This window comes from Macrobrachium nipponense, chromosome 26 (genome assembly GCF_015104395.2).
Source record: "Macrobrachium nipponense isolate FS-2020 chromosome 26, ASM1510439v2, whole genome shotgun sequence".
Lineage (NCBI taxonomy): Eukaryota > Metazoa > Arthropoda > Malacostraca > Decapoda > Palaemonidae > Macrobrachium > Macrobrachium nipponense.
Window position 1 is genome coordinate 22,975,497 of NC_087215.1, and position 72,089 is coordinate 23,047,585.

General features: G+C 36.9%; 3 protein-coding genes across 8 annotated transcripts in view; 1 reads left to right on the plus strand and 2 right to left on the minus strand.

Moving 5' to 3' along the window:
• The window catches only part of LOC135200067 (BRCA2-interacting transcriptional repressor EMSY-like), a 40,197-nt gene extending 33,264 nt beyond the window's left edge, over positions 1 to 6,933 (plus strand). For all 6 annotated transcript variants that reach the window (XM_064228336.1, XM_064228339.1, XM_064228338.1 and 3 more), the window contains 2 exons: positions 3,365 to 3,397; positions 6,190 to 6,933. In XM_064228336.1, the coding sequence (XP_064084406.1) occupies positions 3,365 to 3,397; positions 6,190 to 6,233 (77 nt within the window). In that variant the 3' untranslated portion in view covers positions 6,234 to 6,933. The remainder of the gene's footprint in view (positions 1 to 3,364; positions 3,398 to 6,189) is intronic.
• Positions 6,934 to 11,211: 4,278 nt separating this feature from the next.
• Positions 11,212 to 19,113, minus strand: LOC135200068 (uncharacterized). Its single transcript, XM_064228341.1, has 3 exons — positions 18,432 to 19,113; positions 18,069 to 18,091; positions 11,212 to 12,411 (listed from the first exon to the last, which is right to left on the minus strand). The coding sequence occupies exons 1-3, from the start codon at positions 19,111 to 19,113 to the stop codon at positions 12,232 to 12,234; spliced, it is 885 nt and encodes a 294-aa protein (XP_064084411.1). The 3' UTR covers positions 11,212 to 12,231.
• A 39-nt stretch (positions 19,114 to 19,152) lies between these two features.
• LOC135200069 (transcription factor A, mitochondrial-like) lies at positions 19,153 to 35,925 on the minus strand. Its single transcript, XM_064228342.1, has 6 exons — positions 35,769 to 35,925; positions 30,683 to 30,828; positions 28,854 to 28,956; positions 27,129 to 27,333; positions 26,016 to 26,140; positions 19,153 to 19,291 (listed from the first exon to the last, which is right to left on the minus strand). Exons 1-6 carry the CDS (start codon positions 35,846 to 35,848, stop codon positions 19,192 to 19,194), a joined length of 759 nt encoding a protein of 252 aa, XP_064084412.1. The 5' UTR covers positions 35,849 to 35,925; the 3' UTR covers positions 19,153 to 19,191.
• Between the last annotated feature and the right edge of the window lie 36,164 nt (positions 35,926 to 72,089).

Genomic DNA, 72,089 nt, shown 5'->3' on the forward strand with positions numbered 1-72,089 from the left:
AATAAGGATAAAAAGTGTGAAGCACCCAAGTTAATGCTGGCAACCTTGATGCCATTGGATGTGAGCTACTTGCCCAACTCGTGCACCAGGTCCTTAGAAAAAAGGTCAAGAGCTATCAGATCAGGCATGCAGGAAACTAAGTTCTGTTGGAGACAGTTGGCCGGAGAAGATTTTGAAGGTTGGATCCTCAACATCATCATTATCATCACATTCATCATTACCACATTCCCCAATGCAAAAACACTTGCACATATCTCATCTTTGCAGCTGCCTACCTGGTCTAACAAATCATAAAGGAGGTAGGGTTATCTTTTTATCATCCATAACAGAAGAAGAGAGCCTAACCTACTTAGAGCAGCCCTGAGGCAGATAAAACTTTTGAAGTAGCTGGTCAAACAGAGAAAGGTGGTGATGAGCTCGTGGGGTAGTCCCAGCTCTACTGGAACTGAAATCTTCATCTTCATATGTAGCAGAATATATTTGTAGAGGGAATTCAGAGACAACCAAGAGAAGCTCAAACATCTTTGAACTAGTTCATGCACCTTGTCATCCCAAAGAACAAATAGTGTAAGGAATCAGGCAGAGGTCAGACAGGGCATTAAAAGCTGAAAATATCTGACCCAGTTGAAGAACTAAGTGAAGTAAGTGTTATGGCATGCACACAGATCCTCTACGGTTGTCATCCGAGTCTTCCATTGTTAATGCACTATCCTTGCTTCGAAAACAAAGCTTCTCGATTAGGGTTTGCAAGCTACTCTGTCAAGATTGGATGTTGTTGCATACCATTTTTAATGTATGTTTTATTGTAAAGTGACAAATTTTTAACCATTTGTATTTTTCATAACTAACAAACCTGAGGTCTTAACATTATGCTTGTTTTATAGTATAACTTTTTTTTTTAATAATACAGGCTCTATTCTGATTTCAGTCATAGTCATGGCCTTCTTAAGGTTTATATCAGACAAACAATTAATTGTGTTGATGACAAAATGAGTGTATTTTCTTCTAAGGTACATAATATTGTCCATTGTTTGCTATATTGTGCAATACAATTGTTGATCAATGCATATATTATTTCCTTGTATGTATTGTATGGAATACTATACATTGAATTGAAGACTAAAAATGGTCATTTTATTTAAACCTAGGCTACAGTAGACCTGGTTTGCATTGAGTACCAAGTTGAGAAAGTTGTTTCATGTAAGGTATGAGCAAATTAAGTCTTAAAACAACTGATTACAGTGTGCATTGTTAGGATGAATCTCATGTACTATGCTGTTCTCAGTTACTCTAATTCTTCTGTTTTCTAACCCCCCAGAGTGAGAACTTTATTATTATGTCTTCACCGTACTTTTGAAGATCATTAATTTTGGTGTGAAATATGGTGAAAGTATCACAAATTTAGAACAAATTTGACTAATTGGTTGGATAGGAACAAGGATAGTTATAACATAAGGTCTCTTATTTATTAGAGATTCAAGTATGTACTACATCCATGTCTTTTATGTCTTCCCTTGAAGGTTTCTCTTTCTCTGCCTTCTCCTTACTCCCTAATTCTTTCCAGATTTTCTGCAAGCAGACAACAAGTTTGAAGTATTAGAGCTTGTAGGTGTTATTTATTTTTAACATTGCCTGTATCTGCTCTTCTTTGACTTCATAAATATGTTCCTTCTGTGCATGTATGGTTTTGTTCTTATGCTCACTGCTGTCATTGCCTCATCATTGTCATAAAATCACTTTACCAGCTCATTCTTATCATTAAATAACCTTTCACCAGCTTATTCTCTCATGTTTTGTCCTTACCCTTATATTTTTCCTTTGTTGCTTTTCAGGTTCTAATAGACCATAAAAGTGCTTTTATGTACCTATATTTCAAAGAGAACTCATACTTACTAATTCCATTTTGACTGAGTTATCAGTGGAATTATTGTATGGGTTTTTATGTGGTGTGAGTTCTCTCCACTCATTTGTCATATGCACTTCAAAGTTGTCTTTCTTTTTCACCTAAGTATTCTACGGAGAAGCAAAGATGATAAAACAATAATTTATTCTCAAACTGATCAGTAGACTGGTGACAGACTTCAGCACAGTTCCCAGTTTCCCATTATAGCTTTAAATCACTCTCTTCCCAAGTGGAGTTCCCAGTATCCCATGGATAATTTGTTAATAAAAAGACAGTGGTGTTTAGCATAAAGGCAGTTAAGATTATTAGTTAAATTTTATATGTATGTCAAAAAAGTATACTCGTATGAGATACCTAATGTTTACATAATTACATCCTATTGAACAGGTACTACATAGGTTGCATGATTCATGTTGAGGCTTACAAACATTCACTGCTAGTTTAAGTGAATTTGTTATAGATCTTTGGCAAATCAGTTTTAATGATATTAATCTCAAATTCCTCAAGAACTATTTACATTGGTCAAAATGTTTTTTACTAATTTTACCTGTTTTCAGTTGTTTTTAGCAATTTTGGGTTCAGTTTCCAAAGATGACCTCAGAATGTTACTAAGATGTAGCTTTGAAGTGTCATTAACTTTGTTTGCATTGTAAAATTTATAAGGCTGGTGGGTGGTTTTGTATTATACTATAAGGATTTCTTAGTTCTGCTCAAATTTTTGAAGTACAAAAAAGTATAGAATGTGCCTCATTACAATTGAATAATTTATATGTTCTACTTAACTTTGTAATATAACTGATATTTCTAATGTATACTTGGTTCTCAAATACAAAACTTAGAGAAAAGTTGTAAATCCTGTACAAAATCTACGGGTTCATGTTGTTCAAGAATCATTCCGGTATATTTTAAAGCCATAACACGAGTCTGTTGATAAATTTATCATATTAAGCATTGAAGCAAACAGTAGCTGAAGAGTGTCCTAGAAATAAATTTGGAAGTTTGGAACTTTCATAAGTAAATAAAAATGAAAGCACTGCCTTATTAAATTGGCATACTTTTCACTGTGAATGGTTGTTTCACCACTGGAATTTTATTCCTAAGCTTTTGTTAGTGTAGTCATTCATTCTGAAAGGTATGGGTATTTCTTGGATGATAGTACTATAATTAATTTTGTTCGACATTGTTTGTTTCATATTCAGCATTCATACTGCAAAGATTGTTGTTGGAAATTTGTACTTTGATGAACATGTCGTTTGGAAGATTGTGTAATATTTTCTTTTTTGCAAAACTCATATTGGTGTTTTAAGAGAAATGGATAGGTTTTTGTTTTGCCTTTAGAATAAAATGCTCCCAATAAAATACTCGTAAGCATAATACACTGTGCCAATGTTCATTGTGTTTAGTGGAATATGGAATGAAATAGAAAAACGCAAAAATTGAGTTTCAATTTTTCTTCCTCAGCGGAGAGCTCATCTGACAGCAACAGCAACTCAGGTAGGAATATTTTGCTGTATAATGTGCCTAAAAATTTACTATTTGATAATTAACAAAATGTACTTTTATGAGGTGTGGGGATATATTTTGTTAAAATGCTCTGGTTCTGGTGTGTAGTGGGATTTGTAACATCTGGTAATCTTATTTTTCATACTCGGCTAAGATAGGTTAAATTGACTGGAGTTGATAGGTAAGATCAATTTTTGATGCTATCTGTATGACACTTGTTCTGTGGGTTTTACTTTTGGACCTGAGTGAGAGAAGGTTTTAACATTTTTCTATTTGCTTTTAAGCTAAGTCCCACTTATTGCGACAGATTTTTGTACTATATTCACATTAAAAAATGAGGCAGTTTGCCTTTAGTAAATTAGATAATAGATTGTAAACGTAGTACCAAACTTCTCTTAGTTATTAAATGCATGGTCATTAAAACTTTTCAATTTTTTTTTTTTTTATTAAATTATTTGTGATAAGCACTTGATGCCTCAAGTCTTTAGGATTTCATATCATTAATCTTTTGAGATTGGTCTGTGGGGGTAGTCCAGAACTTTGGTTAAAAACAATTTCAGTTCTTTTGGAAATTAAAAGAAGATATGTTATTGGTTTTTATGCCTGTTATTACATATAAACAGTATGGAAAAAAGGAAAAATATGCCAACAGTTTTTTGGAAAAATATGCAGACAATTTTTTTATTCTTTATATTGAGGTAGTTTAGTGATATATCTTTGAACTGTCCTTATTTTTGTTGAAAATGGGTTTAAACCATCCCCAAACCACCAAAAGACATCATCCCAGTGCTGCTACCAGACTTCGAAATGACAAATTTTGTTGGAAATTTTGTAGTTTTGATGTTGATGGATAAAATTTTCTTGACTTCACGTACAGAGTACGTACTCTGTAAGGGGCTTCTTGTAGTGTGCTTTGCTGAGAATGTTGTATTGCTTTTTGATTTTTACTTTTTACTTTTTATCTATCCCCTTTAGTGTCTTCCCACCTAGCTCTCCAACTTCAGTTTTATCGTGGTACTGGTCTGACACAGAGATGATTAAAGTATAGTTGTTGAACTAAGTAAATAATCAATAGGTTCAGTTTATAGGACCAGAATTGATCTTTAAAGTACTTATGCTCAATCTCCGCATATAATGATTGGCATATTGCTCTAGTAGGTATTGTCATGTTGCCGTAATTGCAATTGTGTAATGGGAAATGTGATTCCGTGTAAGTCTCCCAGTTCAGAATGATTGCATGTATAATATCCAGAATTACTGTACTTTTAAGGGAATGTTTTCTTTCATTAATTAATGCTTTTTCATGATGTACCTTGTCAGTCCTTTTGAGATCTTTTGAGAATCTGATGTGAAATGCAGTTATCCATGGAAACTTAATGGAATTATCCATGAATATTTTGATGTTTGGTAGCATTTTGAGTCCTGGGAATGGTGTTATCTCCTGTACAAGGGCTGTTCAAAGAGGATTATCATCTGACCAGAATAAAAAAAATCATATATTTTTCCTGTTTTTCTATATTTTTTAAATGCAGTAAGTGGCAGACAATATATCTCCAATTAATCATTGGAAAAGGACTTTATTAAACATTTTCGTTGTGCAGAAATAATTTACAGGTTAATGTAAGCTGTGTAATTATATTCTAGAGGAACTTTAGGATACTTCATCTTCATGAGACTAGGCCATTCTTTCCTTGTGAAAATAGTCTTTGTTGTCTGTAGATGCATGCAGCTGTTGTTCCATGTAATTTTACTAATTCCAAGTTCATAGAGAGATGTGATAATATGAAAAGTACCATCAGATTTTTTTAGTTTGTAGTGTATGAAGTAAATATATAAAGTTGAAAATGCATTGAAATATTATTGATCAAGCTAAATTCACAAATAAGTGTCTTTTGACACACAGTTTTGTCTTTCATCCCAGAAAAAGACTGCAGATTGTGTTAACTCTCTCTCTCTCTCTCTCTCTCTCTCTCTCTCCCTCTAACTCTCTCTCTCTCTATCTCTCTCTCTCTCTCTCTCTCTCTCTCTCTCTCTCTCTCTCTCTCTCTCTCTCTCTCTCTCTCTCTCTCTCTGCAGAATATTTTGGAAATTCTGGTGTTTCCTTTTCTTTTGATTTAATTATGCCCATTACAGTTTTTATTAAATTTTTATAACTAAAACTACAGTCTTTTTAGATTACCCCAATAAAGTATGTAGTAAAGCCCAGATTTCAGAGTTAATTAGCTCTAGTGTTTTATGCATTCTTGTATTGCATAAAGTTAGCAAAAACTTTCTTTAAACTGTTAATGTGCAAATTTGCAGTTATTGATTAGCTGAATGAAGAGATTATTTTTATGGCAATACAGCTTTGTTTTCTATTTTAAGTCTTAAAAAGTTGATCTTTGTTTTGAGGAGTCTTACAATTTAAAATATTCAATAAGTTCTAAAGTAATGTGAAAGAGGTTTTATGGTTACTTAAGCTGAAGAAGCTTCATTGATTCCTGCTTGATACCCAGTTATTTGTTTAGGTTCTTTGCATTGATTTTTTATATATTTCGTGCCTTAAATCAGATGACCCTGTTTTATCTTGTCTCCTGTTTCTTAATCATCAGAGTTTTAGTTCTTGTCATAGTTGTATATGATTATTAAAGTCACTGAAATTATTTTGTTAATTATCACTGGGAAAGCATGGCCCCCTTCAGTTATAAGTTAAATTAAGTATATGTTAGTTTTAACTAATCTACTGAACTTAGTAAATAACCTTAGAACATGGGGTAGTAACTTGCTTGTAATTTACCTTTCAGCATCTGAGGATATTGAAGGCGAAGAAAGAGAATCTCCGGAATAGTGCATGCTTTTCGGTATATAATTTTTTAGAGTAATGAATTCAGGACTCCAGATTGATGAAGTATAATTTGTTGTTTTTGTTATATTTTTATATCGTCCAAAACTTTATACTCATAGAGGAATTTACTTTTTGAAACGTCCACCAAGCTTGTTGTCTCTTTCCTTACTTAGCAAAGTGTAATTTGATATGCTGACAAAATATAAATTAACAGATGTTAGACAAATTATGCCTCATGTACATAATTGTAATTTGAACTTGGTAGTAACTGTGTTATTTTACATAATTTTCACATGTCTATGTTTGAAGCAGTTTGTAAAAATGAGAGTACTGTATCTCTGTCCTGAAATGAGAGAAACTCTTGTATTATTGTCTTGTAGTATTACGTTTAATGCACCTGTACTGTTAACATATTTGTACAAACCTTAAATCTAGATTGGTCAATATAGAGATATTTTATTCAACTAAAGATATTTGATAGTGTTTTGTCGATTTTTTTTTATTTATTTTGGTAGGTTCTGTAAGTGTTTGGCCATTTTATATATGCAAATGTAAAGTGCAATGGGAAGATGTCATGCCAAATTTTATCTATTCCATATTGTATTTAATCTTTGATTTGTAAACTTGTTAGAAATGTAAATAAAATTTGAATGGTAATTTTCGACTGACATATAAGTTAATAAATTATAAGATCCTTCTATTACACCTGTTGAATTTATTTACGAATTTGCCCCATCCATACTTTGTAATAAAACAGAATTAAAGTCCCATTGATACATTGTAATAGAATTGGGAATATCTGTAGTAGCAAATGTTATGTAGCATTTAGCATGACGGTGCTTTAGAAAGTTATAGAAAAGGGAGGTTTTATTGCATGGGAAAAGTTGAAATCGTCTCTTGGAAATTTGCGATACAATTTTGTTGCTCAAGGAATTTGAGATACTGACATGATTAGGTAAAATTCCTGATGAAGGAATGGTATCCATACCAAAACCTTTTCTAGAAAGGAACTGGGAAAGTCTTAGCCACCAACCATTGTCATATTGTAATGTAATTGACTAAGGCTGTACAATTTATACCCATTTACTTGGGTGTTTGATAACCAGTTTTGTTGATAAACTTCTCAGAGGCAGTCAGTTACTTATGCAACAGGGTTACTTAACTGAAGACTTGTCACATATTGAAGATGACGCACATACAATTATCTAAAATATACTGAATAGTCTATTCTATACATCTAACTTGTACATTTGCCTAGTGAAAATGTATTAGATATTCTAACATACCCAATGCTAGCCCAACATCCTTGTCTGCCCTGCCCTTGGCTAGCCTTTATATACATCAAGTAGTGGAGGAGGAGGAATATAGAGTTTGGGTCAAAGGCAAAGTGCTGAGACCTACGAGGTTAAATTCATGGAAGCTACAGAAGAAAACAAAGTAGCATTGCTTATAGTATAGAACAAACACACGTTCATACACAGAACAAACCTTTGGTCTCAATGTAAGGGAATTTCTCTAGCACCAGCTGGGGAGTCCAATTAAAGCACAAACCTTTTTGCTGCAAACAAGACAAAAATTGTGTCAAGTTACGGTACAGTCTTAGTACTGCATGTTGACGATGCTTAATCTATATGACAATGAAGATGATGACTAGTTGCACTGTATCCTTGTGATATACAGTAAATGGTAAAACTTCCACCACAAAACTAGACATTCTGATGCCTTGGCTTTTGAGATAAATCTCTGCTAGATTTTGTCAAGCTTTACTGATTGAGAAGAATGTGATCAACCCATGTTCTTTGTCATGATCTTCATCCCTATTGTATGGAGGTTTGTGTTTTTCCAGGAATAGCTGCAAATCCTTGTGTTTGTGAGTGTCATGTCTTTCAGGTTGCTTTCAGGAAGTTCCTCTTGCAACTGTTGCTCTGTATACATACTTTTCAAATTGCATAGAATTCTTCCATTATACTATAAACGTTCTCCTTGACATTTCGTCATAGTCTTACCTCTTAAAATGCAGTTGATGATGTTATGATTGTGTTTGCATGTACAAATAAACTTTTGTACATAAAAGTATATTTCTTCAACAAATCAATTATAAATCATGAAGCTGTGGTGCCATTCTTCATTCTCATACAGTTCTTTTCTCCTGTAGAGGGTTAGCGCCATCAGTGTACTGCAGGTGTTATGGTTCTTTGCAGCGTGCCCTTCAGTCCATAGCTACAACTCCTTTCATTCCTTTTACACTACTTCCCTTCATATTCTCTTTCTTCTTTCTTACTTTCCACCTCTCCTAACATTGATTCATAGTGCAGCTATGAGGTTTTCCTCTTGTTACACCTTTCAAACCATCTTACTGTCTATTTCCATATCAGCGCTGAATGACTTTTCAAGTCCAAGTTCTTGGCCTTTGGCCTAAATTCTATATTCAATTCAATTCATACAGTTCCTGACTTAGGTTGGTGCAAAACTAAGAATGGACACCTTAAGCTAGGGTGCTGGAGTATGGTTTTGGCACATGCAGTAAGGCCCCCAAGCTTTCACAATCATTCAAGTTATGTTTGGGAAATATTTACAGTGAATGTGGCTATTTCTGCCTAATGGGTTTTAGAAAAAAGTAATGTTTTGTACTATTTATCCAGATTACTACCACGTACTAGTATGTTTTCTGTCTTGGCTGCAGCTAATACCAAGTTTACCACAATTTAACAATTTCTTTGTAACCTGCTTTTACTTGTTTTTTTGTTATGAACCTGTTATTCATAAATAGCCTTGCTTCAACGCAGTTCTACTGTACCATTCTTTTTCATGATTTCCTTCATTAACTTAGTATTTATTCATGATTAATGATCATGTTTTGTGAATTTCTAGAGTTGATGTATAGTGCTTACCTTCCAAGCCAGTGGTAGCCACCTCTGTATTTTACTGTGAGTATTGTTCTTCGCTTTGTTTTTTTTCATTAGGTAAATAATTTCTACAAATTTTTTTTTATTTGAGAGATTGTTTGGTTTTGATTATTGGGGCTGTGTATGGGTGATCATTCAGGTAGTTTTCAGTAGTATGTACCACAAAACAATTTTTTGGTAAATTGTTATTTTGGTATACCTAAGTGTTTTTTTAGTGAATATTGGCAACGAGTTACAGTACTGTTAGCATATTTTCTTCAGCGAATCATTCAGCAATTTTATTTTCATACAATAGCTCATGGGTATTTTTTTTATTGTGTTAATACTGAGTAATTGTTTGTGATCTTTAATTCATCTGGTGGATTACAGTTAATTCATTGCTTTCTTTTGCTTGTTAGCTGTGGGAATTTTTGGTATCTCTGTATTAACTATGTGCAGCATGCTTGATGGACAGTAGCAGTACTTGCAGCTACTTTGTCTTTTCGTGACAGTGTAGGTTTGTGTTTGTCACAGCAGATTTTGTGTGTGTGTGTGTGTGTAGGAGATAACTGGTCCTAGCACTATTAGAGACCCCCGTAGTGGGGTTAGTACCATCAGTAAACCTCATGTGGTGCACTGTGGGCATTACTTAAGGTTCTTTGTAGGTTGTTTTCCGCCCCCTAGCTGCAACCACTTTCATTCTTTTTACTCTTCCTCCTTTTCATATTCTCTTACTTCCACCCTCTCCTAACAATTGATTCATAGTGCAACTGCTTTAAGGTTTTCCTCCTGTTACACCTTTCAGACCTTTTACTTTCAATTTCCGTTTCAGTGCTGAATGACTTCATAGGTCCCAGTGCTTGGCTTTTGGCCTAAATTCTATATTCAATTCAATTCAACTATTAGAGATGCCTTCAAGCCCCTAAAACCTTGGATTTCACATTGCCAAGCCATACTTTGCTTATGCAGTCAATACTCCAGTATCCTCTGTTGCTGTTTTGTCTTATCAACTTTCAGTTTTGTCTGCACTTATGCCTTTCACCACTTTTCTGTTACCTTTTTAGCAAATTATTGGGAATTTGTTAGTGGACCACTTAATGAAGGCAAATGTGGTGTTTCAGCATCAGTTTACAACTGTTATTGGATTGTATGTGGATGACTTAATTGCAGCTTTGCCTACCCCAATGGTTCTTTCAATGTTGCCTACTTGCTGCCACCTTAATTTTCAGCTATGCCCATGGCTCCAGATTTTCTCTTATCAGTGGTTTCATTTTCAGCTCTGATTGCTGTTGCAGTATTTATGTAAAATGACATGTTATCTTCCTTGCTGCCATGACATCGCCTGCACCCATGCTTTTAAACTACCTTTGTGTCTACAGTTTTAAACGTGCCTCCATCTTCAGTTGTGCTCTTAACATCTGATACTTCAGTCAGTGTGTCTGTCGTCGTGACGTTGTCTTCGCCTTTTGTGCCTGAGCCTTCATTGGAAGATTTGCTGTACCAGACTCATGAATGAGTGTATTTCAAATTTTTTTTGCTTTCTTTGGTTTTATATGTTTACAGTGGACCTCCCGTATTTGCAGGGGATGCATACCAGACGCCCTCTGTGAATAGCTGGAATCCACGAATACAGGCAGTCCCCGGGTTACAAAGGGTTCGGCTTATGGCGTTCCGAGGTTGAGGCGCTTTTCAATTATATTCATCAGAAATTATTTCCAGGGTTACGGCGGCTACAAATGCTGATCTGGCAGAAGAAATATGACACCTAAAATGCAAAATATTTGAAGGTTTTTTAATGAAAAATCCAATAAGAATCCAGTTTACATAGTTTTCAATGCACCCAAAGCATTAAAAGTAAGGTTATATTAGGATTTTTGACGATGTTCCGGCTTACGACGATTTTCAGGTTACAACGCATCTCAAGAACGGAACCCCCATCATAACCCGGGGACTGCCTGTACTTAGAATCCCTATAATAACACTTAAAAACTGCCTATTTTGTTAGTTCAAACTTGAGGAATACCCACTAAAAATGCTTATACATCATGTTTTAATATTTTTATCACAAAAGGTGCATTTAATCATGAAACTGATATGAAAATTCAGTATTAATTTGTGGATATTTCTCATAGAAAAATACAGGGACTACAAGAATTTCCCATGAATATTGGTATGTACGGTCCATAGAGAAATCTGTGAATCCAGAGTCCGCGAATAGCGGAGGGTCGACTGTACACGTAGCATTTTCTTACTGCTCTTAGTAGACAAGTGCTGTAGTTAACACTATAACACTTATTTTATCATGCCTCTTTACCACATTAGTTGCTGTATACTGTACATATTTTGATCTTATGTTGTATTGGCGAGAAGTGTGTTAGATGGCATAACTTGTATTCACACATGGTCATTCCTGCTGGATGGAGTCATAGTAATAAATAGTACACTAATACATTTCTAGTGTTTTGATAGGTCATTACCACTCTCCATTACCTACCTAGTCTGCCTGGTAGGTATTTAACTCATTTTTCTAATTGTCAAACTTTTGTATGTACCATATAACTATTTTATGTGGTAAAGAGTTTTTCATTTTGCATATTACAGGTAATTTTTTCTTATGTTACTTTATTGCTTTAATTATTTAGAAGGCCTGCCCAGTAAGAAAAGTATGGAAATATAAGTTAATGAACAAAATTCATTATCTGGTTAATACACTAGGTAATGGAGAGAATCAGATAATTATATTTAAAAAATATATAGATGTTCATCAAGTCATTTGAAGTTCTTCCTTTTCATGAAGGAAGACCAGCACAGCTAACAAATTAGAACATTTACTGTAATTCACAATACATATATATATTGAAGTTTTCATCTAACCACACACAACCCTATGCATAAATTCATGTGTCTTTATTTTTTTAAAATCTTTCACATCTGCATTCAACATTTATTATCAAATCAAACACTTCATTCTTGTCAAGTAATTTACAGTTAAATCCAGTGAAACAAGTTCACAAACTACAAGATACAGGCTGTATAATGTTGATTGTACATAAATTCTTTCTTTTAATCTTCGGTTTTAGGAGATTTAGCAGGCAGTTTTTCCGCAGAATGCAGATTTAAGCAATAATCTGCTGTTTTGGGTGATTGGGATTCATTGTTACAAGTGGGATTTTGATTGGCAGCTTTTTCAGATACACTGGTTCTTTGAAGTAACTCTGGTGGAAATATTTCATCGAGCAGATTGCTAGTCCATTGCCACAAGTCCACCCAGCCTGTTCCAATCCACCAGAACCAACCTGATAAAAGAGAAGAATATTAATAGTACATCGGTGGGAATTTTTTTTATTTGTTTTATAGTGCCAGGATGAGAAGAATCTGATCATTTCCTTGACTTTAAACATATAAATGGTCTAATACCCACAAGAGATGACTAGCTCTATGATAAATAAGAATGTTAACTCAGTGGACTTGTTAAACAATGATAATGAGATGATGTATTTACCGATTAAATTTTTTTATTTCATATTGAACATGAGTAGTACTAGTTTTCTATGTTAAGAAGTATAGATTTTTATCGGTGTAGTACTAGTTTTCTATGTTAAGTAGTATATAGATTTTTATTAATGAATTAAATGATGAGACAGTATGCTAAAAACATACTATACTAAGCTTCACTACAGCTCAGTATGTAATTGATTTTCCAAACAACTAAATAATAGAAAAAGAATGTTGGCTTGTGGGTCCTTATGTTTTGATAAAGCAAACATTTTCCTTTAAATGATAGGTTATACATATTGAGAAAATTAACCTTTCTTGCATTAACAAGCTTTTTACAGACTGTCAAATTTTCTTAATATAAAAAAATGTATATAGATGTTTCCATGGGTTTCTTGCTGTATACGCAGTAATCTCACATCTGGTATTGTCTGAGAATCTCTGACTGTTACAAATGCAATGGTCTAGTCTTCCTCTTTTGTAGGTTTGACATTCTGCATATACAGGCATAATACTGTTGGGTTATATACCTAATTGTCTGAAGTGAAAAAGTGTAATTGGGTATTTTGTGGAGACGGGACATTTGTATAATTAATATAGCTCATTTTGTCCTATTTAAATTTGGATTGAGAAGCATGAATCTTCACCAGATCAGGTGAAAGGAAAGAATAATCAATTATTCTTATAGAAAGTATAACTGAATGAGTTGTGCTTTGGTAGCATTTGCAGTACTGGAATATGTCATTTCTAATATTCTTGGTATCTACTAAAGTACATTATTGCTTGTGTAGAAGTGCAGTTAATTTTTTTTTTCCACAGTGACAGAGGGAATAGGAAATTTAGTACTATAACCACCAAGCTAATATCGTTTGCTTTCCCTGTGCGGTTACCAGAACCAAGGAAAGAATTGCTACAAAGCCAAACAATCCAGGATGGCAGATCTCTAGAGAACAAATGTGAAGAGTCCTCTCAGGAATTAGGTGATTTTATGAAAAGAGGAGCAATTTTTTAATACAGCTTTGAGAAGCTGCACAATTGACCCGTCAAAAAATGAGAATGTTTAAAAGCTGAGGGAAAGATTTAGGGGAGGGGTCGTTAATCAGACAATTTTGCATTTTATTCAATTCTTATATGTTAGTTTTAATTTGGGACAATGTCACCTTGTAACCATGGGAACATGACTGCTGCTTTTGAGGAACTGAGTCTTTCATTCAAGTTGCCATCATGTCTAGCAAAATGGCATTACAAAATTGAAGGCACTGTTCATGCAATGTTGTGATTGTTAACAAACATGATTCTCAAAAATGGATATTGATTGCTACTGTCTGCATTCACTTATTTAATACCAGGCAATTTTTTAATCTGTGGCTGTTCCAGTGTTAACAAAATTTTTGGGAATATGGTAAATTAACATTTGGAACTCGGATCACATTCAAAATCTTTATCCTAAATTTAGGATGTTACTTTATACCATTATTTGTCTTTCATTTTTGCACTGGTATAGTATCAGTTTTATAACAAAAGAACTAAACAGGATAGAGGAGATCCATGGAACCTTAATTCACACCACCAAGGTCATCCTGTCATTAGGAATGACCATCAGTTAGTTTATCACTCTGGATCAGGCAGAGTTGGGGATAGGCATATAAATCAAGCTTAGCTCACAGGTGTAGGATGTCATCCTTCATCCTCCATCACTACCCAAAGCAGCACAGGCAAACAGAATACTGGCAGTTTTCTCTTGAACCATGTGACAAAGAGGTCTATTACTGGATTCCCCATACCTCAAACAACCTTTTTGCTATTTCCAGGTGAGAAGACCACCCTGCCTTCACTAGCTGACCTTCTGACAGCTTTGGAAGAGATAACTTTCTTCCCTGCTTGTTCATGTTATATATTTTTATTGTGCTGTCAGTTGTAAGCACCACCAAGTGTTGCGTCAACTCATCTTGGAAGGCTTGTGTTGCAGGTGAGTTTAGCCCCATCTCGGGATGTTGACATGCCGGCAGGCTAATGACATCCTGGTTCCACACACCTGAGATGAAGCCATTCAGGAATGTTCTGCACCCCATCTTCAATGCACTGAGAACAGCAACATCTCTAGGGAAGAGGTGTTCTATGGGATTTCTATTCAAAAGGTTCCTGTCATCCAGCCACCACAGTAGGGACCCTTTCACTTCCCATGTCCATGGAATGTGGAGTCAGGAACTTGATAAACTGTAGCTGGGTTTGATGGCTTCACTGTCATCAAAGATAAAGGTTAAGTTTAAATTATGATATCTAACCAAGCCACATGGGACCAAAGGCAGGGAAGAATTAGGAACCAATTTTGCAATCGGGGGAATCCCCCACCTCTGTTTGCCTTAATATTTCCCCCTATTGCATGGAGGTAGGTCTTATGGAAACTACAGTCAGTGAAAGGACTGAGGCAGGAGGCCGCATTGGAGTGGAAAAATTAGTTACTGGAGATGTGTTGTCCTAAGACACTGACAATATCCTCTGGTGTCTTCCTTATCTCGCCATATCTCTCCCACTGGAAGGAGACAAGAAATATGCTCCAAGCAAGCATGACACAGGTCATCATTGCAAGTGCAGAGTTCTCAGGTACCATCATGCTAAAAATGCACAGCCAAACACTAAAGGTTAGGAAAGCCCCACACACTAGCCCTTCAAGCACACGACAAGAAAGCACTGCCTTAAAGACACTTCTCTCAAAGATAAACTGACACTATGACTGCTGTGTGGTTGGGCAGTTAATTACAATCCCTACATAATGGAGACTGCCAGATTTTGAAACCTTGATTCCAAAATTGAACTAGCACCAGCTGCACTATAAATGTCCATATAAAATGACAATTTTCAGTTTTATAGTAACAAAGTCAAAATGTATGTGGATGGCAATCAGGGATCTGTACAGTTGTTTATATTCATGAAAGTGATGTATATAAGTGGTTTGTTAGTGGTAGGGTTATGTTACTTGCTTTATGAAGTTGGTAGAAACATCAAGGCCTAAGAAGAACTCTTAATGTATGGCAAGAGAATTTGGGATAGCAGTGTTCAACAAGAGTGTAAATGATTGGTGGAAAGTTGGGCAAGAGGAAATGGGCAGAGCAAAAGCAGTAATTATGGAAAGTGAAAGCTGGTTGGCACCAGCTCCTTGTTGAAAAATGTTTAGGCGTTTTGACAGGTAAATGAATAGAAGGCTAAGTATGAAGATTTCCATTAGTATTGATTTATGGTACAGAGAAAGGAAAGTAAGGATAATGGATAGGACAGACATTGGAGAGCTTAGGTGGATTTTAATGTACTCCATTGAGAGAGAATAAAAATAAGCTAGTGAATATATATATACTTAAAACTGTACATTAGATTAAGACTTCAATAACTGACCATTTTAGATTTTTAGAATAGCAAAACAAAATCTACTTACCTTTGTTTCAATAAGGCCAAATAAGTGTGTGGAGAAAGAGTGAGGGTTTGTGGACTGGATAAGAATCTTTCAAAGACAACGCTGTATATGGACTTATTACTTTGCTTTTAAAAGGTATAGAAAGAGGCACGTAACGCTGAACTTTTCATTAACTTTGCCCTCTTCTGGGTTTACACTAGTAAAAAAAAAAATAAAAATAAAAAAAAAAATAAAAGTTTAATTTAATTACGCCAAATAAAAATAAAAGTTTAATTTACTTACCAACAAGGTGCCCACCATTATCATACAGTTTGGTTCAAATACAATTACTTTGTCATGCCTTCTAAAAACAAATTTTCTCATGTAATTTCTGTTTTAACAATACTAATTTCAGGTTTGAGGACCAGCAACAAGATTTTAGATGTATGAAGTAAATTATTCAGCATGACATTTTTAGTTTATGGATGTGAAAACCTGAGCTTCCATTCCCTTGCTTTATTTTGCAAAGGTAAGTAGTACCAGGTGTCTATTCACACAATTGTAAAATGCTTTCTTTTCCTTGCATCATTTAGTTGGATTTGCTGTGTTTTACTATGTGATATTTTGGTAAAGAGGCTATTTATTGTTAATTGTTCATAATTTTTGTAGGAAATGGATTGCTATGCAGATGCAGGACACAACCTTGGTTTTGTTGTCTTTGTTTGGAATGTTTACAAGGGATTTTCTCCAACCAATTTTTTTATCAGACTGTGATGTCTGGTTTCCATAACTTTCTCCGCAGTACTAGGTTCTGTAAAGCTTAGCCAAGGACTGTATTTAGGATTCTTTTTAAGGACTCGAAACATAAATGGTGCATCTTCGTGAAAGCAACCATTGTGGGATCAAGTTTGATGCTCAGTAAGACTCATGGCCTCACTGACAGAACTGAAAGAAAATATAAGACAACACTGCAACCATCTTGGCTTTTGGAATAGAAATTGTATGACTGACCTAACCTTGTTAATTAAGGGTATCCTTCAAATTCCTTTTTCAGTAGTAGGCATTTAGCTGAAAATGGAATGTCTAACTAAACCTCTCGAGGCCCCACATACCAGCGTATCTTGTCTTGGGTGATAACTGTCTGTATATATGGTCCCGTTGCTGAATAACCACCGGCTCCATACAACATAAAAACACCATACAAACAAACAAATGTCTGTATACTGTCTCCTGCTAAGCTACCTGTTCCTGCTCTACAAGTATGCTTACAAACCTTAGCACTTTGCTACCCACATTGTGGTCTTTGGATCTTGTTTTGGGTATTCAATGTTGTTTTGACCAACATTTCTTAGTTTCTAGACTAAGTTCCCTTGCATGGGAGATCCTTTAAAATAATAAATGAAAAGGCTATACCTTTTATGAGCTTCATAATACACACCCCTGTAGTCTGCCCTACAATTGTCATTTGCTGTAGTGCCAAGTTTCAAATGGATTTAGTGGATTTAACCAAGCCATCAACGGTACCTACAAAGCCCTTCATTTAATTTTTTACCTTGACTTTTTCATGAGCTGGAGGAGTCTCCAGTCATGCTAAATGTATTACTAAGTTAGAATTTTAAGGAATCATACCAGAGCCACTTCTATGATCTACAATATCAATTAAATATTGATGAAATCGGTTCTTTTTTTTTATCTTCAACATCTGGTTTACTGAGGTTCAGTTTCTGTTGAACTGAATTTGACTTTGAAACATTGTCACTGATATATATATGCTGTACAGCCAAGTTGTGCATTAATGCTTGTCTATTTGCTATGTTTTTATCTTGGCTCGGTACACGCAAGTCCATGTTTTTATCTTGGCTCAGTACAAGTTTACTTACATGTGCTGAAAGCTACTTCAACCAAAAAATAAAAGTTGGTTAAAAGCTACGTAATGCCAAAGGAAAATGAAGAAGTGTTGAAAAACCACTAAGTTTTAGCCATCTAAAGTTCATTACTTGGCTATGTAGGATAAATAAACCAAATAGTATATTAAGCTTGACTATGTATATAATCCACAAATATACTTACATGCTTTCGTTCCAAAGATAGACCTGGAATTATGTATATATCACATGCAAATTATAAGTAGGGCACTCCACAAACACAGTACAAAAGTAACTCAACTGGCAAAATATACAATAATGATAAATAAAAAACTTACTATCAAATCTAGTAATGTCAAATTTTTACAATCAAGTGCATGAAAGACTGTTGTCAAAGGCCACATGTTATGTACTTTAAAGTATTTAAGATTATGTATAAAAAAGGAATCGTCATTTGAGGTAGAAAGAGATAGCTGCAAGTACAAATTATGGTCAATTTTATCACCGATTATTATTTCAGGGACAGGTTCTAACTCTACACGAGCATGCTGAAAAGGATGGAAGTTACCTTTTGTGCCATTATCTTCCTTGCCACATTTATCTTCAAAACAGTGCTGTTCAAGTTTGGCAGATTCCAAATTTCCATTGCTTGCAGTATTATGAAATCTGAAAAGCAAGCCACTGTTTTTCACTTTATGCATGGGGTCAGATTTTTCTTCTTCTTGTCCCTCTGTGAGCCTTATTTTACCTGTGTGTATGGAGTTATAAATTGGTTTTTCCAGTTTCAAATACCTAAAATTGTAAATGCCTGACATTTTTTTAGAGTTCTGCTCATTTAGTCCCATAGTTATGACAAATTTTTTGTATGAATCTACGACAGCACTTTTTCTGCTCTTTTCTAAGAACCTTAAATATTTGTTCCCCATGGAATGAGAGTCATTATCAGGTGGCAAAGGGGAAATTCCAGAGGCATATTTAGAAAGATCATTGCATGCAAGTTGCCTTTGACTTAGCCCTTGTGTTTCATCTTGACTTAGCCCTTGTGTTTTATCTTGACTAACAATATGCTCTGTGATAGTCATATTTCCCAATCTTTCTTTGTGAGGTACTACTAACAAACATTTTTCTTCCAAAAGTTTAGTGTCAGCACCACGCTTCAGTTGTCCGTGTTTGGGCTTCTTGCTTTTAATATCCTTGCTTGACGCTTTCATCGCTGTAACCGGAGAAGAATTTTTTACTCTAGCAACCATTGTTTGCGCCAATTCCGGAGTTCTTTGAAGCCTACGTTTCTGGACTGGTTTTTCCTCCCTACCACCTGATGGGAGTCCCTATTCATCTGGGAATTTGAAGTTATGTTTTGGGATACGCTTCAGGTCTTCCAGCTGCTGGTGCTGTCGAACCAGGTCAGATCTTCCAGCTCTTATCATCCTGAAAATCAAAAGGGAAGTAATTAGAAGCTTCACTAAAAATTGGATGTTGCAAAAATATTTTTCATTTAAAAGGAAAGAATAACATGTGTCCAGCACCCAATCAACTCTATTACTTCTAACCAAATATGTGGCAAGCATACCACTGACAGAAAAAAATGCTAAATTAATGATAATTGCACTATCACAAGAAATCGGCTTCACTGTATGAGAATTAAAAAAATTAATGATGAAACAAAATCCTGCTGAGCAGAGCAACACAACCAACTCTTAAAACATCTGGTCACACTAACTTTCAGTAGGACCCCTGACTGGTAGGGGGTCATTTTACTGTTAGTTAGACTGAAACATTATGAAAGTCTGTTTTAAGAATATTAGCCCTATTTTAATAATTATAAAGGAATTTTGTTTCAATAAACATTAACCATTTTAACTGCAGTAACAATTGCTGGCAATTCAGATATTAAAATGGTGGTTACAGGTAGTCGTTGCCTACATACCCTGCTTTAGTGTTCCACTGAATACCGTGGTGAAAGGTTCTCTCTCAACTGGCAACTGTCATCTGTTAATCCATTCACTCATATTTAAGGTAAGCAGTGGTATATTTTCATGATTCCTTTCCCCCTGGAAAATGGGTGTACTTGCTATTTGATGATGTGCATTTTGTCACTTTGAATTCTATTCAAAGTACTTTAATGCCGGCTGGAATGTTTATGTGTGATTACCTTTGATTTGCAGAAAAATGTATAACCAAGAACACTTCTGAAGAAATGGTAGAAAAGTATACTTAAAGTCATCAATTCTTGAGGAAGAGACAGTGGCATCTGCTTAGGAAAATTATAGGTTGCTATTTAAGCAACTCAAAGAAAGCCCCAGAAACCCAGCTGCCTGTCCTGAGCCTCAGTGATAACTAACAGCAACCTGATGCTAGTGGTAAATCACTTGTGGAGTATCCCCCTGCTGCTATGTTGCCATCCTTTCACTTGAACAATTAGGCCTACAGTTTGGCAGTATATCAGTCTGAAAATGAAACTGCTGCTGCTATAAGCATATCCAGGTAGCTCAAGCTGTACCATTATTCATAAATTCCTGCCAGTCTCAATCAAGACAACTACTGTTATGCCACTTATGACTTAAGCTTACCTCCAACAAAAGGTGGGCTATCCATACTCATGCTTACTCTTCATAGTGGGATCCAACTAAACTGTCATACATGCAAAAATGTTCATGTAAAGAATTGATGCAAAGTATTTGAGGCCAGAGAAGAAAGTATGTGCTTCTGCCAACACAGCAATATGAAGAAAAAATACCCAATCTTGTCATCAAGCAAAGTCATCAGAAACCACGTGATGATCCCAGACAACTCTGCAGCCAGAATAAAAAATGCAGTGATACCAGGTCAAACTGTCCAGGGAGATAGCACTATCAAGCTATGCTTGTTAGCCACAAGAATGGAGATGCTGCCAAGTCAAACTCCTATTGGGAGAAGGTAGGGGTGCCATCATCTCATATGTGAAGGAAGACTGCCGGCAAATACTGCCGAATTCTAAAGAGATGGCCCTCCTGACTTACCCACCAACTTCTCAAACACAGAACTGCTACCCATGTTCCTGCCAAACATGATGGCTTCAGCAAAATGGAAAGTATGACAACTAAGCCCTCCCTCCACCAGATGATGACAGATAGTGCCCTCAACTCAAGCTCCCCACTAACTACAGGGGAACTCCTGCTGCTAATACTCATTTGACAAATGGGTGATGTTCCAAGCAAGGCAAACTCTTCAGCTTTATGAGGTGCTGTGCTGCAGGCACTAAGAGTTCTCCTAACACAAGAAAAACAATACATATTACAAAGCTTGTGACCTGGCTGTTATTCCAACATAAAGGAGCACATGCATCCATGCCAAACTTCCCAAGCAGGAGATTGCCACCAGCCCAAACTCTCCATGCAGAATGTGGTGATGCCACCAAGCCAAACTCTCAAGGTAGATAAAAGGATGTACTTGCCACAAAGCCAGTGTCTCCACCCAAAAGGAGGAGGAGCCTTGAAGCTGAACTTCAGCAAGAATAAAGTGCCATACACCCACTCTCTCCAAGCAAATTTATTGATGTGCCATGCCACCACACCAATTTCTCCCAGCAGAACAAGCTCTGCAAACAGAAGAATAAATGTGGTGCCAAAGATCAATCTCCAAGGATGTAAAGCTACCAAGCCAAACTTGGCAAACAGCAGAATACGGTGGTGCTGCAAGAAAACTCTCCAGGGTGTTGCTACTAGGCAAAACTCTTCAGCCAGAAGATAATAGCATTGCAACAAAATTATGTCAGTGGTATCGTGCTAGTTACTCTATATAATCATAAAGGATCTAGTGCCCAGCCACTGCCACTTGGCAAAAGGCCTCAGCTAGAAAACATTGGGTTGTGCCAGCAAACCAAATCATTATGGGTGTCACCCAGCCAATGTTCCATGAAGATGGAGGTTTGTGGTGCTACCAAGACTAACTCTCTAGCCAAAATGAGGTGTTGCCACCCAACCAAACTTTCCAGGTACGGGAAAGGTTGTGATGACACCAAAGCAAACTTTCTAGGCAGAAGGGCTATGGTGCTACCAGGCCAAACAGTGGGAGAATGTAGTATTAGTAAAGCCAAATTTTCCAAGCAGAAGAAAAGAGTTGCCAAGTTACTCTCCTGACAGGAGAATGAAAGGGTCACACCAAGCCAAGCATTCCAGAAACACTGAAGAGTCCCTACCAAGCCAGACTCTTCTGGCAGAATAAAGATGGTTGAGGGGGTTGGCCACCATGCCAAGCTCTCCAGGTAGAGGAGCTCATGGGGCAACCAGGCCAAAAACCCTCCCAGTGGAGAGTGGTGGTGCCTACAAGCCAAATGTTCCAAGCAGAAAAGAGTTGAGGTGCCACTGAAACTAGCACTCTACAGGTGATGCCACCAGCCCCAACTCTCCAGCAGAAGCAGGTGGTGCTACCAATCCAGGTAAAGTTCTTCAGCCAGGTGTTGGTGGTACCACCAGCACACTCCAGGCATGAGAAATGAGGTGGTGCCAGCATGCCCAACTCTCCAACTCTGAGGAGGAGGTGGAGCCAGGAGGAGAGATGAGGTGCCACTAAGCTGAATACTGTGGTTAGATGAAAAGGGTTGGTGTTAAAAATATGTATAACCATTCCAGCCTGAAGATGATGGTGATGCCACAAAGCTAAAATTACAAGCAGAAAGAAGGGTTGTAGTGTCTCCAAGATCTCCTAGCAGGAAAAGGAGAGGCCAAACTTTCAAGGCAGAAAGAAGTGGTGGTGCTACAAACCAAATACAGTTTCTTGGGTAGAAACAAACTAAAGCGGTCATGATGCCAAACTCTTTGCCAAGCCAGGCAGATAAGACTTTTTGTGCACATGTTTCTTCACAGGAGGTGGTGGTACCAAGTCAAGAGGTGGCACCACCAAGCCAGACTTTCTAGGCAGAAGAAAAGTGTCACTACCTAACCAAACATTGCCACCAAAAGAAATGATACAGAACCATGAAGCTGAAAGCTACAAAAAAGAAGCAGTCAAACTTTCTTACCAAAAGCAAAGTACATGCAAGAAACGCTCTCCAGGAAGAAAAAAGGACCATGTTCAAAACTTAAGTCACGACTCAAGTGATAATCTGCCAACTAGCCAAAAGAAAGTTTTGTGGTGACAAGCCAACTCCCCAGCCAGAAAGATGTTGGTGCTTCCTGGTACATACTAGATGGCAATGCCACCAGGCAAAATTCCCAAGCAGTAGCAGTACGTAAACCTCAGACCAAACTCTTTAGGAGGTGGTGCCACAAGGTCAAACACCCAAGCAGGAGGGAGATGGTGACACCATGACAAACTCTCCAGGAAGGAGGCAGTGCCACCAAGCCAAACTTTCAAGGCTGAAGGAGGTGGTGGTGCTCCCTAGCCAGACAAATTATATAAAACCAACAAGCCAATGCTCTAAACAGAAATGAGAAGCCCTGATGCATTGTGCTCCAGCCAAAGAATGATGCCACAAAGCCATACTCTCCAAGAAGAAGTCTCCAAGCACAAGAAGAAACAAACTGGCTAGAAAAACTTGCAGGCAGAAAAGAAGGAGGTACCACCAATATTACCAGAAGGGAGGTGGTGCCACCATGCCTGCTAAATAAGTTAGTGTGCTGCAGAGACAAATCTCGCAGCCACATGAATAAACCGAAGGTAACAAGCAAAAACTTTCAGCCACACAAATGGAGGCGGTTCTGTAGTCACACTGTCATGTCAGAGGAATAAGAAGAGGCATTTTAATCATGAAAGGAGACTAACTCAATTAAAATCTCATTCACATCACAAAAATGGGGCCTTCTGCTGTTAAGTCACTCTACATATAAATACTGCTCCTCAGCCTGAGGAGCAATGTACGCTAAAGTTACACTTAGGCAAGGTCTCCCATGTCAAGAAGGATAAGAGTACAACCAAGCTGCAGATAATGAGCAGGTTGCCATAAACAACTCCAACAGACATCTGCAGGACCTAGTTGATGCCAACCTTACCTTGCTGTGCAAGCTCACACCAAAGTCTGAAACTTCAAGGAAAACTACCCCTATGTTGCCACTATGCCATCAGAGGAACCATGCTGCCATATGTCAAGCTTTTCACGTCTGAAAGGTGAACTCAATCTCTCAATTATGAAGACACTGAATTCTCCGAAGATGGACCTCTCCACTCCCTTCAGCATGTCAAACATGAAATATGCTTGTACTCTTTCTATGGAGAAAGGTTCAGTCAGATGGGCTGTAAGGCCTGCTAAACCTACCTTTTCTGCTAGAAGTAGTTCTACAAGCATGAGAAGGGAAGTGCAGCAGGCACATCCTCCCATTACTCAAGACTATTGTCAACTATACCTACAAAGAGGAAGTGTGAGGTAGCTGTCTCAGACCTAACCTAACCTTGGCTGCTCCAGCTAACCAAACGCAAGATTTCTGTTGCTTCTGCCTAGTTAAATGCTCTGGTCAAAAGGGAAAGAATGCTATATGCCTAGCCCACGGAAGAATGATCATTTCATACATAAAAATTGTTTTACACTGCTACAAACACAAAAAGAATGAAGACCCTGACTTGTGTCTTTTTGTCTGAAAATTTGCTACAAAACTGTAGAGAAGTCGGCGATGCACTCCTCACTCACCGAACATGATGCCACAAAGTCCATAATCTCCAAAGTTCAACTCGAGGGCAAGGAGGAGATGGGAGACAAAGAAGCAGGAGAATGGGGGAAAGCTTTCTCCCTCTTCGACATTTCTTGCTAGAAGGGGGTGGGGAAGATTCACTCCTTCTGCAGCTCTTCTTGCTGGAGAGCAAAATACCTCTAAGAGTCCAGCCTCTTGAACATAGCTTGAAACGTCTCCGATGGCTCAGCTAGAGAAAGAGATGACGTCACTGACGAACTAGATGACATTATACCAACAGGAGGAAGAGATGCCATCACAGCTGACATCATAGGCTAAGAGGATGCTGGGAGAGACACCACAACATCTCAAATGGCAGCATTGGTCAATGGTCTCACTGGCAGAGCGATAAAGGGCAATCCAGCAAGCGTCAACGTTGGTAAAGGTGTCGTGCTAGGAGGCAGCACACAAGATCCAAAGTAATGTAGGCCTGGAGGTGGGGGAGACTGCCACTGGAGCCGGCGTGGGTGTACGAGCCTCCAAGAGATGCGAGAGAAGGTCATCCAAGGAGGGGGGAACCCTGTGGGCATCTTGTTTGATTTTGACTCTGAAATAAATCAAATAGATGTAGCCACCTCCCTCCCAGGAAAGACATTGGATACCGCAGAAGAGAGAGGGAGCTACATTAAACTATCATCCTGTGCAACTCACGATGCTTCTAATGACGAATCAATGGAAGAAAAAGGAGACGGGTACCACAGAAGCAGGGGGAACGCTTGTGGAAGAGGGGAATGCTGAAATGTTCAAACGAGGAGGCGAAAAACCTTCCCAAGAAGGACTAGTAGAAACTCTCTGATGCTCCTTCTTCTTGTAAAATGCCCTCCACTGCAATTTAGGCCAGCAATGACATTCTGGACAAGGATTAGTAATTGTACAAAAATTAGAATGGCGCCTACTGCATGTCATATGGGGATCTGTAATGGAAGCAGCCAAAAACCTAGAGCACAGAGAACCTTGAATGCCCAGTCACGTGCGTTGATGAGGCTTTGAAGAGTCGGACTCCATGATAACAAATCACACACAAACACACTGAAAAGAAATCATGGGCAAACAAAGCAACCGGCTTGGAAGGAGAACAAAAGCGACTGCTCTCCAAGGAGGTCAAAGAAAGACTGGTGCATTACGAGGTTCCAAACCCAGTCGGTGACCAGTATACACAAGTTGCCAGATGCCACACATTCCTTGCTTTACAATTTGATTTTTTTAACTAGTTTCCAGCTGGCCTAGAAAATTATCCTCTTGTTAAGACCGGAGGGTTGTTCCGTGTATGAACAACTGCTGATGTTATGTTTAATACTCCTCTTCAAAAAGGTGGTGGTGCTGCAAATGTGTCGACTAAAAAATTTAGGCTATTGATACTGTCACATGCCAGACAATGTAAAAGAAAATAAAACTGACATTAAAGTTCTTCCTTAAAAATACCCTAGTTTATTTTATCATATTCTACAACCAAGTTACTGCAGTCCCAATGCCATACTGAAAAGTTGATAATTATCAACTGAATAACTTACTTCAATTCCCATTCATGTAATTCTTTTTGGTACTGCTCACGCGCCTTTGCTGCCTTATCCTTGTAATATTTTAAATCCGATTCAGGCAGCTGCTTCCATCTAGTAGCTGCTCCATGCAAAAACTCCTGGAGAGGAAAAACTTAAATTTATGACGGTCCCATTTGCAAGCATTAACCCATTTTATCTGCATTTGCTGCCATTAATGTTTTTATAAACTAGGTTTACACAAGGAACTAGTGTCTCAAAATAATAATGGAAAATTATGGCAATCAACATGCAAGGGTAAATCACAAAGTTTAATTTTATTGGATAAATAAAACCAGCCACAACAACGATCGAGGTCAAAATAATCTACTTTACGGGATAAGAAAACTAAAGGGAAGTACTATTAAATAACATCACGTAGTTGCCCTACAGGAGCAAGTAGGTTGTCTCTAGAGTTCTCCCCTACATTCCAGGAAAATTTTAAGCATTTATAGTCACCAATCAACCATAGCTTGCAAATAATACATATATAGCAAGTGATCTCTCACCAAAGAGAAAAATAACTATAAGCTAGTCATTGTAGCCAAGAGTTGATGAAATTGATTCCTTGTTTTTGATGCATCCTGATTAAGAGTTCATTAACGCATGTTTAAAATACAGAACTTGCAGAACTTTCATATTTGTAAACAATTTAATTGTTACTTCCTCCCATGCTGCACTACCCTCATCAATAATTCTGTTTTACAATTTGCTTTGCTTTGCTTTACTTTATATCATTTGACATATAAAAACCAAGATAATTACATGAAACATAGAATACTATGGCCTTACAATAAACCCTGGACATCTGAGAAAGCAGAGCTATCTCATTAAAAGAACCCTAAGAAGCTCCAGCTCATCTATTGTGCATGAAATATAAAAGCACTTTCAAACTAAACTAAAAACAACCACTTATATGCTATTAAAATGCTTCCAACTAATAAGGATTCTAAAATTCATAACTTAATAAAACACATTTAACAACAATGTCCATAACATTTTATCATTTGAGGAAAGGGAAGACTTAGCAATAAGAAGTAAATACTGACAATGTTTTTAAACCTGAAATTCAAGTTTGGTACTTCTTACCTTAAGTGTAGCACCTCCACGATCTAGGGTCACTAAGTATAAAGTAAATGCATTGCCTGGGTGCTTAGGTTTGCCAAGCTCTTCACTGTCCTTTTTCTTGTCCCTTTTCACTTGTCGTTTGTGTTTGTCTTCCAGACGTTTCTTTTTTAACTTGTTTATGCTCTCTACCTGCATTGGTGTTAAACTATTCATGTACTTCTCATACCTGTAAAATATACTTTAATCAATAGGGGTTAACATAAAAAGCCCTTGAAAAAGCTTTCACATTTAAAGAAGCAACAACTCTTAGCAAAAAATCCATACAGCATTTCTGTAATACTTAAATAATTTCTCTCATATGACTACAAAATACCTATGGATAAGGAATCAAAATTTGTCAAGTTTTCAATGACTGCTTCACAAGACCTTGAATAAGAGGTCTAAACTCTGTGTATGAAAATACCTATGGATAAGGAATCAAAATTTGTCAAGTTTTCAATGACTGTTTCACAAGGCCTTGAATAAGAGGTCTAAACCCTGTGCATGAAAATGTTTAGCTACATCAAAAGACAAAAGAAACCTGGGTTTTTGAAGCCTGCACATATAGAACCTTCATTGCTTTACCCTACACTGTACAAGCCCTTTCCTATTTGCAATAAGTCATATGCAAAATTCAGGTCTTGACATACAGCAGAAAGTATACAATTTATTAATAAATAATAAAAACAATTATTCTATTTATCCCATTTAAAATTCTAGCTTGTGGCACACAAAAACATCTACTTTTCTGTGAAGAGATCAAGAGAGGAATCAGTTGTATTGCTGTACCAGCTTGGCCAGCAATGCTGTATGACTGACATACTTGTGCAATTGTTTGGTGCTCCTAAATACTTTTTTAAGAACTAAAAATGGAAAATCTTTAAGATGCTTTGCATTTTTCCTGGATATACAAAACAGAAGTTCTTTATAATGATATACTGTCAGAAAAAGTTGATCCAGTTGTTGCAGCTTGATTACAAAGTAATTGTCTATCACAAAGTAAGAGGGTGAGGGTACTGTCCACTCCCATGACTGTCAAACATCCTTTTCTTCAGCAAACAGGAACAAATGAGGGGATGGTCAGGAGAGATTATGATAAAAATTATTCAGGTTTGTAGACCTAGGAAAAAATGCACATTATCAATAATGTTTGTAATCTATTCATATAACTATATGAACCTTATTCTTTTGTAAGGAGCCTCACTAGCAATGTCCTGAATGAATCAGAACATGAAGTTATGCACATATACAGTACCAGGTTTATACAGTCATTGCCTTAGGTAAGAGAGAAATGAGACATTCCATCACCTCCTGGAAAATTTACTTCCTGGTCAAGGGTTTGAGTAAGGGAACTCTTTCTGATCCTATACTGCCTGGCATCTGATATGAGAGGCTGATAGAGCCCGGTGCCTGAGTTTGGTTCACTAGGAAGAACCATAGTCAGGAAAGGTCTAAGGATACCTATCTTCCTGTTTACCAAGCAGGAAATTAAGTTCAGTAAGCAGCAGAGTCCATCATCCAAAGATGAATGGTACCAATATGCTTCCAACCCTTGTTAAAGAGAGGACAGAGTTTTAACAAATGCAGACCTAAGTATTGGGAACAAAAATCGCAACAGTCGCCATATAGCTTGGGTAAACCTAGTATGTCAGACCATGTAAAACCTAGGATTTAAATATCCTATAGAAATTTTCATAACTAACTCACTTTCGATCAAAGCCTTCTTTTTCATGCCGGTACAAAGAGACCCATCTCTCTTTTTGCTGAGGAGTATATTCATTCCAAGTTTCTGCAAGTTTCTTATTCAACTCTGTTGTAAGAAAAAGAGTTCTCAGTAATTGTTAAAATCTTAAAATAGAATTACACAGTAATTCTATTTCAAATGATTAGAAAATTCAAGTCTCAAAATGTTCTGACAATAAGATCTGATAGTTTCTGATAATTATTGTAAACTACTGTTGTAATGCTATTCTAATCACAGTGACTTTCTTGATCTATGTGGATTTGAAATAATGCACAATAAAGTACTATTAAAGAAAAATTTATGTTTGTTTGACAGAACATGAGGCCAATTATTTTCTTAATATTGTACGGCTGAGAGAAGCACTAGCAGTCTTATCAAGTGAGCTGTGAAGGTAGCACTTCTCTAACTTGTCCCACTATAATTTAGATCAATTTCTTCACTCACATACATAATTTTTTCTTCTAATTTTTCTTAACTTTATGCACTGATACTGATAACTCTTAGGTGACTGGCTAGCAGTGGTAATGGAAGTAATTTTGCTAAGCAATTTTTAAGAAATCTATTTCCTTGAACCAAAACCTCATAGTATTAAATGAAGCATCATTTCAAGTACTACTGTACTACTAATATCTCAGTGAAAGCACAACATGCATTAGAATACCTTGGTATATGTGAAAGTACAATTACATTTAAAAAAGTGGTTACAAACGTTCTGACATTTAGTCTCATTTTGAAAACTGTCGTTAATGTCATGGATATTAGGACTGAAAAAAGAGTAATGAAAATGCTTTTGTGAATTTATACTGCCACACATGTTCAGCATTTCTTCAACATGGATGAATACTGAACTACTGAATAAAAAGAAACACATGAGAATGTTCACTTGCTAATAATAGTTAATATACATAGCTGAAGCAAGCTGCCAGTCCTCCCCTTTCCCCCCAAAATCAAGTTGTCTACCCCACATCAATATTTTTTTTCTAAAAGGCATGATTTTCTGTTTTAGTTATTCTCATTTTCTCAATTTGACAACGGTGTTATAATATACTGAAGAAAAAGAAAAAAAACTGTTAGCATTGTTTGAATGTATATTCCTATTTCTCCCTTTAATGCTTCTGTTATATTAATGAGAAGTAATAAAAAATCCTCATAGTAGCAAGAGTCTCCAAATGAAGAAACAAATCCACAGTTATGTAAATGTACATATATTTAAATTTAAAAATATATGTACATTTACATAACTGTGGATTTGTTTCTCCAATGAGAAGTATGATAGTAATGAAATTGCCTAGTCTTGGAATGCAAATAATTCCTGTACTTTGATACCTTTTGGAAATAAAACATGCACAACTCACATTATTCTATGTTATTCAGAACAAAACCTTCACATACATCAAGAAGTCAAAGTATTCCAGTTCCAAGGCAGAATTGAAATTCTGTTTAGCTTGCAAGTACAGTAGTAGTTATTTGTTAATAACTATTATACAAAAACTTTGTAAATTTAGTGAAATGAATCCAAACCAAGACCTTAAGAGGCCTTCTCAGTCACTAATAATGGTTTCCACCATATCAACTGCTACACACAAATTGCTTTGAGAAAAAAAAAAAAACTTTAATTTGTCTTTTGTACCTACAACCTGCAATCAGAATCTTGGGAAATAAACAAAAATCTTTTACAAGAAAGCTGCCATTCAAAAAAATGATGATAGTAATCAGCATAATAATTTACACAACTAAAAATATAATCATATATTTATTTACAATATAAAATGCATGGTAGATAAGTACATACCCATGAAGGTCAATTTTGGATACTGCACTTGATACTTGTCCCGAAATTCACTTAACCATCTCAAGTAGGCACTGGCTGGTCGTTTTGGCGGGGGAGGTAAACCGAGCTCCTCGGCTACAGTTTTCTTTGTAGCGGCTGGTAATACCCTATAAATAACAAACATAAGAAGCACATCACTATTAACAAAGTCACCATAAATGGCACAATACCTTTTAAGTATGCCTCCAGTTTCTTTGAAAAATTCAGTTATAACTGACAATCAAATTCTGCAACACAGCAGAAGAGGATGAAAATTCAATGTCTGCAGAGAAAAATTAAGTAAAATCTCTACAAGCCTATAGCAAGCCCTAATTAATAGCCGAATGAATAAGAAATAAGGAAACCTCTTGACATGGACACAAATTGCGGTTCCCTAACCTAACCCAACAAAGTTTCCTGTTATCCAAGTCACCAAGCCAAATTTAACTGGGTAAGGAACTCTGTAGCTGCCAAACTTAACTTGACTCTTAAGCTATGGCTTTCTTCTATGGGGAAGATGTCAATAAATTATCTAAAAAACTGAAACGTGAAACATCAGAATCATTATAAAAAGCCAATCTGTTTCATAAAAACAAATGTGTTGTTTTCATAGCTTTGGGCACAAGAGAATTGGGACATATTTTCCAGAGTGGAAAAACATAGAGAAACCTATGAGTTTCATATGCTGGTAGCCACCAAGTCTAGCCCACAGCACATACCTTAGGCTATTCAATTATGATAAGATGTACGAACTAATGCAATTGGGTTGTAAAGCTTCAAAAGAATATTCTAAAACAGGCCTATGCAATGTTACCAAACATGAGCTATAGTGGCCAGTTGTCGCTAAGGATTTTAGACCTAGCCTTAGCTAGGTAAGCCTACAGATATGAACATGACAAACCAAAACTACTGCCGCAACCTGGTTTCTGTCAGTCACTGACTGGAATACTTACTGCTTTTGGCTGTGTTTCTGTTTGTTTATATTTAAGACAATTGCTGTTTTCTGTTTGTGTTTTTGCATTCATCTTCAAGAGGTTGATACTAAACACTGTGCCCTTTTGCGTTCAACTGTTAGTTATCGAACCAGAGGAGCATGGTAGTAATCTTTGGTTTTACCATATCACTGTTGGTAGTGCTGTCACAGTAAATGTCAGCAACAGAATGCACAAAGATACTGCCTTTCAATACAATACATTGGCTGGAGAGTATATGACAGGGTGAATATAATGCAGGGCAGGCAAGATCATTTAAGGAATTTACAGAGATACAGGAAATTTAACTATATCCTGCAGAACACTGGGATGAATGTGTAAAAAAAAAAAAAAGCTGGTAAATTAATGTATAGTAGCCTATTAGGGTAAATGACCAAGTAACGACGTAGCAGCCACCTCTCTAGGAATGCAGCAACTTTCCAAAAACGTGCTTGAATTATGCCATTACAATTTAGGAGAAAACACTTCCTTTGAGAGGAGCAAAGAGGTCTTCGTGTGCTACTTGGATAGGCCACAACTCTTGACTGATGGTCGTGGCAGCAAATTCAAGTACAGGCAGTCCCCGGCTTACGATGGGTTCGGCTTACGACATTCCGAGGTTACGACGCTTTTCAATTGCATTCGCCAGAAACTATTTTCAGTTTTACGACACGTTCCAGGGTTACGCTGCTCATGACACCAATCTAGCGAAAGAAATAAGACTGCAAAACTGCAAAATAATCAATATTTGAAAGTTTTTATTTTATTAAAAATGTAATATAAATGCACTTTACAGAGTTTTCAATACAAAAAATGCATTAAAAGTAAAGTTTTCTTAGGATTTTTTATGATTTTCCGGCTTACGATGATTTTCGGCTTATGAGGCGTCTCAAGAACGGAACCCCCATCACTAGCCAGGGACTGCCTGTACTTTCTCGGGAAGGTGGCAGCATTATGAGATCAGTGGCCGCTGCGTTGCTCCTCAGTCATTCACCCTAGTATATACACATCCATTTCTATGCTTAGTGAACAAATTACATTAGTAAACAAAATCTGTGCGGCCATCTCCTTTACATTCACTGTAATTTGCAACAACGTTATTTTATATGTTAATTTGGAAGAATAATGTCCTACTGATAGGCTAGTATAGCCTAAGCTTCTGGGGTAAATCTGACTTAGCCTACATCAGCCTAGACTACTCAAATTGTGTTCTGCTGTCGTAATGTAACCGGGTTACGCAAATAAAAATTATGTTGATGGCAATAACAATAATGAAAAATTGCAAGACCTTCCCTTGCATTCTTATAGGGTAAACAATCCCGGACGATCCGTCGTCAACACGCTGGCCGGGTTTTAATCACTCGATATCTAATTGGTGAAACAAGAATACAATTTCAACTTTAAGCATACCATTCCAAAGATTGAAGTTTCGTCAACATAATGTGATATATGAAAGCCCCATACGAACTAAAATAAGCATGTGACGCTCTTCGTAAAATATGTTTTCAAGGCAGTTTTGAAATCCAATATGGCGGCTATCGTCAGGCTGGCCGGTCTAATCACAGACAATCCACCATCTTTCACAGCCTTCTCAGCACTCATTTGAACAATGTTAGCGTATATATGTAACGTTTTTCGATCTTTCTCAAGATTGCAGTTGTAACCCGCACAATAAAACAACATTTTGTCTCCTATATTAGTGAAAGTATGAAACTTGTTATTCCTGGGGTCATGGTTGGAACCGAATTCATATTTACCTTGTAATTGATGGTTTTATCCTTACTGCCATCACAACTGAAACTCCACAGTGCTTACTTGATTGTAATTATACACATTATTGGTCTTAATCCACTCCAAATTGCACTTGAACCACATTGCTGTTCCTGGTTCCTAAGAGCTCACTCCACAAACACAGTTACGAGCAGCAGACAACGATACTGTTTGTGAGGTGCAAAGCTTTATTTCCTTAATTGTTTACTTTACGCATTATTTAGTTTAACTTTACTTTGTTACTTCAAAATGTTTATTTAATTCATGTCTATTATCCCTTTTTTGCAACCAAATTACCCCCAAAAATTACAGATATTTCTAGAGTAGATACAATCCAATGTTTCTAACCTTGTTGTACATCTGGCTACCGAAAACCATCACCTTCTTCTTTTTTTTTCTAACACTTTTCATTGATTTAAGTCTATATTAGTATTTTGATTTTTTTTAATAACTGTATGCCAGAAATAAATGTAACCTTTAATGTTTGCATGCTAAGAATGGCAAAATCATTGTTACCACATTAGTGGAGCTTCACAGGTACGCCGATGCATTATTATAAACTGTTTCCATGAATTCTAGTTGTCATAGTAATGCAATAATTATAAAATTGCTTTAATATTTATGTATATATACTTCCAATACATAGGCTAATTTCACCCATTTCCACGTTTTGTGTAAGTCTTATACCCAGATTGGAGGGTGAACACATACCAATGGGCAATAGTGAATTCCATGTGAAATAAAATGCACGATGAAATTTTAAATTATAATTAAGAGTGAATCGTTCGATATATCCACCAATGTAAACTATTATTAGATAGATAGATGGAAAAATCATACAAAATAAGTTTAAACTGAAGTAACTTTCAGACAGAGAGAAGGGAAGGTGAAGGAAGGAAGAAGGACAGGGGTGGCGGTGGGGGTGGGGGTAGAGGGTAGGTGGAGCTTTTAACTGCTGTGTTCGTATCCATTTCTGGATAATGGAGTTTTTGTCTCTTGGTACAAGGACAAGTGTCATTATTCTTTACGATTAGTGATTCACGATACCCTTATAAATTACGGCACTGGGTGTAATACACTATAACAAAATCTCTATCTGATACGAGTGTCCGTTACAGAAATATTGCCAAAAAACGTGCTTGCACTGTCTTATGGGGCGAAAACAGACAAGAGGCCCAGGGAGCAAAAGCGATTACGTCACACTACGGCGGCAATCCAGCAGTAAATCATCTTCATATATCCAAAAAGTAAATAATAAAGATACCTATATATGCGCATTATGATTATATCAATTACATGAATAGCTGATGACAATCTGCATGAATAACTGGTAAACTGTTCTGCAAGAAAGTTGAGTATAGCAATTCATTTACAATTGGTACGAAAGTCAAGATGTCGTGACGTCATAATACAGGACTTAATTGTTATGATGAGTGCCCCAGCGTCTATGGGTACAAGTGGTGTGCGGATTTATCACAGGAAATGGGAAGTTTGTTGACACAAGCAACTCCGCAAACATCGAGATGGCGTCAATCTTCCAAACTTTTTTTAATCGCAAGTAAAAATTTTGAAAGTGTTTTGGTGTTGTGGGCCTGTGTTGGCCACCCTTTTCATTACCCTCTGTTTAAAGCTTAAAATATGGCCTTAATTTCTAACTTTGGAGAAAATACTTACTTCGAAAGGAGAGCAGAGGTCTTTAGCTCCGTCTCTCACCACCAACTCATGACTGATGACCATCTCCAGTGTCAGGATGTGTTAAAGTACTTTTTCGGAGGGTGACCAAACACGCAGTAGTCAGTGAGTTGGCCAGTCCAGTCGGTTGTTTACCCTATAGCCTAAGCTTCTAGGGTAAATCTGACTTAGCCTACGTCAGCCTAGCCTTCATAAATTGTGTTCTGCTCTCATAATAAAACTGGGTTACCCAAATACCTAAAAATGATGATGACGGCGATAACAATATTGAAAAATCACAAGACCTTCCCTTGCATTCTTATAGGTACCCGACCAAGACCAGGCCTAAGCTGCAAGCCATCCGGTTGTCTGTCCAATAAAATAGAAGGAATGATCGACAGCCTACAAGTTTGTGACCCTTCAATCAGCTATTTATTTACGTTAAAATCTATTAATAACATCCAACAGCATAATAAGCACTGGCTAAATAAAACTGATTAGGTATAATTAGCCTATAGGTAGGTAACTCGGCACGGGCTCGACATCGCGGTAAAGGCTAACATTTCCATTGCTTACAGTAATCATTTCCATTAACCTGCGACATAAAAAACCAAACAACACTAATTATCATGTCTCAAAATGATAATCTGACTCACCATGAATTAACGTTAGGCCTCAGTATCGTCCTCGACAGGTTTAGCCGTGATGAAAATAACCGCGCAAGGGAGAGGGCCATGATGTTTGGCTCCTCCTTTGATTCTTAAATGAAAACAAACGGAGAATATGTCAAATGTTACAGAGGCTACGGTGTTATTAGGTTTGTTCTTTTTTGTTTCTAATTTCTATGAATATTTACTTGTATATGAAGGTAAATATTTATGCCTTCAATTCCACTTTGATAGTAAAACTTTCATCGTTATCAAACAATCCACTTATTTCATAACCAGGGTTATACTTTATTTGGCTCTACCGTCATCATGTGATTCGTTCGGGATTCGCTTTTCTGAATCGCAAACAAGATAAAGGCATTAATCAGTTAAAAACCTTTATTTGCCATGGAAATATATAAAATCGTTGTGTTTTCCACCGATGCACATGACACTGAATGAAAGAATATTTTATATCTATATCATTTAGATCCTGCTGCAAATGTAACTCAGCGCACATCCAAAGCACGGAGCATCAAGGAATCGCAGACCGTTCGTAACAATGTAAATTAATTTGCACCACAACTTCCGCATTCTCATTGATTGTTACGCTTTGTAACGTCGTTAAACTCGAAACAAAACAGAACTACACTGGCTGCTAGGCACCTAGACTCTTCTAACTCATTATTTTCCTGGTGCTGCATCATGCAATCGTCAAAAGATACGAAAAAAATCTTTATGAAAGTGCCAACTTTAGATCAAGTTAACTAGAGCTTAAGTATTTGGTTTTGTTTAGTAAAACTTTATTAATGTTTTCCTTTTATAGGAACAAATAGCAACTGGATAAGATAACGGTTGAATGTTATCAAAATACAGGAGACAGGCCTAACTAAACCTTACTCAACCTTATAACTACCCAAGGACGTGTGCGTATGTGCTTTATTGATAGTATTTACTAATGACATGAATTAAAATCATAACGAATGAATAGGCCATACAGTCTCAAATAAAATTATTTAATAATTATTTATATGAATCAAGTAGACAACTTTTTACAAACTTTATTATGATTAACTATAATAAAATTAGTTTTATATATTTATTGAATAAAAACATAGTAAACTGCTCAAAGTAGCAAATTATTATTATTTACATGCGTAAAGCTAACACAAGAATCACATTGCTATAAGACCGTTTTTCCAATTTTGAGGGATGCATACTCTAAAAATGATATTAAAACTAATCACAATTAGTTACCGAAGAATACTGCTAGCGAAACACAATCACTCCTGACTTCATTCGAAAGAAGTAACGGAAGGTAATTGGAGATAAAACTGAGCTATAGCCTCTTTTAAAGCATATGCAATACGGTAGATCTTTGGCCTTTAAGAAGCTGTGATGAAAAACAGCTCGTCTTCAAAAGGGTTGCAATACAAAATTTAAAGGATCTTGAAGAATTCCTCCACATTTTTCACTTTTTGTCCTTTCTCTCTATGCAAGTGTCTTGCCATTTTATCTGAACTTTAGTTTTGTTGACCAGATTGCCAGATGATATTATTATTATTATTATTATTATTATTATTATTATTATTATTATTATTATTATTATTATTATTATTATTATTATTATTATTATTTCTCTCGTCCTATAGGGAAATTAAACCTTGTTATATCTGATTGTTGTGTATAGAAAGGAAGCACTGAAACCAGAATGAAAGTTAAAAGAGAGAGAGAGAGAGAGAGAGAGAGAGAGAGAGAGAGAGAGAGAGAGAGAGAGAGAGAGAGAGAGAGAGAGAGAGAGAGCTGGGAAATTACGCAAGAGGGTTACCAGTGTGACAAATGTGGCAAAGAGCCCTTGATATGGGAACAATTAATAAACGCCCGGATCTACAAGTCATGCCACCATTTGCTTTTAGAAGAGACATATTGATATAGTAATGATTACTATTATTCAGAAGAGTTACCCTGTTCATGTGGAACGAGGGTATTGACTTGAAATTCAAGCTTCATTAGAAATAAATAACAGAAGGTAATCAGAAACACAGAGTGTCCATAAAGTCCCAGTACCTTTCTGAGAAATAAATACTTGTAATGGTACTGGGATTTTATGGACACCCTGTATATTAAGCAGAAATAAGTTATTAGAAAAGGAAAAATAAAAACAAATTTAAAAAATGACAAAAATATAAGTATATCATCAAAATATAAGGAGAATTGTTTTAGAGTAGTAATGCAATGAATCTCCCTTTGAACTTTTGGGGGTTCGAATGACGCAACATCCTCTGGGAGGATGTTCCCTTAGAGGAAAAGAAAAAATGTTCCCATAGAGGATAAGAAAAAATGTTCCCACAGAGGAAAAGAAAAAATGTTCCCACAGAGGAAAAGAAAAAATGTTCCCATAGAGGAAAAGAAAAAATGTTCCCATAGAGGAAAAGAAAAAATGTTCCCACAGAGGAAAAGAAAAAAATGTTCCATAGAGGAAAAAGAACAAATGTTCCCCATAGAGAAAAGAACAAATGTTCCCATAGAGGAAAAGAACAAATGTTCCCACAGAGGAAAAGAAAAAATGTTCCCATAGAGGAAAAGAGCAAATGTTCTCATAGAGGAAAAGAACAAATGTTCCGTGAAACAACCGTACCCGTTTAATCGGAGATGCTTAAATAACCCCATGCATAATTGAAGGAAAATATGACAATATTTTAGGGGAAAATAATGCCCTAAGAAAGATTATTTACCTATTGTGCAATAGCGAAGATGCAATGCATTACTACCCCAGTACTATTCTTCTTGCATTTCAGTAACTTTCTATCCGCTTGTTGATTCATTAATTTATTTTCTCTTCTTTAATAAGCGAGATCTCTCCTTTCTGAATTTCCCTTTACCTTCTCTTACTTCCTGATGAACAACGTATTCTTTGGAAGCTTGAATTTTAAGTCACTGGCCCTTTTGGTGGGCTTGTTCCACGTAAATAGATTTCATCTTTGTAATAATAATAATAATAATAATAATAATAATAATAATAATAATAATAATAATAATAATAATAATAATAATAATAACAAAATGGTAATGAAGAACAGTAGGAGAAGGAAAACCAACCTAAGCATGGCATGGATAGACTATAAGAAAGCCTTCGACATGATACCACACACATGGTAGTAGCCATGATTCCCATGACAAAAGTACTTCAGAAGATGGATGCCGGCTACCAACTCAAGAAAAGAGGCAACAGAATCAACCATCTGATGTTCATGGACGACATCAAGCTGTATGGTAAGAGCATCAAGCAAATAGATACCCTAGTCCCGACTGTAAGGATTGTATCTGGGGACATCAGGATGGAGTTTGGAATAGAAAAATGCGCCTTAGTCAACATACAAAAAGGCAAAGTAAAGAGAACTGAAGGGATAAAGCTACCAGATGGGAGCAACATCAAACACATAGATGAGACAGGATACAAATACCTGGGAATAATGGAAGGAAGGGATATAAAACACCAAGAGATGAAGGACACGATCAGGAAAGAATATATGCAGAGACTCAAGGCGATACTCAAGTCAAAACTCAACGCTGGAAATATGATAAAAGCCATAAACACATGGGCAGTGCCAGTAATCAGATACAGCGCAGGAATAGTGGAATGGAGGAAGGCAGAACTCCGCAGCATAGATCAGAAAACCAGGAAACATATGACAATACACAAAGCACTACACCCAAGAGCAAATACGGACAGACTATACATAACACGAAAGGAAGGAGGGAGAGGACTACTAAGTATAGAGGACTGCGTCAACATCGAGAACAGAGCACTGGGGCAATATCTGAAAACCAGTGAAGACGAGTGGCTAAAGAGTGCATGGGAAGAAGGACTAATAAAAGTAGACAAAAAACCCAGAAATATACAGAGACAGGAGAATGACAGACAGAACAGAGGACTGGCACAACAAACCAATGCACGGACAATACATGAGACAGACTAAAGAACTAGCCAGCGATGACACATGGCAATGGCTACAGAGGGGAGAGCTAAAGAAGGAAACTGAAGGAATGATAACAGCGGCACAAGATCAGGCCCTAAGAACCAGATATATTCAAAGAATGATAGACGGAAATAACAACTCTCCCATATGTAGGAAGTGCAATACGAAAAATGAAACCATAAACCACATAGCAAGCGAATGCCCGGCACTTGCACAGAACCAGTACAAAAAGAGGCATGATTCAGTGGCAAAAGCCCTCCACTGGAGCCTGTGCAAGAAACATCGGCTACCTTGCAGTAATAAGTGGTACGAGCACCAACCTGAAGGAGTGATAGAAAACGATCAGGCAAAGATCCTCTGGGACTATGGTATCAGAACGGATAGGGTGATACGTGCAAATAGACCAGACGTGACGTTGATTGACAAAGTCAAGAAGAAAGTATCACTCATTGATGTCGCAATACCATGGGACACCAGAGTTGAAGAGAAAGAGAGGGAAAAAATGGATAAGTACCAAGATCTGAAAATAGAAATAAGAAGGATATGGGATATGCCAGTGGAAATCGTATCCATAATCATAGGAGCACTAGGCACGATCCCAAGATCCCTGAAAAGGAATCTAGAAAAACTAGAGGCTGAAGTAGCTCCAGGACTCATGCAGAAGAGTGTGATCCTAGAAACGGCACACATAGTAAGAAAAGTGATGGACTCCTAAGGAGGCAGGATGCAACCCGGAACCCCACACTATAAATACCACCCAGTCGAATTGGAGGACTGTGATAGAGCAAAAAAAAAAAAAAATAAAAAATAAAATAAAATAATAATAATAATAATAATGGGTTAGTATAACGAGTCCCAATCCTAAACTCTTGTGGGGCACGATCGATTTTTGTTTTTCCAAAAATGATTGGTGAAACTTTGTGCAAAGCAAAGTAAAAGAAATTGGACATCAAACTGGGACGAGAATAGTTCACAGACCACCAGGAGACAGTAAGTAAAGGAACTGACAGATGTAGCACTGTCAAAGACTACAGAGACAGAATGTTTTAACGAAAAACGTAAAACCGCCAACAGAGCCAAGGAATTCGGCCCAAAGGAAGAAATATGTCTACTGTTTTCTTTTGCTAGAATTTTCGAAAGCTTATGAAAGGTCAAAAGCAACGATGACAGATTCGTTTTCAGGCTTCTCAAAAGAGGATGGCCCTGTTCCAATATTACTGAGGGCTTTGTTTTTAGTTCCAGTTTGAGACACTTTTAAAAAGTCCGACTCTGAGAGCCTCGTGTTAAACTTTAAACTTAAACCCACAATATGGAGGAGCAGAGTTTGTGTCCAAAACTTTTCAGTTCAAACACCCGCTGAAATGGAGGAGAACTTTATTTGTATTTCGTTAAACTATTTGTTTGTTTGTTTGCTTGTATGGTGTTTTTACGTTGTATGGAGCCAATGGTTATTGGTTATTCAGCAACGGGACCAACGGCTTTACGTGACTTCCGAACCACGTCGAGGGAACTTCTGTCACCAGAAATACCCATCTCTGACTCCTCAATGCAATGCCCGAGAATCGATCTCGCGGCCACCGAGGTGGCAGGCAGAGACCATACCAAGCACGCCACATATCTTAAGCCACCCTTCTTTGGCTATCCATTTTAATACGGCTATTTTTTCCGCGGAATCTGATGTGGCAAGTAAATAACTCTCCATTTCCAAATGATTGAGAGCACGTTATAAACTTTGAGTGCGAATGATAGTAATAATAATAAACTAAATAGACAAATAAGACAATTAGGACATAATTGTCTACTCACATTTCCCCATCTTTCTTGGTACTTGGTGCATTTCTATGATCTGCATTGCTTACGCAATTTTAACGAACAAATTACGATACAAACCTCTCGATCTGTGCCGCTCCAGATCGCCCGTTCAAACTCGGCCATAGCTGAATCTTACGCGAAAAATGTTCCATACCTCTAAATATACAGGGTGTCCATAAAGTCCCAGTACCATTACAAGCAATAAATACTTGTAATGGTACTGGGACTTTATGGACACCCTGTACAGTAAATTCATTTAATGTACAGCCGTCATCAATTGACAATCCGTGGCCATAAAAGAGAGGATGCAAAACCACTACAATAACGTATGTCAACTTAAGTAGTAGAAGTGAAATCATGCTTTTTGAATCTACTAAATACATTCGAAAGTGTCCCAGCCTGAGAATTCAGTCCGCCATCAAGAAACCAAGGTCTAGAGAATATATAGGTATATCCTGTACTATCTAGACCTTGGTTTAAACATTAACCGATGTAGAAAGGGAAATAAGGTGGGGAGGGGGGGGGGGGGGGGGGGGGGGGGGGGGGGGCGGGGGGGGGGGGGGGGGTGACATTTTTTTTCCCGAAAGAAACGCCTCTGGAACAAGACCATATACCCTCACGCCAGTCCTGGCACGTGTTAATAATTAAATGCTCTATAAAATACAGATAAATGGGAGAGTCTTCTTCAACACTGACAGAGGCAACTGACCTCCCGGGGGAGAAGACAAAACTAAAATCTGACGCCGAGCTCTTCGGAGTCACAGGAAACGCTTTTGGATTTTGTTTTTGTCATTTTGTTCAAACATTCAAAAGGACGAAAAAGATTCACTATGGTGAAAGCCTTCCCTTTTCTACGCTCTCTCTCTCTCTCTCTCTCTCTCTCTCTCTCTCTCTCTCTCTCTCTCTCTCTCTCTCTCTCCTCTCTCTCTCTCCAGCAATGCTTTGCTTGGACTAGTGCAATGCATCGGGCGTCTGAATATATTTAGAAATTAGGTATGAGGTTAATATGATTTTTTTTCTGGATTTTTATACCGAATTTTCTATGAAAACAGAAAAAATCAAATACACTAATAATTCCTGCAGAGAGAGAGAGAGAGAACAGAAAAACTCAAATACACACATAATTCCTGAAAAGAGATAGAGAGAGAGAGAAAGAGAGAGAACAGAAAAACTCAAATACACACATAATTCCTGAAAAGAGAGAGAGAGAGAGAGAGAGAGAGAGAGAGAGAGAGAGAGAGAATGAAAACAGAAAACTCATATACACTTATAATTCCTGAAGAGAGAGAGAGAGAGAGAGAGAGAGAGAGAGAGAGAGGAGAGAAAACTCAAATACACTTATATTCTGAAAAGAGGGGAGAGAGAGAGAGAGAGAGAGAGAGAGAGAGATAGAGAAAATACACTCATAATTCCTGAAGAGAGAGAGAGATGAACATGAATCATTTCTATGTTAATACGTTGTGATATTTAGATTTCTGTTTCCTTTCCAGGTCAGAAGAGAGAAACTTTCAGATATTTTGCCAGCGAATGTAATGACCTAAACCACTATAATAGCAACGTCATTCTATCACATTAGAACAATTTTCTATCACCGGTGAAAACGAATACTTTTTCTGGTATTTTTTTCTAGCACCTTCGTGTTGTAATTTGTACCTAGTAGCCAGTATTTTTCAGTTTGAAAAATTATAGTGAGAATATGCGCGATTACAATCCTGGCATGGCATCATGCAAGGATAAAGGTTTGTAACTAGATGCTTAGAGATGTCGACCCATAAACAAACAGCACCATACCACACTACACCACACCACATACACACAAGCACGCACACACACACACCAATAAATAAATAATTTACATACATGTTTGCGTGTGTGTGTGTGTGTGTGTGTACAAGTGCATATGAAACACCAGAAAATTCAGTAAAAAATTTCTATGCTGAACATCAGTGCCGGAAGAAAATCACTCGGAAAATTCTGAAAATAGCAACGAAATCTCTTTTAAAAATTCTTTTATTACAACGAACTTAACCCGACAGCATCTACACCCATTTAAAAAAAAAGGGGTGAACTGAGAAGACCACATTTGCAAAATACCCCCAGAGAATACAAGATGCACTTCTACCGAGGCGAGACCGACCACAGAAAACCAACCAGTCAATATGTGTCATATAGGTTTGGGAGTAGAACTGCGAAGTCCGAAAAGTAGTCGTTGAACCATTTTGGAATTTGCCGCCGCCTCCGCCGCCGCTTCTTCTTCGACGCAACCCCCGCGAGTTTCTCTGTCTCCATCCGACTGGGAAAACAGAAGTTGCAGACCAAGAAAGCCGACGGTCATCAACGATTTCAGTCAGTTTTATGGAATGAAAATGTCACCGAATCTTCCAAGTGGCGATTCCCTTACCAGATTCCAGTTTACAGGGGAGTTTTATTTACCTGGAACCTTTCAGTGCATTTAAAAGCACTTGCGTACAGAAGGCATCTAAAGCCGATTTCCAATTTCTTTGAGGGAGGATTATTCAGGGGATTATTCTAAAAACTGTTTTCGAAATCACTATCACAATCTGTTCACATGGAGAGAGCTGATGAACAGCATAATGAGAGGATGATAATAGGCCTATTATTGGCCTATTTGTTACGTGGTTTCCCTTCAAAGACAGATAGACTAATAAGGTCACAAACTATTTTTAGTTATGTGAACTTATTAGTCTATCTGTCTTTGAAGGGAAACCACGTAACAAATAGGCCTATCCTCATCCTCTTATTATACTGTTCAGTAGCTCTTTCCATGTGAACAGACTGTGATGGTGATTTAGAAAAAAAGTTTGGCGCGCAAACTATTATTGGCTACATGTTTACCCTGACCATAATTTCTCGGCATCACCAAATCTAATCAAATACGAAATTTCGAAACGAATCAATTTTGTCCCTCGAACCGAGCCCAGTTTTCCCATTTCGGTGAATCTGGCCCCTATTAATCTAGTCCGAAACTTGACGGTCCTTAGAGGTCTGCGATCGAGTTATTCCATTAGTTTGTGGTCCTTGGCACGAGGTTTTTTCTGTGCGCGTCGGTTTGAGCACAAAGACAAACCAAAGGTCATCTCCCACCGGAATCTCCGTTTGCTTTGGAATGGCCGAGTTTTATTTTGCCGATATGTGCACGCGTGTTTTCCCCCAATTACTTTTTCAAAAGGTATATCATCGAGGTTTTTTTTCCCCCCGGTTTCAATTCAACTGGCTTGCCAATTCTTTTTCTTCGTCCGTTTTGGTGTAGATGTGTGTATCTGTTTGGGATTCTTTAACGGATTATTCTTTCCCTTTAACCTTCATTTTCTGGAATTTAATTTTGACAACTGTAGGCTTTACAATTGAAATAAGAATCGTTCCATCAAACTATAGAACATTACGTATCTCACAAAAATTTTAGAGGAAAGATATTTACTTCTACATCACGGCTCTCTCTCTCTCTCTCTCTCTCTCTCTCTCTCTCTCTCTCTCTCTCTCTCTCTCTCTCTACTTTTTTTCTAACCACGAAACCGATATCTTGGGACGAATTGATATCAAGGCATTTTGCATTTTCTAGTGGGGCGTCTTTCAACACTGAATCCTTGGTATTGTTTTTCATCATTCGCACGGGATAGCATTTTAACTCGAAGCTTTACATTCCATTTTCCCGCCCACATTTTGTCTCCGGGATTGTTTGTGATCTTGTTATTTTGAGAATTTTCCAATGCGCTGCGTGGAAAAGGTGTCAGATTTATGTATAAGCTGGAAATATTCCCAGATTTTTATATGAACGGCAAAACCTTGTCGAACTTATTCATGAACTGGGAATTTTTCCAAGATTTATATATTGGACCTGGGGATATTTTTGAAATATTTCCAGGCGAGTTGGGAGTGTATCCAGGTTTATATGTGAACAGGTAACATTTTCACATTCGCACATGTAAAGGAAATTGACACATGAAATGTAAATCATGTTAGGTTTGTGCATGAAGTGAGGTTTCACTCTGAGAAGGGTTTGGTCTTTCTCGAACTCGGTCAAAAGTATGACAGTGGCATCTGTAATGAAATGGATTATGCGTCCGTCCAGTACTTGGATGGGTGAGCAGTGGCAAAAGCCAGAAACGACTGGCACAAAAGCCTGGTGCAAATGGAAATGAGACACAACGAGGCCTCTTATGCCAGAAAAATGTAATGAGTAACAATCCTAATTTAGTAGAGACCTGTTGATCGTAAATTTGAAAGGAAGCCTGACAGAACAAAGCCATCAGTTGGCTAAGACAGAATGGAGATGGTAGGTTAAGACGGAAGAAAAGGAGAGAAATGTATTAAAGGACCAAAGAATGGGGCAGACCCAATAGCTATTCGGGGTTATTTATCGCTTCCTAGTTTTCAAGCTTAAATAACCATTAACTGGATGTGTGGCTATAGGGCGGATCCTAAATATACGCGTCGGAAGGCAAAGGTCTTTTTGGATGAAGGCATGCATGCGATATCTTTTTCCTTATTACGATTATATATATATATATATATATATATATATATATATATATATATATGATATATATATATATATATATATATATATTATTACCTGACACTATTGCTGCACCAGCTGAGTTTAATCTACAATAAATTTTTTGAATTTTCCCGATTAATATATCAATATTTTCTCGCTGCTACTTCGGTCTGCAGGGTAACTGTCTTTAATAAACATTTCACTTTGAGAGAAGCGTACCATTATTATTATTATTATTATTATTATTATTATTATTATTATTATTATTATTATTATTATTATTATTATTATTTGAGCTGCAGTAGCTGTGTAGCCCAGCTTCGATTGTCAGAAAACATAATAATATATGCATATATATACGTACATATACATATACATACATATGTATTTATATTTATATTCATATCAGTGGGTCGTGGAGAAGACGAAATCCATGAATGCACAGCTTACTTCATGACAGCACCGCCAGGAAACCTGAATAATCACTCATTTTCCGCTGATAAGACGAACATTTCTCTCCGTGGGAATTGCCAGACATCAGTGCAGACACACTCAGTGTTTTTATTATGCAATTTCCTTCCGATAAAAACGGGCTGTTTATGTATGTAACTTCCCCGCGATAAGAGGCAGGATTAGTGAGCGATAGTAAAGTGGAAGGCGTATCGGGTGGCGAGGGGGAGGGGGAGAGGGAGGGGGAGGGGAAGAGGGAGGGAGGGGAAGAGGGAGGGGGAGGACTAGATGTTAAGATGAAATCAGGAATTTTCACAGGAAACCTAATAATAAAATAATAATAATAATAATAATAATACTGATGCCAATAAAAATAAAAATTTTCAAAATAAAAATAAAAATAATAATAATAATAATAATAATAATAATAATAATACAATAATAATAAGATAATATATAATATTAATAATAATAATAATACTAATAATAATAATAATAATAATAATAATAATAATACTCATAATATTGTTAATAATTATTAATAATTAAATTATTAATTAATTATTAATTATTATTATGATTATTATTATTATTATTATATTATTAGATAAGGACTTCCAAGAAAACTGAAAAGTTGATATAATTGATAGAAAACTCGTCAACGCTGCCACATATTTACGTCAGAGACAATAATTTCTCCGTTAATATCAAGAGATGTTGCAGAGGTGTTGTGAAACACTTTTAGTAGCCCAGAAATTACGAATGAACCTTGCCATGAGAGTTCATACACCCATGTCAGTCTTGTGTCAAGATTAAATAAGAAAACTCAACGAATCTTCACACAAGAATTCAATGAAACAACAGTGGAACAATTTTGATTTATTCTTTGCAAATTAAAATTGCTAGAATGATAAACCCTTTGAGAATCATCTGAAACGAAACAGTTCAGTATGTCCACCAAATTTAAGGGTCACTTTCTTCATTATGGATATAAAATGTAAATGTCAAAGGTCTGGAAAGTTTAACGATAAGGGAATATTCTGAAAAAATCCGCAAAGTTTTCCTGCTTCATTTCCGTCGTCTTAACCAAGGAAACCAGGATCTTAACTTGGGTCAGGTAATTGTGTTTTGACGCAGCAGGGCTGGATACCGGAGTACAAGCCTACTTAAATAGTAATGAAAATTCTCACTGTCGAAGACTTTACGAAGAATAATTACTATCTGCTGAGTGAGGCAAGATGGTCCCCTCCCCACACCCCACAAGATGCAAGGTTCGCAACCTCTCACTTCGTGAAAATAGATCTGAATATATCAGCTTAAGAGGAAATGGTGGCTAGACTAAAAAAAAAAAAAAAAATCTAAAACTTCCGCCTCGAGTGAATTGACAGGTGCATAAATGTCGAGGTATTCAGTGACGTTACGAAATCTTTGACTTTTATGCTACTTCAGATCGAGTAATATTCGCCGGAGACTGGGGAAAAATAAGAAATTAATATACGAAAAATACCCTTTGTTCCTCCCTCGCATCAAAAAAATGGAAAATGAGAGATTCAAAAATGTGAATAAGAGCGTAGGGTTGGGGAAAATGTCCCCAGGGCGGTAAAAAAAAAAAAGTTAGAAAGTAGACAGCAATGATCAGGACCTGCTCGCGGTTGGGATAAAAAAAAGGAAAATAGTCGAGTGTGGGAGAAAAAAGCCAGCAACTACATTGACAAGAAAAGGCAAGGAATAATTGAGGAATAGGCCGGCAGACCATTTCGTCAAGGACCCGTGTCGACAAATGGGGGGTGTGTGATAACAGGTGGCAGGAGCGTTTGGATAATTCACGCCGGGGAACCCACGGCTCGGGAGATGACAAGACCACCGCGCTGTTCCGATGGGTGACCACACCCCTCAACATTTCTTGTTTCTCCAGCCACGAAAGGCACAGGGAAAAAAATAATTTCTCTGTCTTTCTCTTTTCCTCTTTAATGGGATATTCTATGAACATTTAACAGATTTTTACTTGTCTAAAAGCAATTTATTCTAATGAAAGTGACAACTCCCTCGAGATGTCGAGTATTTTTTTTTTTTTTTTTTTTTACGAAATTATGCATTTTTACCACATATATCAAGAAAATTAATCTCAAATGGATTCAAAACGTATTTATGTGTATGTGTGTGAGTGTGTGTGTGAAAAATTTCAGCTGTACTTTTACGGATCACCTGAAAATTAATTTCAATGTAAGTCGAAGCTTATTTCACTCTCTCTCTCTCTCTCTCTCTCTCTCTCTCTCTCTCTCTCTCTCTCTCTTCTCAACATTAACATCATCTCGTCACTGTCCTCTCCTCCAATTCCTCTCCACAGCACTCTTTGCAGAAAAAAAAAACGCGATCAGATACGCACCAAACATAGTCGGAATGAAAATACTGTGTGATCCTTCACTTTCAATTCATAGTTTTCAAAAGCAATGTATAGCAGTAAAAAATAACATATTTTAGCCACAAAATACTCATATACACCATAAAAAATTAATCTCTCGGCCGCAGACAATACGTTTCAGCTACAAACAACCTAATTTGGTCACAAACAATTAATTAGAGCCGTAGACAATAGATTTCAGCCAAATACCATTAATCCATTTCAGCCACAAACAACCTATCATTGTCGCAGATAATCAATTACAGCCACAAATTAAAGATCACAACCGCAAATTGCATTTTGCAGACACAATCAAGCTTTAACAGCCCTAAACAATCTTTGACAACCCCAATCAATCTCTGACAGCTCCAAACAATCTTTGACAACCCCAAACAGTGCGTATCTTACAACCGCTCAAAATCCATTTCAGCCACAAACAACCTATCATGGTCGCAGATAATCAATTACAGCCACAAATTAAATATCACAACCGCAGACTGCTTTTTGAATTACACAATCAGTCTCTGACAGCCCCAAACAATCTTTGACAACCCCAAACAGCGCGTGTATATCTTACAACCGCTCAAAATCTATTACAGCCACAAACAACGGGGCGGTTGCGTCGCCCATCTCGATTTTACTGAAACTGCCGAATAATGCAGGAGGGACGAGACGACAGCTGAATAAACTCTTAACCTCCAGTGACCAGCAACTTCTTCAATATTTACCCGACGAGGAAGACAAGTGAGAGTCGGAGTTAAAAACGAAAAAGACGTTTCCCCTAAATGTTTAAAACAAGCAGAGTTTTCGGCGGCGCTCCAAACCGGGTCTCGTCAAACGTGTTACCGAGAATTATTTTGGGGGGAAGGAATTTCCGTCGGGTGAAACTTTGATTCGCTGTCACACTTTTGCTTACGTAGACGCGAGGTTGTTATCGAGACTCGGATGGCGATGGTGCAGCCGGAATCATGTATCTCCTGTTCCCCAGGGTTAATCTTATAATTACATTTTAGCGTCAGGTGAATCACGTTCGTTTAGCAGGTGCAAATGGGCCGTGAATTATTCATTCCGTAGTAAATGGTTCGCGTGGTGGAGTCCCTCGCCTGTATTTGCGCTGGAGTGGTGTAATATCTTGATTTTCGGAATTATCGAAAATGTAAGAGAAGCGGTTGGAAAATATTACAAGTAAAAGCTATTGCTTTGAGTATTCGGATGGTTAAAACGCTATTATATTTTAAATTAATTTCTTTTTTATAAATGTATATGAATAAATATAATCGGAGATTTGTCAACAAATTAAGTACTTTTTCCTGCAAGAAAAACATCATAATGGCATCAGTTATATTTAAATTAATTTATTACGAACGAGTATTTGCTTCAGCACACTCGCCTTGATCAGTCATTTCCCTTAATTGGTTTATCTTGAGATACAATTCACTTTCCCTCCCAGATCTTAATTAAACTGTTTCACGAAGAGTGGTTCAAGATAATCCACTCCAATACAGACATCACTGTAAAACGCAACTAACCTCAGCGATCAAATGCAAGCGGCAATGGATTAAAATGATTCGAGAAAAATAATAAAGGTTATTCGGTCAGCAGCTTAAGAGAGTCGTTTCGCTTTAAAACAGTCCTGTAACACCAGGCAGTTTACCACTTCTCTCTCTTAATATATCCACCTCAAAGTCTTAAGGATGACCTCATTAACCTCGTTTCCGGTTTACCTTGATTCCTATAATGCTATTTCTGTGAAGAGGCGGGTGGATATCCTCCTCTTCCCTGCAGTTTCTTTAACCTGAGGACATTTTAAGGAAATCACTTTAACATCCCAGTGGTCTTTTTAATTTTTTTATTATTTTTTTAGATGATAGGTAAGATGGGTGAAAGAAGAATGAGGGCAGTTAGCTAGCTAACCATGGTAGGGAATAGTTTAGAGAGTTAAGTATTAGTAAGAGTAACGTAAAGAGTGGCTTATCAACAATTTTACCTGGGTAAAGGTACAATTTTTCTAACTAGTATTAACATGATACAATAATGATTTTACATTATATCAACATGGTGAATTGTACAGATTACATATTTTGAATTTTATTTTTTAATAGTATAATCATATTTTACACAAGTTCCAACGGCGGTCTTTGGATTGGTGAATATACACATCAATTCTGTAGATGTCCATCTACCAACAACCTATCGTTAGAGAGAGAGAGAGAGAGGAGAGAGAGAGAGAGAGAGAGAGAGAGTGTCACCCACACGACATTCAAATTCCAGCCACTGTCCTTCAATTTCGTAAGCTGCTGCCACCATATCACCAGTAGATTGCTGTTGCCTGATTAAGCCGGCCCGCGGCAGAACTGGATCTTTGGAAGGAAACGAATAAAACATCGGTTTTAATTTCAAGTTGTCGTCGGGACTAAAGTACTTCAAGTCACAGAACCGTCCCAGTCTTTTATGGGCTTGTAAGTGGGAGTCCAAATCTTTTGGACTTGTTTTGTAAAGCTTGTATACCACACGTGTCAATTAGCCTTCAGAGCGTGAACTTATAGTTACGGAGTCACAAATATGAATTGACGCTTGATTAACTCTAGATAGTGAAAGAGAGGAAGTATACAATTTAGTCCGAGGTCAAAGCGCTGGGACCTATGAGGTCACGCAGCGCTGGAAGGAAAATTGAACGTAGAAGGTTGCAATGGTGTAACAGGAGGAAAATCTGGCAGTTGCACTATGAAGCAATTGTTAGAAGGGGGTGAAAAGTAAGATGGAAGAAAGCATATGAATGGAAGTACAATCAAAAGGAATGAAAGGGGGTTGCAGCTAGGGGCCGAAAGGACGCTTCAAAGAACCTTAATTAAATCATGCCTACAGTGTACCGCGCGTGAGGTGCACTGACGGCACTAACCCCGCTACGGAGGACTTTAGATAGTAAACAACACATTCTTTGTTTGGAATAACGAAAATTGGTTGTCAACTGTGAAGGAGAATGCTTCTATAAAGACCTACAGAAATGGATAGGCTTAATGACCTTGCATTCGGTTCGGTACATTTTGATCTTCTCAAAGAAGTTTGTTGGATGCTTTTGCACGTGCAATAAGTAAATAAAATAAAATAAATGAATAAATAAAAAAATAAAGAATAATAAATGAATAATAAAAATAGCATTTTAACTTACTGTATGATGATATAACTTCCATGTGACATCGTAAGTATCGAAATGAGAGACGAGGAAAAACCAGCTAATGGTAACAAAGGCTTATTGATAAAGTTTATAGCTACTACACTTAAAATCGGGATACGAACAGCCTTCTCTTTGGTAAGCGAAAGAAATTAAAAGAAACTCTAATACAAAATAAAACTCGTAGTGAGAAACGCATATGTTACCTATATCTTAGCTCTTTCCTCTATCGACACGACGCTAAGTTTCTGGGCGTTGACAAAAGAAACCACTTGCAGTTGATAATAAATATATAATGGCAGTTTACAGATTAAGATCATTAACAGAAGTATTTGACGGGTTTGCAACATACGCTTGACTCCGTGTACATTTGAGATTTAAATTGATTTGCATGTGTAAAAGAGTAATTCTTAATTTGTGACGCACTCTTGAAATGCTGTAAAGTGATCGAGGTTTTAAAACATTCCCCGATTACTAAATTATCTGCGATAATTTCCTTTCTCTCTCTCTCTCTCTCTCTCTCTCTCTCTCTCTCTCTCTCTCTCTCTCTCTCTCTCTCTGTCTCTCAACGTTGCTCTTCTTTCACTTAGATTGAAACTTCTTGAGTAAACACTTTTTCAAATCTCGACATATATTATTTCAAAATTGACATAACTCAATAACGAATGGGGTAAAGAAGTGAATATACCTGTATCAATTGACATACTGCATTTCAATAGAAAAGAGCAAAAATGGAAATCGTAGTAACACTGCAAACGTGTGGTTCCATTTTCCCAAGGGAAGGATTCCCCCCCCCGCCCCCAACACCTTCCAACCCCCAACCCAGCCCCCTCCCTGCCCAAGTAGTATAAATGAATAAGTAAAAATTAACTCATTTCGAAAGTTATCCTACTGGACCATACAGTGGCCTTCTCAGGTGCGAGTGTTGAAGTCTGATTCTTGGGTTCCGCTGCTAGACCCATATTCATAACTTCAAATAATACTGATATTATTTTCTAATTTCATCTTGCAGCCAGCCAAGGCTATATGCGGCTACAAAGACCAGCATCTCTTTGGCAAATTAACTAAAACTATCCGAAAAAAGACCATACACACGCAACAAACAAAGCGGATACGTACGCCACACTAAACAAGAGCTTCAAGACTTCAAAATTGTCTGCATTGAACAAGCCACTTTTTCGGTAAGATTACACCTCTCTCTCTCTCTCTCTCTCTCTCTCTCTCTCTCTCTCTCTCTCTCTCTCTCTCTCTCTCTCTCTCTATACGTGTCTCCTTTCACCCCCTGGCAATTGCATGGCATCCAGGAGTTGTGGCAAAGTCATAAGTGAATGATGAAGATGTAGTGGCTGTCGGCGGCCATATTACACAGAAAACGACCTCCCTAGCACCGGTACAACCCCGTTGATAACAGCCGAGGCTTCAAATTTAACGGCAAAAGAACGCAGACAGGTCGACATTCTGTCACTTGCACAGAAGAGGAGGAGGGAGCGGTTCTGCAGTGTAGGATGGGGGTTGGAGGGGAGGGAATAGGGAAGAACAGTAATGCGAGACTTAGGGTGAAACGGGAAAACAGCTGTTGAGGTTAGAAGAGTACCTGCATATTTACTGTTTAGGCTTAGGGTAACGGCGGGAAGACTGCAATGCTTGAGCAATCTCCTAAATATAGACTAATGAGAGAGAGAGAGAGAGAACTATGAACTAGCAATTCACACACAAGATACAGTAATACTGTTGGAATCGACAAAGCTGACCATCTATACGTTATAAGGGTTGCTTGTAAATAGGCTATAAAAATCATCTTCGTAGGCGTTACAAATCTGACGTTATCTTTAAAACTGTTCATTGTTTTTCACAGTTCCTGGGCATTAATTTCGTGAATGGAGTTCCTAAGAATGTGGACATGCCCTTAGAGGGTTGTCCTGAGAGAGAGAGAGGGAGTTCTTTGGAGCTCTCGTAATGACTAGAGAATTTTAAGATGGAACAATGAAATTTGAAAATATGACATGCCTTCTCGATAGCTAATTAAGCACCTCAAGATTATGAAACTGTTTGCCACGAAACCATTCAGGCTTCAGAGATCAGATTTAGCTAGGCTTTGTTTGTTTGTTTGTTTGAATGGCGTTTTTGCGCTGCATGGAACCAGTGGTTATTCAGCAACGGGACCAACGGCTTTACGTGACTTCCGAACCTCGTCGAGAGTGAATTTCTATCACCAGAAATACACATCTCTTTCACTTCAATGGAATGCCCGCGAATCGAACTCGCGGCCACCGAGGTGGCACGCCAACCCATACCGACCACGCCACTATTTAGCCAGGGTGTGGAAACAGCAACCACAGGTAAAGGTGTGGAGTATTCGCAGAGGGATAAAACGTATGCAAACCAGGTGAGTCTAACTACGCGGGTTTACGAAGCAGTGGAAAGACAAAGCCCAAAACATTATGTTACTTCTGCTTTCTGCCAACTGACTCGTTGTTATGCAACTTGACAACCGGTGTAAAGAGTGACTCTGAAAGGGTTACAATTGCATCGACAGTTCTTGGATAAACAGACACCAGTGGATGGGGAAATAATTTCCCCTGACTCTGCTGGTTTTTCGAATGTCACTGCTGCTCCCAAGAGATATATATATACTCCCGAAGTTTATTAACGCGTTTCACAAGTGACTGGAACTTGCAACATACCTGCGCAACCTTGTGCAATTAGAATGCACGCAAGGTAGACAGGGGAGATCGATTACTATAACTCTTTTCAACAATAAATCACGGAGAGAATCTACCTTTTAAAAGCTACTTTAGAAAGGACTTGAGCAAATTAGCAATCTGTGAGAACTAAAAGGGGTGAGAGGTTGGGAAGGGTGTTACTATGGGTTACATGGAAGATCAAACGGAAATTGACAGTAAAAGGTTGAAAGGTGTAACAGGAGGAAAACCTCGCAGTTGCACTATGAATCAATTGTTAGGAGAGGGTGGATAGTAAGATGGCAGAAAGAGAATATTAACGGAGATACAGTAAAAGGAATGAAAGTAGTTGCAACTAGGGGCCGAAGGTACGGTGCAAAGAACCTTATGTAATGACTACATTGCACCGAATGAGGTGCACTGACAGCGCTACCTCCCTACGGGGACGAAGAAAGAAAGAGCATTATGCTTTCAGCACATCAAGAAATAGCTCGTTCCTTTCGAGATGTGAAAATTCACAATGAAGACCATCACGAAGTTCTGGGTTTCCTCTCGTTATAGAACGTAACTGAACTGGAACAAATGGCGTTACTGTCATGGACTTAAGAGTATATATGACATTTCATACATTTATACATGAAGCAAAACCACATCAGTTTAGTGACTTTATTATAATATTAAAAGTACTGAACATATCAAACTCAAGTTGTCAAGTAAAAAAAAAATCGAAAGCGATACAAAAGTGGTAACAAAGTATAAAAGAGTATTTTTGAAATGAAAACAAAGATTGACGCCTTGTATGGAGTTGCATAACATTACAATCGCCGAAAGTAATGTAAAAAGAAGAAAAAAAATGGGTGTCAGCTGTGACTTGTTATACTTATAAAAAAAAGGCATTCCTACAACCAAGGGAGGTTTTGTATGAGTTCAATTGTGCCTCGTTTCGTAAAAAAAAAAAAAAAAAAAAAATCATAGTACGTGAATATCCTCAAACATTACGGTTTATACACTCATACAGGAGCCATGTTCGGATGAACAAGGAGGATTGAACGTACAATTGACTTCCCTGACTTGTGAATAGAATAGAATATACAATTTAGTCCCAAAGGCCAATCGCTGGGACCTATGTGGTCATTTAACGCTGAAGAGAAAATTGAGAGTAAAAGAATACAAAAGGTGTATCAGGAGGAAAGCCTCGCAGTTGGAAGAGGGTGGAAAGTGAGATGGAAGAAAGAATATGAACAGAGGTAAAGTAAAAGGAAAGAAGAGGGTTGCAGCTAGGGGCCGAGGGGACGATGCAAAGAACCTCAAGTAGCCTACAGTTTGTTAGTTTGTATGGTGTTTTTACGTTGCATGGAACCAGTGCTTATTCAGCAACGGGACCAACAGCTTTACGTGACTTCCGAACCACGTCGAGAGTGAACTTCTTTCACCAGAAATACATATCTCTCACACGTCAATGGAATGCCTGAGAATCGCCAATGTTGCAAGGTTTCTCTGATCTGGCAGCTTTTGAAGATTTGAATGTTTGCTTCTAGTCTAACTGGAATTCAAACAGGACTGGAATGAAGCTAGTTCTTCTGAAAAGAATAATTGCATATGAAACCGTTCCTGGCTCTTGCTGACAACGTTCCTCACGAGCAGAAAGAACGAAGATCACAATATTTTTTTTTAAATAAGGGCTAATCTGACCTGCTCGGTTGTTGATAAAAGCTTTATCGAAAAGAGAGGAACCACTTGAAGCCATAGGGGCCAATATCGGAAAGACGAAAGATACGAAAAGTCCGTCAAGGTGGGGAAGGTAAGATACATTACTATGAGATTCAGGGCTTCTGTAACACGGTTTTTTGGCAATAACTTTTTATCTATGCATTTCATAGATATAACGCTTATTCAGAATACACATTATATCTACACAAATTTTGACTGTATTCTGCATTACGTAGGTTGAATAAATTTGGTACTTATAATGTAAAAGTGACTTTTTTTGAAGACGGGCCAACTTACTCAGAGAAAAGGTTTCGAACGCACTCGTTACGTAACTTATGACAGCATTTCTTCCCTCTTTTTCGATGGATGATTGGCTATACGTAACGAAGGCTATACCTCTGGCAACAATGGCAAAAATTTAAATACAAGCAAAGCAGTGCACCTTTATTACCTCTGAATCCTTTCCATTGATCATTGTCATAATGAATAAACCAACAAAATATGTTAATAAATACAAAAACACTTCGATTATTAGTCTAACTCCCAAAATAAGTGTCCTAAGAAATTATAATCTACTTTATAGGTCACAATCAGATTGACAAGATGTAGAGAATAGTTGGTAATTTTCAAAGACATAGTAGACAAGCTTGATTTGATAACTGCTGTATCCAATGTCAAGCAATTTTTATTTATCGGCTATCTACCTATTTACTAAAAAAAAAAAAAAAAAAAAAAAAACGGTACCGTATTTTGGCCTTCACCAATAATTATCGTCAGAATGATGACTTCAAGAGGCTCCACCCACTTTGGCCTCGTTATAATTCAGGATAACAATGAAGGCTATCATGGACATTGTTGTATTAGAAAATCTAACTTCTGGCTATAAAAACTCATTTCTCGAGTAGTTGTAACAAGTGCTAAATGATCCTCAGGGATCCCAGCAGTTGGCCTAAACGTTTAATTCATGTATATTGCTGCTATTACTAATTTTGCGGCATTACTGCTACAGTAGTATTACTACGCTAGCATAGATACCCCACCCACATCTATGTATCGTTCCGCCATTCATAAAGTCTTTATATCCAACATGGTCGTACAGACTAAAGAAGAAGAAAAAAAATTATATCGGATGATCCGTTGGTCTACTGGAGATTTTAGCACATATAAGCTTGTATTTACTTTGGATAAAAATCTTATTTTAATAAAAATAGTTATATAAAGACTATTTACATACAATCTCTCTTTCTCTCTCTCTCTTGGTGGCATAGTGAATAGTTAATGGAAGTGTTCAAAATCCTGAATGACATTACAAGTATTATAATCACGTTACGCTAAATTCAAATCAGACCATAAACATTTGATTTAAACTAGAAACTGAATAATTACCTATTCAGGCTATAGTAAGTATGGCCACGGGCTTTCTCTTGACTGTATAAAGTTGCAAGTCGTAAGACAAATGCAGTTTTGCAACCACGGGGACAATTCCAAATCCTGTTAGCCATTCTTGACTATTATGGGTTTCAGAGCCGATGGAATAAGGTGAATGGGTTTTCGTCTGGTGGATGGGCGGGGCAACATTTCGTAAAAAGATGTTTACCTTGCTTACGTAATGAATGTTTTTCAACTCTTGGCTCGCAATCATTGGCCATGGCGTCGGCTAGATCATTTTTATTCTTCTTTAAAAATTAAAACTATCGGGTTTAGGTTATTGATAATGCTGACAAAATTTTTGTGTAGTTGTAAAATATACATATGTCAACTTTCAGCTACTTCCGATGCTTTGATAAGGAGCAAAATAAAAAAAACCGTGTTACAGAGGCCCTGAATTTCATAGTAGTCAATAGATAAACACGAACGCTATTAAAACGAATGTATTCATATTATTATATATATATATATATATATATATATATATATATATATATTATATATATATTATTAAAAGGTATGATCCAATTTAATCTCAAGTCCAGTAAAACCGAGCCGTGAAATGATCATAATGGAAAAAAAGCAAAAATGAAGTACAGGAAAAGAACATAAATATATGGCAGGCTTATCTGTTACTTTTATTATCATTTCAAGCTCTTGGTTAAAAGCTCGTCGTATGATATCGAGGTCACATTTCTGCTAAAAATGGTTAGAATTATATAAGGACTTTATGAGCCACTTTTGACAAATGTTAATCTCATCCATTTATTAATAAAAAAAAACTTGCATCCAAGCGGCAAATGGAGTCGTTATATTTATATGAATGGGTAAAGGATTAGTTATTCTTCAGGATACAACCATAAGAAAAAAAAAAGACAAATATTACTCTCATCCATCAAATAATAAAAAAAATATTGCATCCAAGTGGCAAATGGAGTCGTTATATTTATATGAATGGGTAACGGATTGGCTATTCTTCAGGACACAACCATAAAAAAAGATAAATAAAAAACACCGCGTGCAATCTTAAATCAGACGTTAGTTTTTCATTCCACAATCCTCGTACCTCCGTGTTCACGATTTTCAAAGCCAGAGAAGAAGTAGGGCCCCACGGCCTGCTCCGTCATCAACATTCAAGCGAGTCGATACTTTTCCTTTCGGGCGGTGTAAAACATTTTTTATACTAACCGAATTTTTGGGTGGGGAGACGTCAGCCCACCCGACGAAAAAAAAAAAAAAAAAAAAAAAAAAAACAAAAAAAAAAAAAAAAAAAAAAAAATGATCCGGAGGTCAGCAAGAAATTTCTGTTGGTTTTGCTATACCTGACCTTCTATGATGAATCTGCTTGATCTTGGTCATATCTCTGAGAACAATCGATATTGTCCAAAATTCTCATCGATAAGCAACCATTAGTCCTCGCTAGCTATTAAATTACTGTATTTATAGTTTTACCGAAGGTTTGGATAATCACAAACTATTAAGGTATTGCGAGCGAGCACAGTAGGCAATTAATAATAATTACGAAGGACAGAGTATAAATAATGCTAGGTAAACAGGGAAGAAATTACAAATATCACTAAAATGATAATAATAATAATACAATGAACCTTTTGGAAAAAAACAGGTGTACGTAGTTACTAAAATCATATCAATGAAATAATATGATAATTTAAATGAGAGTACGAAGAATAGAGTATAAATAATTCTAAGTAAACATGGAAGAAATTAGAAATGTCACTAAAATAATAATAATACAATGGACCTTTTGAAAAAAAACAGGTGAACTTAGTTACTAAATCACATAAATGTCAATGAAATCATATAATAATTTAAATGACAGTACGAAGGATATAGAGTATAAATAATGCTAGGTAAACATGGAAGAAATTAAAAATATAACTAATATAATAACAATAACAATAACAATAACAATAACAATAACAATAACAATAACAATAATAATAATAATAATAATAATAATAATACAATGGACCGTTTAAAAAAAAAACAGGTATATGTAGTTACTAAAATCACATACTTGTCAAGGAAATAATACAATAATTTAAATGAGAATTTTTGAACGTGAAAAATGGACGTAGTGGATACGAAATGTGGCAAAAAACCGAAGATAACTTGTTATAGAAGCATGCATTATAATTTACTGTTAATCATAATGAAAATGGAAGTGTTCATGCCTGGCGAAATTCATCGCCATATACGAAGAAGATATCCCATGCTGCTAAGAAAAGGTGAGCGAGTTTGTCCGTTTTTTATTTTTTTTTTTATTTTTTTTATTTTTGTAATCCATTATCCTCTTTTTATCATCTGCCTTCACTCTTCTTTGACTATATAGTTCTCTCTCTCTCTCTCTCTCTCTCTCTCTCTCATCATGATCTACAGCTAGTTCAACGGTCAAATACTAAGTCTCTCTCTCTCTCTCTCTCTCTCTCTCTCTCTCTCTCTCTCTCTCTCTCTCCCTTATGATCTAAAGCTAATTCAACGGTCAAAGATAAGAGGCAATTCGAAAAGCTATTAGATATACTAATAGAATACAACATTCAACAAATAAATCACCTGCCAACAAGAAAGGAAAATACTTTACACCTAGTATTTGTGAACGAGGTGAATTATGTTAAAGAAATAATAGTTTATAATGCGAGTATTTCAGACCATAATGTCATAGAATTAACAGCCCATTCCAAAGCAAGTGAAAACAGAGATAAGCAAGAAATGAAAAAGTGGGAAGGATATGGAAAATACAACTTCTACAGTAAAAATATAAAATGGTCAGAAATAAATGAAGAATTAAACAAAGATTGGGATAACATTTTCGTAAGTGATGATATAAAGGTAAATACGGAGATATTATATAAAATATTAGAGAAAATAGTGGATAAATATATACCGAAGAAGAAAAGTAAACATCAGTCATGCATACCAAGAGACAGAAGGATCTTGTTCCAGAAAATCAGAAAGTGGAAAAAAGGTCTTGCAAAAGAAAAAAATGCATGGAAAGTGATCGAACTAAAAAGTAAAAAATAAAAATGCAGAACAAAAGATTATACAATCAAAAGAAAATGAAAAACGGGACTTGGAAGAAAAAACCCTAGTAAATATCAATCAAAACCCCAAACTATTGTACTGTAAGCAAAAAAGATGAATAAAAGAAGAATAGAAATAGGCCCTCTAAGAATTGAAGGGAGATTAACGAATGAAAAAAAAGGAAATATGCAACATATTGGCAGAACGATATAAGAGAGAATTCACCCCTAGAATTGATAATGAAGATAATGATTTAGAAGTAAGAGATGAAAATAGTGAATATTTAGCAGACATAGATATTAATGAAGCTGATATTGTGCAGGCTATTAATGAAATTAAAAATGGAGCTGCAGCAGGGCCTGATGGTGTCCCTGCTATTTTGTTAAAGAAAGTAGTTCATTCTATCGCAAAGCCACTTGCAATATTATTAAGACAAAGTGTAGATACAGGCAAGATTTATGATGAGCACAAATTAGCATATATTACCCCTACTTTCAAAAGTGGATCAAGACTAGAGGTAAGTAATCATAGGCCTGTGAGTCTAACATCACATATTATGAAAGTGTATGAAAGGGTAATGAAGAAAAATATTATGAAACATTTAATAAAATATAATTTGTTTAATATAGGACAACATGGTTTCGTACCCGGAAAAAGTACACAAACCCAACTGTTAGTCCATCGTGAGAACATATACAAAAATATGAAAAGCGGAAATGAAACAGATGTGGTTTATCTAGACTTTCCAATAGCCTTTGATAAGGTAGATCACAATATATTAGCGAAAAAAATTAGAAAACATAATATAGTGGATAAAGTAGGAAGATGGTTAAAAGAATTTTTACACAACAGAAAACAGATAGTTATTGCAAACGATGAGAAATCGGATGAAGCTAAGGTAATTTCCGGTGTGCCACAAGGTACGGTGTTAGCTGCATTACTGTTAGTTATTATGATTGCAGACATAGATAGTAATGTTAAGGACTCGGTAGTGAGTAGTTTCGCCGATGACACAAGAATAAGTAGAGAAATTACTTGTGATGAAGATAGGAACGCGCTACAAAGAGACCTTAACAAAGTATATGATTGGGCAGAGGTATATAGGATGATATTTAACTCTGATAAATTTGAATCAATAAATTATGGAGACAGAGAAGGAAAGCTATATGCATATAGGGGACCTAATAATGAGACAACTACAAATAAGGAAGCAGTTAAAGACCTTGGTGTGATGTTGAATAGGAACATGTTATGCAATGATCAAATAGCAATTCTATTGGCAAAATGTAAAGCAAAAATGGGAATGTTGTTACGGCACTTCAAAACAAGAAAAGCTGAACACATGATTATGCTTTAAAAAAACATATGTTCGTACTCCACTTGAATATTGCAATATGATATGGTACCCACACTATCAAAAGGATATTGCACAAATAGAGAGTGTACAAAGGTCCTTTACAGCTAGAATAGAAGAAGTTAAGGACCTTGACTACTGGGAAAGACTACAATCCTTAAAATCATATAGTCTAGAAAGGAGAAGAGAACGCTACATGATAATTCAGGCATGGAAAGAGATAGAAGGAATAGCCGAAAACATCATGGAGCTAAAAATATCAGAAAGAGCAAGCAGAGGTAGATTAATAGTACCAAAAACTATACCAGGAAAAATAAGGAAAGCACACAGGACATTAATCCACTACGCACCAGCATCGATAATGCAGCGTCTATTCAATGCGTTGCCAGCTCATCTGAGGAATATATCAGGAGTGAGCGTAGATGTGTTTAAGAATAAGCTCGACAAATATCTAAACTGCATCCCAGACCATCCAAGATTGGAAGATGCAAAATATACCGGAAGATGTACTAGCAACTCTCTGGTAGACATTAGAGGTGCCTCACACTGAGGGACCTGGGGCAACCCGAACAAGATGTAAGGTCTGTAAGGTAAGGTCTCTCTCTCTCTCTCTCTCTCTCTCTCTCTCTCTCTCTCTGCTATTATCTAAAGCTAATGCAACTGTCAAATACTAAGTCTCTCTCTCTCTCTCTGATGATCTAAAGCTAATGCAACTGTCAATACTAAGTCTCTCTCTCTCTCTCTGATTATCTAAAGCTAATGCAACTGTCAAATACTAAGTCTCTCTCTCTCTCTGATGATCTAAAGCTAATGCAACTGTCAAATACTAAGTCTCTCTCTCTCTCTCTCTCTCTCTCTCTGATGATCTAAAGCTAATGCAACGGTCATATACTAAGCCTTTCTCTAACACTCTCACTCTCTCTCTCACACACACAAACACGCGCTAACGCACACACGAGTGCTCTAATACTCACACAAACACACTGCAATGCGAGTTCAACATTGAAAATCATTCCCCCCACAAAAAAAAATATACCAATGTGTCCCCCGCCGCACTCTCTCTCTCTCTCTCTCTCTCTCTCTCTCTCTCTCTCTCTCTCTCTCTCCTTGCTTTATCAGTCTAGCAGACCCCCAGACTTGATTCGTGACAAGTCGTCTTTTCAGAATTTGCCTTTGTTATCGTCCTGAACACAATAATAGCGACAGTAGTAATATTCGTCCAAATCTAATTAATTATTATAGATTGTTTTAACAAAGTTGGCTACCTGTTGTTTGTTTGTAAGGTGTTTTTACGTTGCACGGAGCCAGAGGTTATTCAGCAACGGGACCAACGGCTTTACGTGACTTCCAAACCACGTCGAGAGTGAATGTCTATCACCAGAAATACACATCTCTCACCCGAGAATCGAACTCGTGGCCACCGAGGTAGCACAACAACACCATACCGACCACGCCACTGTGGCACTTTGGCGACCTGTTGGATATACACACTGTGTACGTGTGCGCGCGCGTGTGTGTGTGAGAGAGAAAGGCAGGCAAAGATGAGAAATTGATATGTATTGAAAAGCTGAATCAGCATTACATAAGACAGACAGACAAACACAGAGAGAGAGAGGAGAGAAGAGAAGAGGAGAGAGAGAGAGAGAGAGAGAGAGAGAGAGAGAGAGAGAGAGAGAGAGAGAAAGCAATGATGAACTACCGGGAAGTCCCACAAGGAAAAAACGAAAAATTCAGGACGTTATGAAAGAACAGACACTAAAATAGCAGCAATTCTGTTATGGCTGTCAAAGGCTTCACCAGCTAAGAGAAATCAAAAGGAGTCGATAGATAGATGGATTGATAAATATTTCCTTCAGTATAAAAATTTCAAATCACGAGCAAATCAAGCATGCTGCTGAACAGTCACGATAAATCTGGAGTTCAATGGACATTCTGATATATATATATATATATATATATATATACTATTATATATATATATATATATATATTATATATATATATATATCTATATATATATATATATATATTATATATATATATATATATATATATATGTATATATGTATGATACATATAAAGAGAGAGAGAGAGAGAGAGAGAGAGAGAGAGAGAGAGAGAGACGTACACAAGACACCTATATAAATTAACCTTAACGCAAAGCGATATAAAAAGTTTTTTTTTTCCAGTTTCAAATTTTTGAGGCAAAAAAACAAACAAATTTCGTCCCATACACAAAATATTAACGAGCACCATCAATTTGAAGATGGCGTTTCTAAAAGAGAGAGAGAGAGAGAGAGAGAGAGAGAGAGAGAGAGAGAGTTGCGCCATCACCGCCTCAGCCTAAAAGCTCCACACCGTGCTGCTGTGTCTAGCTAGCTACATGTTCAGCCAGCCCATGTTCAGACTCTTATGATGAAGTTCAGACCAGTCCGTTCTTATCGCTCTTCCCAGAAGAATCATTTCCAAGATAAGTCTTTGACTCGTAATTATACGGCAGAGAAAAGTGAGGGGGAATAAAGAAAGGCAAGAAAGAAAGGGGGGAGAGAAAGAAAAGAGAGCGTCATATGTTGATTGTAGAAACGAAAATAGGAGAAGGGACGAGGAACTGGCGCCCACCCTCCCCCCCCCCACAAAAAAAAAATCCCATTCTTCGTCGAAAAGAAGCGGAAAAGAGAGATCAAACGGGGTATATAACCTGTGTCCGGCCAGTTTTAAATAGAACCGTCAAAGAAGTAATTGTGCCGCCAGAAATCCAGAGGACGACGGAAAAAACCTCTCAGCTATTCGCCTTTCGAGTTTTCCAACTGCAGACTCTCTCTCTCTCTCTCTCTCTCTCTCTCTCTCGTCTCTCTTCTCTCAATCTCTCTTCTCTCTCTCTCTGCTGAAACAGGAAGGCCCCCGAAAATGGGCGGGAAAAGATCTCGACGAAGGTAGAAAAAAGATGGCGCTCTCCTTTTTCATATTCTTTGTTGGCAAATACTTTCCATGCCACCGTCAAGCTGGAAAAATGCACATGGCTAAGTTGTTAGAATCTAAGCACCGAGTGGTCGTCTACTTTTTGGTAGGATTCTGGCTTTTCTTTTTCTTTTTTGTTTTTCTATTTCTGTTACTTTCACGGTTTCGTTTCGTTTTTTTTTTCTTTCGCGGCGCTGCCTTCTTTTCTTTTCTTCACGGCGTTCATTTGTTATCATACGAGATGCGAGGCCGGTTTGCTTTTAGAGATGCGTGTATTCAATTATGGATGTTGTCGCTTTTCTTTTCATTCCTTTAGATAAATATATATATATATATATATATATATATATATATTATATGTATATATATACATATATACAATATATATATATATATATATATATATATATATATATATATATATATATGTATGTATATATATATATAAATATAAATATATATATATATATATATATATATATATATATATATATATATATATATAAATGTAATATAGGTATATATATATTAAATCTATAATATTATATATATATATTATATATATACATAAATACATATAAAATATTATATAATAGTATATAGATATATAATATAATAACATATAAAATAATATATCTATATATATATATATAAATTTTATTTATTAGAATGAAGAGAGAGAGAGAGAGAGAGAGAGAGAGAGAGAGAGAGAGAGAGAGAGAGAGAGAGAGAGAGACAACCACTTAAACAAAACGGATGTCGCAATTATTACTTACATCATCATACACGCATCGACCTGGCACTGAAATGAACAGCGGAACTGTCGAGCTAAAAATGAATAAATAAATAAATAGAAATAAGAAAAAAGGACTCCATTTCTCCTCCTTTAAAAAATGTTTCAGCTCTCCGACCGAAAGCTATAAAAAGATCAGCTAAAGCTGGCCGAAGCTAACCTTCATATTTTTTTTTCTTTTTCTCCTAAATGCGAGATTCCTCACTACAATTTCCCCGTTTTTCCTCTTCCTCGTCTGAAAGAAAAAAAAAATTTCCTGCGATCATTCGATTTCCTACAGTGGATAAATGAAAAAAAAAATTTGTAGAAACAGTTTCAGGATTAAATGACTTTTTCTCAAAAGATCTTTTTATAGTTTTTTTTTTCTCTTCGGGATTAAGTGGAAGTTATACTATTAATTATGATATATAATAATCAGTTACGGGGCTCCTTCAACTGCCTTGATCAGGTGGTACTAACTGCCTTACCGGATGATTACTAAAATATATCAAATGAAAGCCTTTACTGGTTAAATTATTGAGAAATTAAAGCCTTACCGGATGAATACTAAAATATATCAAATGAAAGCCACTATTGTTTAAACTATTGATAAATTAAAGCCATACCGGATGAGTGCTAGAATATATCAAATGAAAGTCTGTTTATTGATAAATTAAAGCCTTACCGGATGAGTGCTAGAATATATCAAATGAAAGTCTGTTTATTGATAAATTAAAGCCTTACCGGATGAGTGCTAGAATATATCATATGAAAGTCTGTTTATTGATAAATTAAAGCCTTACCGGATGAGTGCTAGAATATATCAAATGAAAGTCTGTTTAAATTATTGATAAATGAAAGCCTTACCGGATGAGTACTAAAATATATCAGATGAAAGCCTTTATTGTTAAAATTATTGAGAAATTACATGCAAGCTCTTTTTTTTATCCATCTTCGAAATTTATCAACATGATGGTATTTATTAATCATAATAATGACAAATCATTTCACTAAACGGTTGTTATTTGTGGCTTGTGAAGATCTTGTACAGGATCCCAAATATTATCAGTACAAAAAAATATATGTGTTTAAAGATTAGTAGTATATTAAAATCCTAAGTATGAGAAAAGATTTGCAGGTTTCTAAGAACGAAAATCATACAAAAAAATATAATTGGACGCATATGCACCCCCCATCGAAGACCCTTCAAATTGAAATATCCAAAAATTAGAAGTAAATTTTTCCATCATATGAGACCCTATTTCTGCCTCCCAAAAGAAAACGGGAAGTGGGTCTCAACTCTAAGAGCCAGTCTCTAATATTAAAAAGATACAATTATGACATGCTCTTGGTTGGTGAGTCGCCAGGTCTACGCCAGGCTTCCTCCCAAACCTCACCATAGTCATTTAAGAATGGAACGGAATACAGAATTTATGCCAAAAGTCAAGCACTGGTACCTATGAGGTCATTCAAAAAGCAACAGGTTGAAAACCTCGCAGTTACACTATGACTCAAGTGTTGGGAGAGGTAGGATAGCAAGATGAAAAAGAGAGGATATGAATGGAGTTACTAAGGGTTACAGCTAGGGGCTGATGGGACGCTGCAAAGAACCTAAGTAATGCCTACAGACCATATTCTAACGACCTGTGCTGGCAGAGGGCCAGCCTAACCTACAGCAGCATTTGATTGTTCTTACGTTTCAAATCATTCAAGCACTCAATCAACCTGTCTGCTTTGGTTTGATGCAATTTTTCCCAATGGCTGCAAACACTAGGCCTAGTCCCTTAACTTCAAACGGTAGACCTATTCCCCTAACTCCGAACACTAGACCTATTCCCCTATGCCTAATCGATGCTACCTGGAGGTTATTGGCCTATGGCATCTTGGAATTCATTTATCAACTCTTATTCAAATTAACATTCTGCTGTTATTTGGTAATTTGGCCATGTTCGACGTCATTGACCTGTGTCGTTGCGAGATATGGCGTAGTACTACAAGGTGTGCTGGTTCTTGTAAACGCAAAATTCTCATATAAACAAAGCACGCTTGTCATGTGACTCTTTTTTTAAGATACTAATTGGCAAAACAGAAACACGAGATGACAACGTCCAGGAAGAATTTCTTTCTAGGCGAGAACATTTTATGAATGGATATTGTATGAAAAAAAAGACATGCAACAACAGCAACAACAATAACAACACCAACAACTACAACAGCAACGATACACCGACGACGACCACCGTCCCTTGTTCCTCCGAAACCACTACACTGAAGGGTAAAGGTTCGACGATAGTTATCGTGTTCACCGCCCTGTTTTATCTCGTTTTTTTTTTCCCTTATTTTTTTGGTCTGTTCGGTTGTGCAGACATGGAAAATTTTGCCATGTACACCATAAAAAGGCATGGAAAATTCCGCAAAGTACAGCAAAAAAAAAAAAAAGAAAAAAAAAAGAAACACGGAAAATTGTTCATTACAATCAATGAACATTACAGGTACATTGTATTGGACCCAGGTCATTGAACGAACTTAAAATCATGTTCATAGTGTCGAGATCGTGAGTATTATGACGAAAAATTATTCTTGTTGTCGTCTGACTGCCTTAAAAATATTGTATTAATTTTGTATTCATATCATAATAAGGAGATTTGCTTCTTTTTTTATGTAAATGTATAACGCAGAAGAATATATATATATATATATATATAATATATATATATATATATATATATATATATATATATATATATATATATCCATATATATATACCAAATTAATTAAAATATATTAGACTCCAAAGGAAAGACCTTAAAAAAATAATATAAAAACACCATATGTGTTGAGCTACGTAACGCATCAAGTAACTGGTAGACAGACAACAACTGTGGGACCTTCGACAGTTAAAAATGGGCATGAGACTAGCCGCCTTCTCCAAGGCGCCTTCCCAAGAACTGGAAGGTTATAAAACCTTCGGGTACCTACTCCTTCGAAGGGAAAATCCCAGTTTATTACATTTTTTTTATCTTTTCAATGTAGATTGATTTATGAAAATTAAGTTATAAGGCCAGACACTGGGGCACTTTCAGAGAGGCAGTTGGAATGGTTGTTTGTTTGTACGGTGTTTTTGCGCTGCATGGAACCAGTGGTTATTCAGCAACGGGACCAACGGCTTTACGTGACTTTCGAACCACGTCGAGAGTGACTTACTATCGCCAGAAATGCACAGCTCTTACCCCTCAATGGAATGCTCGAGAATCGAACTCGCGGTCACCGAGGTGGCACGCAAGCACCATACCGACCACGCCACTGAGGCGCTGGCAATTGGAATGGTTAGACAGCGAGATGGAAGAAAGGAATTGGGAAAAAAAGACAAAAGCAAAACGTTAAAAGTGAGTGAAGCTAAGGCCGCTGCCAAGAATCAAGAACCTTCAGTAAAGCCTACAGTACTCCACATGAAGTGCACCAACGGCACTAACCCTTATACGTTGTTTATTTCTTAACATTCAGATTGACGTTTCAACATTCAGAACTTTGGGTGGCTGCCTAAACTAAAAGAGGCAATGATCACAGCATCATTCAAATTTTAACTTATAGGTCTTCCTTTTCTTCTCCCTGGGATTTCCGGGTTGCATAATGTTTTCACAAGCACATCTTACATTCTTTCTACATAACTTCTCTCAAAAAATGAGGTGACCCATCCAATCACCTACACTGATCCTTTAAGTACTAAGTACCCACAAATTAATCATGCTAACAGTTCAGAATCAGTTCTTATAACAAAATATTACGTGAGCAGTTCATCTCTACGACTTCCACCTTTTGTTTTATTCATTAGCATGGAACATCACCACTTCATTTCCACAAAGTGGACTTGGTTCAACGATCCCTTCATATATTCAAAAGTTGGCTCGCTTATGCACTCCTAGTTTACTAACAATCTTCTAGCCGCAACAGGATACGTGCGCTAGAATCTAGCGCAAGTATCCTGTTGCTTTTCTTTCATCAAGCCGTTGTCCTAATTCTTATAAGAATCTACTGCTCCCATTCTCTCCCCGTCTACACTAACATTCATTCAGTGCTCCATCTTTCTAGTTTTCATTTATTCTCACGCCCCAAACTCTCATTATATTTCCTCTTGCCACCCGACTTCCTTATTTTGCCTTTCAGAGAGCTAGAGGGACCAAGTAAATTACAGTAACGGATATTCAATGATACAAACATAAGTCTACATCACAGTATCGCTAAGTTAGTTAAGTTACATTATGCACAATATCACAAACTCTATTTTGACGGGCTTCATTCGTGGTCTTTTGTTTGGTGAAGTTGAGCAACACTGGACCACTAGTTGGATGGGTGACCTCTAATGAATTTACGGGAACCTGAAGCAGCTATAAAGTGGTGAAGTGTGAAGCAATGATTTACAATATGGCTCGAAAACCAGTATAGTCATCAGGTGAGAATCGTTTCGTACTCGGGCAATTTAGCATTAATGTATTCGTTTGTCATCCAGAATGGCAACTGGGTCTATTCTATCCTTACCATCAGCAAATTAGCTGTGGAGTTTATATGCTACACATAATCAACTGTCTTGAATAAGCAGAATTGTAATTCATATTCAAACTCTAACTAACAAGTTCTGTGAATGAGCTACGAATATAGCACATGAATGGCTCATCCTTCCTTTTATCAAATTGTACAATGATTACGTTATCCTTTTCTGCGAACAGCATAATGAGGTACTGTTTAAGCAGACTTATGATGTGGCAACACAGTCCATCGCAAACGACATAGATCCTACTGAAATAAAAATAGAGATTGCGGGCGATAAGGTTGTCATAGAAAACGCTAAAAAATATATTATGGATAACTAAAATAAATTTTGTCTTGTCGGCAAGTACCCCACGAATAAGTTATCGTTGAATTTAGAAACATTTTTTGGATGTGCATTCGCGTGCGGAGAGAGAGAGAGAGAGAGAGAGAGAGAGAGAGAGAGAGAGAGAGAGAGAGAGAGAGAGAATACCGATTTCGTGGATACCTAATATAAGTCAAACGATCTGGTATAAAAAGAAAAAGAACAAAAACAAAAACGAACGTAAACGCTGCCACAGCACTTCGCAATAATCAGAATATGGCGGGAAAACGTACCGGAGCGGACAAGAAAAAGCAATAATCTGGAAGATTGTTGCAAGAGTATATCCGACACTTTAACATTTTTGGTGCCAAGGAACGCGAAAGGTGACAAGTAGCACGGCTGAGTTGGCCACTGTGCTATTGGATTCGGAGAGTCGTGTTTTCCCAGATTTCCTCCAAACGAAAATCCGAGCCTTCCTCTACGCAGGGATGTGTGTACGTGCTCAATAATTCTAGGCCGACGACCGAAACAGCACCTCTGAGGAGAGAGAGAGAGAGAGAGAGAGAGAGAGAGAGAGAGAGAGAGAGAGAGAGAGAGAGAGAGAGAGAGATTTGGGGCGAGTTGTCTCAGTGCATCCTTTTCCAATATTGTTCATGTATTATTTTGTTTGAAAATTCACGTATTTCTTTTCTTCCTAGAGATGGCAAATGATTTAGTTTAAGTTATGCAACCAATTTCTTAATAAAGTTGGCCTAATTACTTTTAAAATACCTTAATATATTATATGCATATATATATATATATTGTATATGTATATATGTATATATATATATATATATATATATATATATATATATATATATATATATATATATATATATACATATATATGAATACAAGGAGAGAGAGAGAGAGAGAGAGAGAGAGAGAGAGAGAAGAGAGAGAGAGATGAGAGAGAGAGAGAGCCTATAATCTGCTCTACAACGTATAAATCGCAAGATTTACTTAAATTTTACTTACAGAAGCTTAATCAACGATGCCATCTTCACACACACACCCACACACACACACACACACACATATATATAATATATATATATATTATATATATATATATATATATATTATATATATATATATATATATATATACTATATGTGTGTTCCCTGTATATTGATTACAACCACCCGCAGGGAACTGT

Bases quoted from the DNA above. Each gene is read 5' to 3' on its own strand.
- LOC135200068 (XM_064228341.1), bottom strand. From the start codon at position 19,113: ATGGTTGCTAGAGTAAAAAATTCTTCTCCGGTTACAGCGATGAAAGCG. The intron at 18,092-18,431 runs GTAACTTCCATC...ACATAATTCCAG, and splicing joins GGAAGATAATGGCACAAAAG to GTCTATCTTTGGAACGAAAG. The intron at 12,412-18,068 runs GTAAGTATATTT...CTCTTTTATCAG, and splicing joins TATCTTTGGAACGAAAGCAT to GTTGGTTCTGGTGGATTGGA.
- LOC135200069 (XM_064228342.1), bottom strand. From the start codon at position 35,848: ATGGCCCTCTCCCTTGCGCGGTTATTTTCATCACGGCTAAACCTGTCG. The intron at 26,141-27,128 runs GTAAGAAGTACC...TTTCCTCTCCAG, and splicing joins GTGGAGGTGCTACACTTAAG to GAGTTTTTGCATGGAGCAGC. The intron at 19,292-26,015 runs GTAAGTTATTCA...TTTGATTTTCAG, and splicing joins TTACATGAATGGGAATTGAA to GATGATAAGAGCTGGAAGAT.